The 72089-nt window shown below is 45.9% G+C and overlaps 1 protein-coding gene across 1 annotated transcript; it reads left to right on the top strand.

The window, feature by feature from the left end:
- The first annotated feature begins 14461 nt into the window (after positions 1-14461).
- LOC311101032 (isthmin-1-like) lies at positions 14462-50066 on the top strand. The gene is made up of 6 exons (XM_084142044.1): positions 14462-15716; positions 26584-26808; positions 33851-34172; positions 44437-44571; positions 46362-46451; positions 48854-50066. Exons 1-6 carry the CDS (start codon positions 15402-15404, stop codon positions 49369-49371), a joined length of 1605 nt encoding a protein of 534 aa, XP_083998170.1. The 5' UTR covers positions 14462-15401; the 3' UTR covers positions 49372-50066.
- The last annotated feature ends 22023 nt before the right edge of the window (positions 50067-72089 follow it).

Below are 72089 nucleotides of genomic sequence, written 5' to 3' on the forward strand. Positions count from 1 at the left end.
GCAAAGCTGTCATCAAGGCAAAGGGTGGCTATTTGAAGAATCTCAAATATAAAATATTTTTTTGATTTGTTTAACACTTTCTTGGTTACTACATGATTCCATATGTGTTATTTCATAGTTTTGATGTCTTCACTATTATTCTACAATGTATAAAATAGTAAAAATAAAGAAAAACCCTTGAATGAGTAGGTGTTCTAAAACGTTTGACCCGTAGTGTGTATGAAATTGATGATGGAAATCTACAAATGAATACATACCAAACGTAACATATCATAATAATTTGAGCGTCACGGATTTACGTTTACTATGTTACGTTACCCCTGAGTCCAGGTTGCCTTGTAACTTTAGCTTTATGCCTTGTATGTGAATCCATTCATTTTACAATGTAATTAAATACATTTGCTTTGATATTCGCTGACCGTCCCTTGATCTTAGTCAGCTAAACTCATAATACTCAACTGCACGTTTAACTATAATATTTCATGGAGACAGTCAGTATTAAATATAGACTGTTAAATATTATTTAGCACTACAGTAAACCATCCTCAAACGGCACGAGGCCTTACGTGAGTCTTTCACAAGACACTGTCACGGCCATAGGCATATATAACATGCAATGGCATAACACAATAGATTAGATAACTGGAATGACATTATCACTCAGGGTTGCACAAAAAGAGCTGTGAGCAAGCTACGACCCCAAAAATATTCTAGTGAGCTGCTGCCCTTACATTTGAATTATCACAAAAAAGAGGACAAAACTTTTCTGAACTGCAAAGAACCATTGAAGGGCTCAAAGGCTTCTTTGAGTCATCATGGTTTTACATAGGAACCCCAAAAAAACCTTGAGGAACGCTCTTAGTGTGTAGAAATGGTTGTAATTATTGTTCCTGCAATAGTGAGATCTCAACACTAGATGTCAATATTGCATTGTTAGTAAACCCTGACTGTAAATCCAGTTCCTGAGCTTTATCCTAATTCCCTACTGATCAGAATTGGCATAACATGTTTCTTTCTTTATCTTGGAACAAAATGCTGTCTAGCTTCAGCCAATAAAACGGTGGTGCAGTTTTCTCTGCCAAATTTAGCATTCACAATGAACCTTCAACATTGTCTCCATGGGTTTGTTTTCTGAAGAGATCTCAGATCTATGTTGATAGTTGACCTATTCTGGCACTGATATAAGACAGGAGAGAGAGAGAGAGAGAGAGAGAGAGAGAGAGAGAGAGAGAGAGAGAGAGAGAGAGAGAGAGAGAGAGAGAGAGAGAGAGAGATGGATTGATGGAGATGAGAGATGGAGAGAGAGAAAGATGGAGAGAGAGATAGGGGAAGAGAGGGAGACCACTCAGCTCTTCAGTTGCTGGCTAACCTCTCTAACTGCTAGGAAGAATTACTAAATAGCAATAGTAGTAACAGTAGTAGTAACAGTAACAGTAACAGTAACAGTAGTAGTAACAGTAACAGTAACAGTAGTAGTAACAGTAGTAATAACAGTAGTAGTAACAGTAGTAGTAACAGTAACAGTAACAGTAGTAGTAACAGTAACGGTAACAGTAGTAGTAACAGTAACAGTAACAGTAACAGTAACAGTAACAGTAACAGTAGTAGTAACAGTAATAGTAACAGTAACAGTAGTAGTAACAGTAACAGTAACAGTAGTAGTAACAGTAGTAATAACAGTAGTAGTAACAGTAGTAGTAACAGTAACAGTAACAGTAGTAGTAACAGTAACAGTAACAGTAGTAGTAACAGTAACGGTAACAGTAGTAGTAACAGTAACAGTAACAGTAACAGTAACAGTAACAGTAGTAGTAACAGTAACAGTAGTAGTAACAGTAGTAGTAACAGTAGTAGTAACAGTAACAGTAGTAGTAACAGTAGTAGTAACAGTAGTAGTAACAGTAACAGTAGTAGTAACAGTAGTAGTAACAGTAACAGTAGTAGTAACAGTAGTAGTAACAGTAACAGTAACAGTAGTAACAGTAACAGTAGTAGTAACAGTAGTAGTAACAGTAACAGTAGTAGTAACAGTAGTAGTAACAGTAGTAGTAACAGTAACAGTAGTAGTAACAGTAGTAGTAACAGTAACAGTAGTAGTAACAGTAGTAGTAACAGTAGTAGTAACAGTAACAGTAATAGTAGTAACAGTAACAGTAGTAGTAACAGTAGTAGTAACAGTAACAGTAGTAGTAACAGTAGTAGTAACAGTAACAGTAGTAGTAACAGTAGTAGTAACAGTAGTAGTAACAGTAGTAGTAACAGTAACAGTAACAGTAGTAGTAACAGTAACAGTAACAGTAGTAGTAACAGTAACAGTAGTAGTAACAGTAACAGTAGTAGTAACAGTAGTAGTAACAGTAACAGTAACAGTAGTAGTAACAGTAACAGTAACAGTAACAGTAGTAGTAACAGTAACAGTAGTAGTAACAGTAGTAGTAACAGTAGTAACAGTAACAGTAACAGTAGTAGTAACAGTAACAGTAACAGTAACAGTAACAGTAGTAGTAACAGTAACAGTAACAGTAGTAACAGTAACAGTAGTAGTAACAGTAGTAGTAACAGTAACAGTAGTAGTAACAGTAACAGTAACAGTAACAGTAGTAGTAACAGTAGTAGTAACAGTAACAGTAGTAGTAACAGTAACAGTAACAGTAACAGTAGTAGTAACAGTAGTAGTAACAGTAACAGTAACAGTAACAGTAGTAGTAACAGTAGTAGTAACAGTAACAGTAACAGTAACAGTAGTAGTAACAGTAACAGTAACAGTAACAGTAGTAGTAACAGTAACAGTAACAGTAACAGTAACAGTAGTAGTAACAGTAACAGTAACAGTAGTAGTAACAGTAGTAGTAACAGTAACAGTAACAGTAACAGTAGTAGTAACAGTAACAGTAACAGTAACAGTAGTAGTAACAGTAACAGTAACAGTAACAGTAACAGTAGTAGTAACAGTAGTAGTAACAGTAGTAGTAACAGTAACAGTAACAGTAACAGTAGTAGTAACAGTAGTAGTAACAGTAACAGTAACAAAAACAGTAGTAGTAACAGTAGTAGTAACAGTAACAGTAACAGTAACAGTAGTAGTAACAGTAGTAGTAACAGTAACAGTAGTAGTAACAGTAGTAACAGTAACAGTAACAGTAGTAGTAACAGTAGTAACAGTAACAGTAGTAGTAACAGTAGTAGTAACAGTAGTAGTAACAGTAACAGTAACAGTAGTAGTAACAGTAGTAGTAACAGTAGTAGTAACAGTAGTAGTAACAGTAACAGTAACAGTAGTAGTAACAGTAGTAGTAACAGTAACAGTAACAGTAGTAGTAACAGTAACAGTAGTAGTAACAGTAACAGTAACAGTAGTAACAGTAACAGTAGTAGTAACAGTAGTAGTAACAGTAACAGTAACAGTAGTAGTAACAGTAGTAGTAACAGTAACAGTAACAGTAGCAGTAACAGTAGTAGTAACAGTAACAGTAACAGTAACAGAAGTAGTAACAGTAGTAGTAACAGTAACAGTAACAGTAACAGTAACAGTAGTAGTAACAGTAGTAACAGTAACAGTAGTAGTAACAGTAGTAGTAACAGTAACAGTAACAGTAGTAGTAACAGTAGTAACAGTAACAGTAGTAGTAACAGTAACAGTAACAGTAGTAGTAACAGTAACAGTAGTAGTACCAGTAGTAACAGTAACAGTAGTAGTAACAGTAGTAACAGTAACAGTAGTAGTAACAGTAACAGTAGTAGTAACAGTAGTAGCAACAGTAACAGTAACAGTAGTAGTAACAGTAGTAACAGTAACAGTAGTAGTAACAGTAGTAGTAACAGTAACAGTAACAGTAGTAGTAACAGTAGTAGTAACAGTAGTAGTAACAGTAACAGTAGTAGTAACAGTAACAGTAACAGTAACAGTAACAGTAGTAGTAACAGTATTAGTAACAGTAACAGTAACAGTAGTAGTAACATTAGTAGTAACAGTAGTAGTAACAGTAGTAGTAACAGTAACAGTAACAGTAGTAGTAACATTAGTAGTAACAGTAGTAGTAACAGTAGTAGTAACAGTAACAGTAACAGTAACAGTAGTCGTAACATTAGTAGTAACAGTAACAGTAGTAGTAACATTAGTAGTAACAGTAACAGGACATTGTGTGACTGTAAAGTCCATTCCTTGACCCACATCGTCTGTTACAGACAGGGCATATGAAGTGTCCGATTGTGGGTGTACTGTAGGGGGATTGTGGGTGTACTGTAGGGGGATTGTGGGTGTACTGTAGGGGGATTGTGGGTGTACTGTAGGGGGATTGTGGGTGTACTGTAGGGGGATTGTGGGTGTACTGTAGGGGGATTGTGGGTGTACTGTAGGGGGATTCCTGGCTTCATGTCTCTGAAGACGCTTTCTTTCCCGTAGCTCATTCCTTTCCTCCTCGAGATTCTGCACTCTCAAGTTTCAAGTCCTGCTCAAGCTTCTGCACTCTTTGCTGGCAGAGCTTAGTTGGTCCCTGCAGAACACTGGCCATACAGCCACAGCTGGCCGTACAGGCGCCCTTCAGCATCCTGATGACGTGACCGAGCCAGCGGTGATGGGGGATGGCAGCCTCCATACTAATGCAGTTGATTTTCCAGAGTACGTCTGTATGGGGCACTCTGTTATGCCAGGTTATCCCCAGGAGGCGTCTGATTTTGTATTTTCACCTTTGTTTAAGCAGGGAGCAGATGCTCTTATCCAGAGCGACTTACAGGAGCAATTAGGGGTTAAATGGCTTCGCTCAATGGCACACAGGCAGATTTTTCACACAGTCGGCTCGGGGATTCGAACCAGCAACCTTTCAGTTACTGGCCCCACACTCTTAACCGCTAGGCTACCTGCCGCCCTACAGTCTCTTTGCATAAACTCATCAATAAACAGCAATGACACTATACATATTACATATCTATCTAGATACACACCAGCTGCACACTACATGAAAAGCAAACCAAAACACGAAACGAAAAACACAATCATATGAAACAAACACATTCTTCAGTAAAAAGGCCCTCTAACATCCTCCTGAATCGCCCTACAGGTTACCAACTCCACCAACTTCAGGGACATTTGGAGATCATTACACACGAGAGGTGCAAAACAAAAAGCAGATTTACTTAACTGGGTGGAGATTGAAGGGATCTCTCTCCAGGGTTAGTGTCACGATCGTCGGGAACAGAGGACCAATGCGCAGCGTTATTTGCGAACATGCTTTTATTTATGATTACACGAACAAAATAACTAAATCGATACGTGACGTCCAACGGTGCAAAACACAAACCTACACAGGAACAAGATCCCACAAACACTGTGGGAAATCTGGCTGCTTAAGTATGGTTCCCAATCAGAGACAACAAGCAACAGCTGATACACGTTGCCTCTGATTGAGAACCACACCGGCCAACATAGAACTACAAAACTAGAACGAAAAACAAATGAAAACTCACACCCTGGCTCAACATACTAGAGTCCCCAGAGCCAGGGCGTGACAGTACCCCCCCCCCAAAGGCGCGGACTCCGGCCGCGCCAACCAAACACCACAGGGGAGGGACCGGGTGGGCACTCCGCCTTGGCGGTGGATCCGGCTCCGGGCATGATTCCCACTCCCTCTCCAACCCCCCAAAGTACCCCTGGTCCGGTCTGACCCTGCTGGCCGGAGCTGGACTGAACACCGGTGGAGCGGATTGCTCTAGCTCCGGCGTGGAACCGGTGGAACAGGCACGGGCTGTGCCGGACTGACGACGCACACCACTGGCTTGGTGTGGGGAGCAGGAACAGGCCGAACCGGGCTGACGATGCGCACCATAGGCTTGGTGCGTGGAGCAGGAACAGGCCGGGCCGGGCTGACGATGCGCACCATAGGCTTGGTGCGTGGAGCAGGAACAGGCCGGGCCGGGCTGACGACGCGCACCACAGGCTCGATGCGAGGAACAGGAACAGGCCGGACCGTACTAGGGACACACACCACTGGCCCTACGCAGGGATCAGGAACGGGCCGGACCGGACTGGTAACACACCCCAGTACCTCTCGCCGTGCCTCTACACTTTCCCTCTCCTCTGTGACCAGTGGCCCCCTTAACCTGGCGGCCTCCTCTGCAAACCCGCTGGACCGCTCTATCGCGGCCTCCTGATGCCCCGTCGTCCACGGCGTGAGCCCCCCCCTAAAAATGTTCTGGGGGTCTCTCCTCCCCGTGGGCCAGGCCCAGTCGAGGTTGATGTCCTTTAGCAATATTTCTGGCGCTGGCTCCTGGACACGCTGCTTGGTCCAGTGTTGGTGGGATCTTCTGTCACGATCGTCGGGAACAGAGGACCAATGCGCAGCGTTATTTGCGAACATGCTTTTATTTATGATTACACGAACAAAATAACAAAATCGATACGTGACGTCCAAAGGTGCAAAACACAAACCTACACAGGAACAAGATCCCACAAACACTGTGGGAAAACTGGCTGCTTAAGTATGGTTCCCAATCAGAGACAACAAGCAACAGCTGATACACGTTGCCTCTGATTGAGAACCACACTGGCCAACATAGAACTACAAAACTAGAACGAAAAACAAATGAAAACTCACACCCTGGCTCAACATACTAGAGTCCCCAGAGCCAGGGTGTGACAGTTATCCAGCCCTGAGTCTGGGTCTGGTAACGTATACGTCTGAAGGTTAACAATGAGGTAAGGTATGGCAGAAGTTTATGCAAGAGGGCTTTATAGACAAAAAGAGTGCAATGTATCGATCAGCCTACTTTGATACAAAATGCAATGATGTGTCCTGAACCTATCACCTGTAATAAAGACCTAACCCATTGGGCACAAACTGGTTGAATCAACGTTGTTTCCAAGTCATTTCAATGACATTACGTTGAACCAATGTGGAATAGACGTTGAATTGACGTCTGTGCCCAGGGGGTACCGAACTCACTGGGCGCCAGAAGATGCAAACAAGTCCATTGGTGGTCTATTACCAGAATGCTAACAAAATTAGCACAGGTAATAGTGAATTTCCATGGATGCTGCTAGCTAAATATGCTAACAAGCACAAACAAAAATGTTTTTATTGCAAAGACAGGCACACTGATGAGAGCGAAGAGGATAAAAAAATGCAAGGAAATCAAAAGATAGATGGCACCTGTACAGACAACTGATCCAAAGGGCTTTGACTTCTCAAACACGGCAGAAAGCTGTACAGATAACTGATCCAAAGGGCTTTGACTTCTCAAACACGGCAGAAAGCTGCACAGATAACTCATCCAAAGGGCTTTGACTTTTCAAACACGGCAGAAAGCTGTACAGATAACTCATCCAAAGGGCTTTGACATCTCAAATACGGCAGAAAGCCGTCAATTCAGCCCCTTACTTAGATAACTAGAAAGATAGACTTCGGTGTCGCGTTAACGTTTTTGACTCAGGAAAAAAAAGATACAACGAATAACAAATATCTTGCTGCGTTTTTGTAAATGCATATCTAAAATGCATCTTCATGTAATTTCTGTTCGGCATCAGACTAATTTTGGGCTTCAGTTGCACTCCTCCACTAGGACGAGAATTCACAAAGAGGCATTCTATCAGCTGATTGATGTGTAGCTACTTTTCATGCATAGTTTTAGCAAAAAGACCTTGCTTGTAAGCTCATTTAGGCTACTTGTGTGGCTGCCAGCCAAATAGCGTTGCACTTCTGTTGTCATCTGATGACAATGAAGCTATTTTCTGCCGAATGTGTTGCACTAATGTATTTTCTGTGAAGGAAAACTTTAGTTGCAATGAAGCAAAAAAAAAGAAAAAGCATTGACTTTCAATATAAAACGCGACCCCTGTCAATACACAGCTGGACTCACCTGCTCCCACTTTCTCCTGTTGTGTTATCTACAAACAAACACGTGATTGGCTCAACTGTTCTGGGGGACTACGGTAAGCTTCATCATGTAAAATAATGACAGGTGAAATTAATGCAGTCTGCTTGATCTTCTAACATTTTGCACAAGTTGACTGCAGTTATTTACTTAAAAAATGTATAGACAAACTTTAAAGAAGTACTTTCAACGGTATTGACTGTATTCGAAAAACCACTCCGGTATACCTCCCAAGCCTAGTGAGACAGTCGAATCCAGTGGCAAGGGGGAAACCCAGAGTTACACAGGCAGGAGGCTGCCGGAGCTTCAGTTTTGCCTGTCGTGGCCCCGGCAGCACATTGCTTTTCTGTCATGTTGTGCTCACCTAGCGTTTTTATCTTCTCAGACTTACCCACAAGGTCGATGCCAGGGTGTGTCCACATAACGTGGGCCTGCACACCACACCTCTGGGAACCAAAGCAGCTCCGAGATCCTTAGCCTGGGGCAGCAGAGACACCTATTTACCGTTTGTTGTTGCCACGAGGAAGCCTGATAGGAGTCTTGGTGAAGGAGAGACAAGAGAAGGCTTACGCACAGAGCTGCTTCCCGGCATACCGCAAAGGCTAGCCAGCGGCGGCAAGCTGTAAGCAGAGGGGAAGTAGGCATGCAGCTTCCCCTCTGATTACTACGCTATTCGCATCACTACACCCTGTGGCCTTGCCCACACACTTAGCACACAAACACACAAACACACACACAAACTAAAACCATACAAAGTCCTATTGAAGCTAACACCAAGTCCATTAAAAGTAACTGATTACTGTAATTACCATTGATTATAATGGAACCCTGGGGCCTGTTCTACCTCAGATTAGATGATGATCCATGTTGCTGACTGTGTGTGATTGTGTGTGTGTGTGTGTGTGTGTGTGTGTGTGTGTGTGTGTGTGTGTGTGTGTGTGTGTGTGTGTGTGTGTGTGTGTGTGTGTGTGTGTGTGTGTGTGTGTGTGTGTGTGTTCTGTTATTCTTTTTACTTCAGACAATTAATTATAATAGATAGTAGTTCTTCATAATTATGTTACTATATGATTATCATAAAAGTGGTTTTAAAACAAACCCACCCATGTTTAGAGCAGTTTGGCAACACAGACGTATCTAACCGTAGACGTGCTTGTTTTAATGTAAACATGGAAGACAGTGAATTGTTCTGTCCGTATCCTCAGCGACTTTCTCGGTATGTCTAGATGCTGTACATGCAATAGCCAAGACTAAGAAAAAACCTCCCGTCCGAAAATATACAGAAAGTCCTCATCTTGAAATATCAGATTTACTGGAAAGTTGTTTCGCTGATCAGTAGCCACAAAGAACCACACACAGGATGAATGAACCACGGACAGGATGAATGAACCACGGACAGGATGAATGAACCACGGACAGGATCAATGAACCACACACAGGATCAATGAACCACAGACAGGATGAATGAACCACACACAGGATGAATGAACCACACACAGGATGAATGAACCACAGACAGGATGAATGAACCACACGCAGGATGAATGAACCACGGACAGGATGAATGAACCACGGACAGGATGAATGAACCACGGACAGGATGAATGAACCACAGACAGGATGAATGAACCACAGACAGGATGAATGAACCACAGACAGGATGAATGAACCACGGACAGGATGAATGAACCACACACAGGATGAATGAACCACGGACAGGATGAATGAACCACGGACAGGATGAATGAACCACAGACAGGATGAATGAACCACGGACAGGATGAATGAACCACGGACAGGATGAATGAACCACGGACAGGATGAATGAACCACAGACAGGATGAATGAACCACGGACAGGATGAATGAACCACAGACAGGATGAATGAACCACGGACAGGATGAATGAACCACGGACAGGATGAATGAACCACGGACAGGATGAATGAACCACGGACAGGATGAATGAACCACACACAGGATGAATGAACCACGGACAGGATGAATGAACCACGGACAGGATGAATGAACCACGGACAGGATGAATGAACCACGGACAGGATGAATGAACCACGGACAGGATGAATTAACCACGGACAGGATGAATGAACCACAGACAGGATGAATGAACCACAGACAGGATGAATGAACCACAGACAGGATGAATGAACCACAGACAGGATGAATGAACCACAGACAGGATGAATGAACCACGGACAGGATGAATGAACCACGGACAGGATGAATGAACCACAGACAGGATGAATGAACCACAGACAGGATGAATGAACCACAGACAGGATGAATGAACCACGGACAGGATGAATGAACCACACACAGGATGAATGAACCACGGACAGGATGAATGAACCACAGACAGGATGAATGAACCACAGACAGGATGAATGAACCACAGACAGGATCAATGAACCACAGACAGGATGAATGAACCACAGGGATTCTCCAAGTAGTGTATTGTAAGTTACCATGACAATAGCATTGAACTCTGAAGATATCATTCTTATTGCTATAGAATCTCTGATGTTTGGAGCCTGAAGGCCTGCCCTGCCCTGCTCTGTTCTAGACCTCCTCCTCCTCTTCTTCCTCCACCTCCACCTCCTCACACTCATCCTCCTCCTCCACTTCCTCCTCCTCCTCTTCCTCCAGAAGGGGGAGCAGGCGGATATGTCAGTCATTTTTAGGCACAGACTGGTACAGTCTGTTTGGTGGTTGATGTGGTGTCTTTTCAACCTCCTTTAGTCAAACACTTCTTACTGAACAAGCCCTGATCTAATGCTATTTTGCTTCAGACAGGTCCTGCTGGCTTTAACATCAGTTAGCTTAGCCTGGCTCCCATCTGTTAGCTTAGCCTTGTTCCCATAACTTAGCTTAGCCTGGTTCCCATCAGTTAGCTGTGCTCTCATCAGTTAGCTTAGCCTTGCTCCCATCAGTTAGCTTAGCCTGGTTCCCATCAGTTAGCTAGCCTGGCCCACTCCAACTCAGTTAGCTAGCTAGGCCCCCTCCAAGTCAGTTAGCTAGCCGGGCCCACTCCAACTCAGTTAGCTAGCCGGGCCACCTCCAAGTCAGTTAGCTAGCCGGGCCACCTCCAAGTCAGTTAGCTAGCCGGGCCCCCTCCAAGTCAGTTAGCTAGACGGGCCCCCTCCAAGTCAGTTAGCTAGCCGGGCCCCCTCCAAGTCAGTTAGCTAGCCGGGCCACCTTCAAGTCAGTTAGCTAGCCGGGCCACCTCCAAGTCAGTTAGCTAGCCGGGCCCCCCTCCAAGTCAGTTAGCTAGCCGGGCCCCCTCCAAGTCAGTTAGCTAGCCGGGCCCCCTTCCAAGTCAGTTAGCTAGCCGGGCCCCCCTCCAAGTCAGTTAGCTAGCCGGGCCCCCCTCCAAGTCAGTTAGCTAGCCGGGCCCCCTCCAAGTCAGTTAGCTAGCCGGGCCCCCCTCCAAGTCAGTTAGCTAGCCGGGCCCCCTTCCAAGTCAGTTAGCTAGCCAGCCACCCTCCAAGTCAGTTAGCTAGCCGGCCCCCCTTCAAGTCAGTTAGCTAGCCGGCCCCCCTCCAAGTAAGTTAGCTAGCCGGGCCCCCTCCAAGTCAGTTAGCTAGACGGGCCCCCTCCAAGTCAGTTAGCTAGCCGGGCCCCCTCCAAGTCAGTTAGCTAGCCGGGCCACCTTCAAGTCAGTTAGCTAGCCGGGCCACCTCCAAGTCAGTTAGCTAGCCGGGCCCCCCTCCAAGTCAGTTAGCTAGCCGGGCCCCCTCCAAGTCAGTTAGCTAGCCGGGCCCCCTCCAAGTCAGTTAGCTAGCCGGGCCCCCTCCAAGTCAGTTAGCTAGCCGGGCCCCCTCCAAGTCAGTTAGCTAGCCTGGCCCCCTCCAACAGGTCTGGAAAACAGATGTCCAGCCTCCCCAGCCTCTCCACATTCCCAGCCTCAAACCACTAGCACTCTCTTAAAAGGCACTCAATATTAACAGAAAGGGAGAGAGGCCGGTATGGTCTGCAATGCTCTGCCTGGTTGAGTCCCAAATGGCACCCTATTCCCTACATAGCGTGCACCTTCAGGCCCTGGTCAAAATAAGTGCACTACATAGTGCACTACAAAGGGTGCCATTTGGGACATTACCTCTCAGAAACATCTGTCTAGCTAGACTCTAATGGGTCAGGCCCCACCAGCAGCTCTGTCTGTCTGTCTCCCTCCCTCTCCGCTTGCCCTGTGTCTGTCTGCCTGCCTGCCTGTCTCCCTCCCTCTCCGCTTGCCCTGTGTCTGTCTGCCTGTCTCCCTCCCTCTCCGCTTGCCCTGTGTCTGTCTGCCTGCCTGTCTGTCTCCCTCCCTCTCCGCTTGCCCTGTGTCTGTCTGTCTGCCTGCCTGTCTCCCTCCCTCCCTAATTGCCCTGTGCCTGCCTGCTTGTCTCCCTCCCTGCTTGCCTGTCTCCCTCCCTCCCTGCTTGCCTGTCTCCCTCCCTCTCTGCATGCCCTGTGCCTGCCTGTCTGTCTGTCTCCCTTCCTGCCTGCCTGCCTGCCTGCCTGCCTGCCTGCCTGCCTCCCTCCCTCCCTCCCTCCCTCCCTCCCTCCCTCCCTCCCTCCCTCCCTCTTTGCCTAGCTGTCTTTCTGTCTCCCTCCCTCCCTGCTTGCCCTGTGCCTGCCTGTCTGTCTGTCTCCCTCCCTCCCTGCCTGCCTGCCTGCCTGTCTGTCTCCCGCCCTGCTTGCCCTGTGCCTGCCTGCCTGTCTCCCTCCCTCCCTGCATGTCTGTCTCCCTCCCTCTCTGCTTGCCCTGTGCCTGCCTGCCTGTCTCCCTCCCTCCCTGCTTGCCTGCCTGTCTCCCTCCCTGCTTTCCTGTCTCCCTCCCTCCCTGCTTGCCCTGTGCCTGCCTGCCTGTCTCCCTCCCTCCCTGCCTGCCTGTCTCCCTCCCTCTCTGCTTGCCCTGTGCCTGTCTGTCTGTCTCCCTCCCTGTCTGCCTGTGTTTAGATGTTCTTTTGAACCTCAGCTCTGTGCAGGCTGTACTTATTGGAATGGCATGTGGCTGGCTGCTATTCTGAAGGGGGATCCTCTGGTAGACCTTTGATGTCCAGACACCTGTCAGTACAATGTGTCCAAGGCTGCAGATTCTCTATCTTCCAAGGGCTCAGCTGTGTGGAGATGTGGGCTATAACGGAGCTAACGTTATCACTTGTTTGTGCGCTATGACCCCGATACACATAGCCACAAGAAGAAAACAAGGTAGCTCCTGATCTGCCGGGGAGGGGTGGAACCAGCCATGACTAAGCATTTTTAGGTCCAATATATAAGACGTCAGCATTTCCTGTTCATTGGGCTCTCACCCTATCCACTTTGGTGTGCGTATTGTGACCAGCTCCCTTATCGATACGTTTTTAATAAAGTTAATATTCTGATTGGTGATTGACCTCGTCTCTCCTCATTATTGATTAAAATATCCACCACAGTGCCAAACAGCCGAACCCTCCCCCCCCGCCAAAGACCTAAATGAACAAGAACATCACAAAATGTTGCCATAATATATGCTGGGAAGCATACGGTAAGCTTTAGCCTACACATAGAACTGAATTAGCTGACCATCTTGAGATGGCGAGTCAGTCAGTCGGGGAGAAGTCCTCAACTTCAAAACGCTGTTCTCTCTATAGCAAAGCTAGCTAAGCTTACATCGCTGTAATCACTACTGGCCTTGTTTGTTGTGATTGAATGGCAAAGACACACCCAAGAAACACCCACATCAAACCACACCCCTAAGACAACTCTTGTTTGCCTTCAGTCTTAATGAGCATTGATGAAAAATAAGGCCCAATCAGGAAGTGCAGTCGCCCTTTAAAGTGACCATTTGTTTTAGGGAAGTGCACTATCGGGAACTGAAAGTAGATCCTACTTGGTGATCAGTGATCAGGTTCTTTGAAGAGGGCAATTTAAAAAAACAAAGTGCTTAAAAGGTGATCAGTCTCTCGCACACCATTTGTCTTGCTGGGGTGTAAAGCAGACCCATCTTTCCTGATGGTGTGTAGATCAGCAGGAAATAGACACAGATGCAAATAACAGTGTCTCTCAGTCACCCACTATGGCCTAGCAGGCCTGGTCACTCTTTGGGCATGTTTTTGTTTCATATTTGAAGGTTGGCCACATAATTTATTTTTGCTAATGTAGCCTAATAGCTTAAATGTATCATGTATAATTTGTAACATCTTTCACGTTTGAAGTCGATATGTTCAGTTCATACAATTACATCGGGCAACATGTGCAGATACCGAGGCTACAGAGCGGGTTGCCTGGTGACTTGCTTGTGATTCGCGCATGGTGATTTGACTTGCCACCTTTGACTAGAAGGGTGGCAGTTAATGTCAGAAGTTACTTTTCGTAGCGGTTAGAACTTATGCAGCAGGTTGAGAGAATTAACGTAACAGGTTAGGATAATTAAGTTCAGGTTTGGAAAATAGTTAGGGTTAGCTAAAATACCCCCAGAAATCAACTTTCGACGTCAATTTGACATAAACGGTATCTCTCCTAGCGAAAGGGAGAGAAAGGGGGAGGGGGACTTGATAGCGAACCAGCAGAGGGGCGGATAAATAAACACTGGGAGCGCACTGCGAGAGAAAACAGCCAGAATAGGAGTGTGGACTGGCTGCGGTTTGGTTAACACTATTTGGACTCCGTGAGGAACGGGACGCACTTCGAGCTTGGATTGGATAGCTACTGGTTTTATGCTGCGCGGAACTCAGCCCAAAACTACCACCACCAAGTCTATATTCGCGACTACAGGATGGATTATGGTTGTGGTTGAAAAGGAGGACTCTTCAAACTAGAAAATATTATTTTTGGGGGGAGGGAAGGGGGGGATCCACTTCTTGGCGGTTGGATGGTGTGCGAAAGGTAGCCACACCATCTCGTTCATTCCCTGCGCAAATTCAAAATGACGTTTTTGGATAGAGGATAGCCTATGTCATGCATTAGGGATAATGTGTCCAAACCAAGGAGTGCTGCATAACAGATGAGAGAGAGAGAAGGGAACGAGAAGGTTTGATTCTAAAGCTGAGCCAAGGTCTTCGGGTAAACAGTGGAGAATGCGGTGGGGGAAACACGGGGCTGGAACTGGGCTCCAAGATTCTTGATCGTGGAGAGGACTCCACCTGGAGTGCAACAAGCGATAGCCTACATGCTTATAACATGCTAAATTGTGCGCAAAAAAAATTGTCCCGCTGTTATTTAATCACGTTACCCATGCATGGGCAGTTTTACACAGTCGCCCTGACAGCATTTGGAGAATTAAAACTTTGGAGATCCCACGCCAACATAGAAGAGGCATAGTTGAAGGGGATTCCACAGGGATACCAAAGGAAACCTTGCTGAATGGACCTTTAACTTTGGCTTAAGGTGATCCTTATTATACATCGAAGCCGCACTCACTTTTTGGCACATTTGAAGACCGCTCTCCACCGAGGCTGGTCTGATGTAATTCAAAAGAAACAAAATCAACCTAACATTACCTAACTGATCCCAAATACAAACTTTTGACCGATTTTATTTTCTGGATTACTCTGTTCTATGTCCTATCCCCCATTTCCCCTTAAAATTGTAATTCTGAACCCCGAAGTGGCTCCTAAGTGGTGTTGTGGCTCCTCGCCCGCAGCGGATCCGGAGCTGGGAGTGTCTGCAGCGGGAGGTGTTGGCGGAGGACCCCCTGTCACACCGCAGGGACCCAAGACCGGTCAGGTCAAAAATATGGTTCGATTTGCGGCAGAACTGTTGTTGATTTTAGGACTTCTACTTCTTACCTTACATATCACGGTGTTACGGAGCAGCCCGCTGCGCCAAGGGAATGTAACTTTGAGCCAGGATCAGCATACAGCGCTTGCAGAGGTGAGTGCTATTTATTATTATTATTATTATATTCTGTCTGAACCTGCAGTGCAGGATACGTTGCAGGAACTCTTTAGGCTATTGTGTTTGGGTTTAGGGCTCAATATCAAAATCGGGAATAAGCCTGTAACTTCTATTCTATGGGATCCACAGTCCTGTCCGGAAATGTAACTCTGTGTTGTTTATTTTTATTTTTAATCGCACTGCTTTGCTTTATCTTGGCCAGGTCGCAGTTGTAAATGAGAACTTGTTCTCAACTGGCTTACCTGGTTAAATAAAGGTAAAAAAAAAAAAAATGCTTCTGTGACACATTGGGTATGATATGGAAAGTGAAAATGGTCTATTTAACTGACCACAGAGTTGGATAACCGACATGACATATTATGGATGAACACATTCCCAGAGGGTCATTCTGAGTCCTTAGGGTTGGTGATATACAGACCCGTTACTCAACTGGTGGATCGGATCCAGACCCAGAACGGGGTCAATACATGTCCCAATTAAAAAAATAGTATATATATATATATATATATATATATATATATCCCAGGGGTGTCCTTAGGGTTATATATAACATTTTTTTTACTCAGTCGGGCTTCGACCCCTGGTATCATATAAACCACATAAGACATGGAAGAATGCATACAATTGCAGGAACTGAGCTTTAAAACTGCAAAAATAATCTCTGCCCCGTGCAAAATGTGCAAAATTGCGGGAAATTAGCTTTAAAACTGCAACATTTTCTCTCCGCCAACAAGAGGGGTGTGAACAGTTTGGGGTCCCCATGGGTTGGGGGTTTGTTACTACGCCAGTAAATTACATTATCCAGTCGGACCTTTGCCACCTAGGAAACGTGCGTGACCGGACCTTCCCAAATAGTACTCGAGTACCCCTGATATACAGTATAAAGAGGCAGTCAAAGAGCCTCAGCCCCCCCTGGGAGAGGCTGGTGGGAAGAGGTGAAATGGAAGATGGAGAGAGGGGTCAGGAGGTCAGAGTCCACTCACCTTCGTCATAGCCCCGGGGGTTCCAGGCCCTAGCTGCAGGCACTACTCTGTCATCACAGGCCTCGTCACTGTCACCCTAGTCTCCTCCTTGGGGGGATGGGGAGAGAAGTCAGGTCAGCCCTGGGGGTACACACCCTGCCCGCCACATCCCAATGGTGTGGTCTGTAGTCCTAGAGTAACACAGGCAGACCCTGTTAACACTGCTCTGAGGGTTTTCTGGCTTCACATGACTATTATATTCACCTCTGTTGGAGTCCTTCTGTTGGAGTCCTTCTGTTGGAGTCCTTCAGTTGGAGTCCTTCTGTTGGAGTCCTTCTGTTGGAGTCCTTCCGTTAAACCATCGTTATACTGCAGCTTTACATCTCTTTTTGTCTCCCCATTTGAACTCGGATCCATCACATTTCATCCCCTCTGATGACGGGAAATGTGTCTGTTTTGTTCAGGCAGACCCTTGTATCCACCTCGCCTTCTGGATGATAGCGGGGTGAACAGGTCGTGGCCCGGGTGGTTGTTGTCTGGATGATAGCGGGGTGAACAGGCCGTGGCCCGGGTGGTTGTTGTCTGGATGATAGCGGGGTGAACAGGCCGTGGCCCGGGTGGTTGTTGTCTGGATGATAGCGGGGTGAACAGGCCGTGGCCCGGGTGGTTGTTGTCTGGATGATATTGGGGTGAACAGGCCGTGGCCCGGGTGGTTGTTGTCTGGATGATAGCGGGGTGAACAGGCCGTGGCCCGGGTGGTTGATGTCCTTGATGATAGCGGGGTGAACAGGCCGTGGCCCGGGTGGTTGTTGTCTGGATGATAGCGGGGTGAACAGGCCGTGGCCCGGGTGGTTGTTGTCTGGATGATAGCGGGGTGAACAGACAGTGGCTCGGGTGGTTGTTGTCTGGATGATAGCGGGGTGAACAGGCTGTGGCCCGGGTGGTTGTTGTCTGGATGATAGCGGGGTGAACAGGCCGTGGCCTGGGTGGTTGTTGTCTTGATGATAGCGGGGTGAACAGGCCGTGGCTCGGGTGGTTGTTGTCTGGATGATAGCGGGGTGAACAGGCCGTGGCTCGGGTGGTTGTTGTCTGGATGATAGCGGGGTGAACAGGCCGTGGCCCGGGTGGTTGTTGTCTGGATGATAGCGGGGTGAACAGGCCGTGGCTCGGGTGGTTGTTTTCTGGATGATAGCGGGGTGAACAGGCCGTGGCCCGGGTGGTTGTTGTCTGGATGATAGTGGGGTGAACAGGCCGTGGCTCGGGTGGTTGATGTCCTTTATTATCCTTTTGGCCTCTCTGTGACATCGGGTGCTGTAGGTGTCCTGGAGGGCGGGTCGTTTGCCCCCTGGTGATGCGTTGGGCAGACCGCACCACCCTCTGGAGAGCCCTGCATGTTGCGGGTCGGTGCAGTTGCCGTACCAGGCGGTGATACAGCCCGACAGGATGCTCTCAATTGTACATCTGTAAAAGTTTGTGAGGTTGAAAAGTAGCCTAGTTAATTTTAAGTGGAAAAAGAACCCTGCTGAAAATGAATCTGTAATCAGGTGTATAGCCGACAGCCGGCGCTAATGGAAAACACTGGGATTACAGCCTGGGACAGGGGCAGGTTGAAGATGTCAGAGAAGACACCCGCCAGCTGGTCAGCAAACACTCTGAGGACGCGGCCAGGGATGCCATCTGGGCCGGCGGCTTTGTGAGCATTCACTCTTGAGAGTTTTCCTCACGTCAGCTTTGGAGAGTGAAAGCAGCTGGTCACCTGGAGCAGCGAGAGTCTTCCTGGATGACTCGGTATCGTCCGCCTTCGAAGCGAGCATAGAATGTGTTGAGCTCGTCTGGGAGGGAGGCTTCGGTGGGCACCACACAGCTGGATTTGCCTTTGTAGTCTGTAGTCCTTGCCACATGGGACGCGAGTCTGATGAGTTGTTGAACATCAATTCAAGTTTGAGTCTCTGTTGTCTTTTTGCGTCCCTAATGGGTTTGAGGAGCTCGTACCTGCTTGCGTTGTACGCGCCGCGCACCACCGAGTCATCTGACATTGAATGCTGCCGTACAGGCTCTCAGCATTGTACGGATATCTCTGTTCGTCCAGGGTTTTTGGTTAGGGTATGTCCAGATTGTTATTGCGGGTACATCATCATTATTATTATTATTATTATTATTATTATTATTATTATCATCAACACATTTCCACATTGACGATGTGTATTCCTCAATGTTGATGGATGAGTCCTGTATTGATGAATCTTTGAACATACAGTATTCCAATCAGTATTCTCAAAAACTATCCTGCAGCGCTGAGTCTGCCGCCTCTGTCCAGTGCCTCACTATTCTCTGTGTTGGTGACTATGAAGACTGCTTCCGGGTGAGAGGATTCTTGCTGGCTAATAATCTCACAGTTCGAGGAGTGCCACCTTCGTGTTAGCTTGTGGCGGTATGTACACAGCTGTGATAATAACACACGTGAATTCCCTCAGCATATAGTGGGGTCTGCATTTTAGCATCAAACTCCAGGTCGGGTGAACAGGAGATCGAGATGTTTTCAACTTCTGTACACCAGGAAGTGTTGATGAGGAAGTGTTGATGAGGAAGTACACACCTCTACTCTTACCAGAAGCCGCCATTCGGAAAATGGAAACACGTCCGTTAGCCATGTCTCTGTAAAAACAAAAGACAGCATTCCCTGATGTCCCTCTGCGATTGATGCCTTGCTCTGAGTTCACAACTGTTTTTTCCCCCAGCAATTGGACATTAGCCAGGATGCTAGGAAGAGGAGGCCGTGTAGCCATCAGGATGCTAGGAAGAGGAGGCCGTGAAGCCATCAGGATGCTAGGAAGAGGAGGCCGTGAAGCCATCAGGATACTAGGAAGAGGAGGCCGTGAAGCCATCAGGATGCTAGGAAGAGGAGGCCGTGTAGCCATCAGGATACTAGGAAGAGGAGGCTGTGTAGCCATCAGGATACTAGGAAGAGGAGGCCGTGTAGCCATCAGGATACTAGGAAGAGGAGGCTGTGTAGCCATCAGGATACTAGGAAGAGGAGGCCGTGTAGCCATCAGGATACTAGGAAGAGGAGGCTGTGTAGCCATCAGGATGCTAGGAAGAGGAGGCCGTGTAGCCATCAGGATACTAGGAAGAGGAGGCCGTGAAGCCATCAGGATGCTAGGAAGAGGAGGCCGTGAAGCCATCAGGATGCTAGGAAGAGGAGGCCGTGAAGCCATCAGGATGCTAGGAAGAGGAGGCCGTGTAGCCATCAGGATACTAGGAAGAGGAGGCTGTGTAGCCATCAGGATACTAGGAAGAGGAGGCCGTGTAGCCATCAGGATACTAGGAAGAGGAGGCTGTGTAGCCATCAGGATGCTAGGAAGAGGAGGCCGTGTAGCCATCAGGATACTAGGAAGAGGAGGCCGTGAAGCCATCAGGATGCTAGGAAGAGGAGGCCGTGTAGCCATCAGGATACTAGGAAGAGGAGGCTGTGTAGCCATCAGGATGCTAGGAAGAGGAGGCTGTGTAGCCATCAGGATGCTAGGAAGAGGAGGCTGTGTAGCCATCAGGATGCTAGAAAGAGGAGGCCGTGAAGCCTTTTCAGCCGGGCTACATGTCGGCTGGAGTGGTGTAAAGCTCTCCGCCATTGGACTCTGGAGCAGTGGAAACGCGTTCTCTGGAGTGATGAATCACGCTTCACCATCTGGCAGTCCGACGGATGAATCTGGGTTTGGCGGATGCCAGGAGAACACTACCTGCCCGAATAATGGAGGAATAATGGTCTGGGGCTGGTTTTCATGGTTCAGGCTAGGCCCCTTAGTTCCAGGGAAGGGAAATCTTATCGCTATAGCATACAATGACATTCTAGACGATTCTGTGCTTGCAACTTTGTGGTAACAGTTTGGGGAAGGCCCTTTCCTGTTTCAGCATGACAATGCCCCCGTGAACAAAGCAAGGTCCATCCAGAAATGGTTTGTCGAGATCGATGTGGAAGAACTTGACTGGCCTGCACAGAGCCCTGACCTCAACCCTATCGAACACCTTTGGGATGAATTGGAACGCCGACTGCGAGCCAGGCCTAATCGCCCAACATCGGTGCCCAACCTCACTAATGCTCTTGTGGCTGAATGAAAGCAAGTCCCCGCAGCAATGTTCCAACATCTAGTGGAAAGCCTTCCCAGAAGAGGGGAGGCTGTTATAGCAGCAAAGGAGGGACCAACTTTGAATAGGTAACTCTGGCGGAAGTAACCACCAGCCCCAATAACACTGACTCAGATCCACTTCTAGTAGAAACCTCCAACCCCAATAACACTGATTCAGATCCACTTCTAGTAGAAACCTCCAACCCCAATAACACTGATTCAGATCCACTTCTAGTAGAAACCTCCAACCCCAATAACACTGATTCAGATCCACTTCTAGTAGAAACCTCCAACCCCAATAACACTGATTCAGATCCACTTCTAGTGGAAACCTCCAACCCCAATAACACTGATTCAGATCCACTTCTAGTAGAAACCTCCAACCCCAATAACACTGATTCAGATCCACTTCTAGTGGAAACCTCCAACCCCAATAACACTGATTCAGATCCACTTCTAGTAGAAACCTCCAACCCCAATAACACTGATTCAGATCCACTTCTAGTAGAAACCTCCAACCCCAATAACACTGATTCAGATCCACTTCTAGTAGAAACCTCCAACCCCAATAACACTGATTCAGATCCACTTCTAGTGGAAACCTCCAACCCCAATAACACTGATTCAGATCCACTTCTAGTAGAAACCTCCAACCCCAATAACACTGATTCAGATCCACTTCTAGTAGAAACCTCCAACCCCAATAACACTGATTCAGATCCACTTCTAGTAGAAACCTCCAACCCCAATAACACTGATTCAGATCCACTTCTAGTGGAAACCTCCAACCCCAATAACACTGATTCAGATCCACTTCTAGTAGAAACCTCCAACCCCAATAACACTGATTCAGATCCACTTCTAGTAGAAACCTCCAACCCCAATAACACTGATTCAGATCCACGTCTAGTAGAAACCTCCAACCCCAATAACACTGATTCAGATCCACTTCTAGTAGAAACCTCCAACCCCAATAACACTGATTCAGATCCACTTCTAGAAGAAACCTCCAACCCCAATAACACTGATTCAGATCCACTTCTAGTGGAAACCTCCAACCCCAATAACACTGATTCAGATCCACTTCTACTAGAAACCTCCAACCCCAATAACACTGATTCAGATCCACGTCTAGTAGAAACCTCTAACCCCAACAACACTGATTCAGATCCACTTCTAGTAGAAACCTCCAACCCTAACAACACCAGCCCAGTGATGGATCGCAATAGAGCTCAACATATCATAAAGAAAAAAAGGTGTGGAGCTGAAAGTGGAGATTTGTTTTCACTTGGCTCCACTGTCTATTTCCACAGATGGATTTAGTCTCATAAGTGTTGTTAGAAGTGTTGGACTGAGTGTGGTGTGTGTGTGTGTGTGTGTGTGTGTGTGTGTGTGTGTGTGTGTGTGTGAGTGAGTCTTGCAGTGTTTAAATGACCCCATATCCTGTTTAGAGCCCAACAAATCCTGATCATCAGGTCTGTGGTGGCAGATCGCATCATTATTCTTATTTTAAATGTTTTAATTGTCACTCTTCTCCCATATTTAGCTTTTTATGACTTTGTTGGTACGCTTTGATGCGTTCCTTGCAATTGCGTGACCAAAATTGACATTCTGGGTTGGTTTAGATGAATCCAGATGTTTTATATCTTTAGTACAATCAGTCTTCTTTTGATTATAGGGAAGGTCAGTTTCATTCTTTCCACCTGTCTTGTCTGAAAGCCCTTTAAACTAGATAGAGCACCTCCTCTACTAAAAGGTACTACACAGAGATCATTCTGCATGGATAAGGCAGGTGGTTGTCTAGTGAATTCAATGTGAGGTCCAGAGTGTACCATCTCTCGTTCTGTGGTTATTTCTGCTCATAATTTATCCGTACTCGGCACCCTTTCCCTTTAATTTACCCATATTGTCCCAGGGAGGGTGCGTTCTGGCTGGGCCCTAACCGCTCCGAAAGGGGGTCTCTTAACGCCCAACACCTCCACATCAGAATGTGGCCGAGCTGACACTCTGTCCGTGACTGGTCACTGCAAACATACAATGCTGCGGCTATACACTGCCTCTTTCTCCTTTTCAGGATCCTGGCCTCTGTCTCGTTCACACAAAAAAAAACACAAAATGGTCTGCTTTGATCTTTATTTTCTGCCAGCCCCAGAATGGAGGGAGGGATGATTGCTGGCTACTTGTAGCTGTCTGCCTGCCTGTCTGTTCAATCCTGGAGTAATTGCTCCTTCAGTGTGTATGTGACAGAGGACACATGCCTCAGCCCCGTGTTGTAGGGACCCATTTACTACCCCGTCAGACTACTGTGTTTTCCTGTCGGACAGAATGGGGTCTAGCGTGTGTTTGTCAGGCTATGGACTGAATGTTTTTCTGTCCACCAAGAAGAGGGAGGCAATTATTTTGCAATGTTTTCTCAGGTTTCTCTGTTGTATAGACAGAGCAGGGCCGTAGTATTTTGGACAGAAATAAAACCGTCAAAGAACCATTTGTAACGAAGACACAGGGAGTCAGGAAGCAGGTGCAGAAGGTGAGTTAAATAATAATAATAAACATGAAGAAAATATATCAATCTGATGTAGCTAAACGGTCCTCTATGGGGGGACAGAGGTATATCAATCTGATGTAGCTAAATGGACCTCTATAGGGGACAGAGGTATATCAATCTGATGTAGCTAAATGGTCCTCTATGGGGGGACAGAGGTATATCAATCTGATGTAGCTAAGTGGACCTCTATGGGGGACAGAGGTATATCAATCTGATGTAGCTAAGTGGACCTCTATGGGGGACAGTTGTATATCAATCTGATGTAGCTAAGTGGTCCTCTATTGGGGACAGAGGTATATCAATCTGATGTAGCTAAGTGGACCTCTATGGGGGGACAGAGGTATATCAATCTGATGTAGCTAAGTGGACCTCTATGGGGGGACAGAGGTATATCAATCTGATGTAGCTTAGTGGTCCTCTATGGGGGACAGAGGTATATCAATCTGATGTAGCTAAATGGACCTCTATGGGGGACAGAGGTATATCAATCTGATGTAGCTAAGTGGACCTCTATTGAGGACAGAGGTATATCAATCTGATGTAGCTAAATGGACCTCTATTGGGGACAGAGGTATATCAATCTGATGTAGCTAAATGGACCTCTATTGGGGACAGAGGTATATCAATCTGATGTAGCTAAGTGGTCCTCTATGGGGGGACAGAGGTATATCAATCTGATGTAGCTAAGTGGTCCTCTATGGGGGACAGAGGTATATCAATCTGATGTAGCTAAGTGGTCCTCTATTGGGGACAGAGGTATATCAATCTGATGTAGCTAAGTGGTCCTCTATTGGGGGGACAGAGGTATATCAATCTGATGTAGCTAAATGGACCTCTATTGAGGGGACAGAGGTATATCAATCTGATGTAGCTAAATGGACCTCTATAGGGGGACAGAGGTATATCAATCTGATGTAGCTAAATTGACCTCTATTGGGGGACAGAGGTATATCAATCTGATGTAGCTAAATGGACCTCTATTGGGGACAGAGGTATATCAATCTGATGTAGCTAAATGGACCTCTATTGGGGACAGAGGTATATCAATCTGATGTAGCTAAGTGGTCCTCTATGGGGGACAGAGGTATATCAATCTGATGTAGCTAAGTGGTCCTCTATTGGGGACAGAGGTATATCAATCTGATGTAGCTAAGTGGACCTCTATGGGGGGACAGAGGTATATCAATCTGATGTAGCTAAGTGGACCTCTATGGGGGGACAGAGGTATATCAATCTGATGTAGCTAAGTGGACCTCTATTGGGGACAGAGGTATATCAATCTGATGTAGCTAAGTGGACCTCTATGGGGGGACAGAGGTATATCAATCTGATGTAGCTAAGTGGTCCTCTATAGGGGACAGAGGTATATCATTCTGATGTAGCTAAGTGGTCCTCTATAGGGGACAGAGGTATATCAATCTGATGTAGCTAAGTGGTCCTCTATTGGGGACAGAGGTATATCAATCTGATGTAGCTAAGTGGACCTCTATGGGGGGACAGAGGTATATCAATCTGATGTAGCTAAGTGGACCTCTATTGGGGACAGAGGTATATCAATCTGATGTAGCTAAGTGGACCTCTATGGGGGGACAGAGGTATATCAATCTGATGTAGCTAAGTGGACCTCTATAGGGGACAGAGGTATATCAATCTGATGTAGCTAAATGGACCTCTATAGGGGACAGAGGTATATCAATCTGATGTAGCTAAGTGGACCTCTATGGGGGACAGGGATATATCAATCTTATGTAGGTACAGTGGCTTGCGAAAGTATTCACCCCCTTGGCATTTTTCCTATTTTGTTGCCTTACAACCTGGAATTCCAATGGATTTTTGGGGGGTTTGTATCATTTGATTTACATAATATGCCTACCACTTTGAAGATGCAAAATATTTTTTATTGTGAAACAAACAATTAAATAATACAAAAAAACAGAACTTGAGCGTGCATAACTATTCACCCCCCACAGTCAATACTTTGTAGAGCCAACTTTTGCAGCAATTACAGCTGCAAGTCTCTTGGGGTATGTCTCTATAAGCTTGGCACATCTAGCCACTGGGATCTTTGCCCATTCTTCAACACAAAACTGCTCCAGCTCCTTCAAGTTGGATGGGTTCCACTGGTGTACAGCAATTTTAAGTAATACCACATATTCTCAATTGGATTGAGGTCTGGGCTTTGACTAGGCCATTCCAAGACATTTAAATGTTTCCCCTTAAACCACTCGAGTGTTGCTTTACCAGCATGCTTAGGGTCATTGTCATGCTGGAAGGTGAACCTTCGTCCCAGTCTCAAATCTCTGGAAGACTGAAACAGGTTTCCCTCAAGAATTTCCCTGTATTTAGCGCCATCCATCAATTCTGACCAGTTTCTCAGTCCCTGCCAATGAAAAACATCCCCACAGCATGATGCTGCCACCACCATGCTTCATTGTGGGGAGGTGTTCTCGGGGTGATGAGAGGTGTTGGGTTTGCGCCAGACATAGCGTTTTCCTTGATGGCCAAAAAGCTCAATTTTAGTCTCATCTGACCAGAGTACCTTCTTCCATATGTTTGGGGAGTCTCCCACATGCCTTTTGGCGAACACCAAATGTTTTTTTTTTCTTTTTTCTAGAGCGGAATATCAAATTTGATGTAGCTAAGTGGTCCTCTATTGGGGACAGAGGTAAAGATAGATCTATGAGGTCAAAATGCAGATTGTCAGCTTTAATTTGAGGGTATTGTCATCCATATCGGGTGAACCGTTTAGAAATTACAGCACTTTTCGTACATAGATCCCCATTTTAGGGGACCAAAAGAATGGGGAGAAATTCACTGTGTGTATTAAAGTAGTAAAAATGTTGTAGTAAAAATGTGTATTAAAGTAGCAAAAAATGTTGTATTTGGTCCCACATTGATAGCACCCAATGATTACATCAAGCTTGTGACTCTACAAACTTGTTAGATGCATTTGCTGTTTGTTTTGGTTGTTTCAGATAATTTTGTGCCCAATAGAAATGAACGGTAAATAATGTATTGTCACTTTTATTGTAAATAAGAGTAGAATATGTTTCTAAACACTTCTACATTAATGTGGATGCTACCATGATTACAGATAATTCTGAATGAATCGTGAATAATGATGAGTGAGAAAGTTACTGACGCACAAATATCATAATATTCAAAAATCTCTCTCTTTATTTTTCTCTCTCTCTTTCTCTCCCTCTCCCATCTAGAATAATGTCAGAGCAGAGAGCAGTTCGTCAGCCCAGCAGAGTCCAGGGGAGCGGAGAGGACCAGAGCACCAGTCAGCCCAGCGGCCTGCTGCCCTCCCCTGGGCCCAGAGTCAGGCTACCGGAGGCAGCCTGCAGAGAGACGGGCCTGGGGCCTTCCTCCTGGACCTCCACAACTTCCCTGACCTCTCCAAGGCAGATATAAACAGACAGAACCCAAATATACAGGTAACACTGTCCCTCTCTTGTAAACAGAGAAATAGGTGTGTGTGTGTGACCACATGGCTGCATGTGCATGATGCACATCGCTACCCCACCCATGTCATCTTATGTATATATATACAGTGTTTTAACGATGTGCAAATAGTTAAAGTACAAAAGGGGAAATAAATAAGCATAAATATGGGTTGTATTTACAATGTTGTTTGTTCTTCACTGGTTGCCCTTTTCTTGTGGCAACATGTCACAAATATTGCTGCTGTGATGGCACACTGTGGTATTTCACCCAATAGATATGGGAGTTTATCAAAATGTGGATTTGTTTTCGCGATATTCTTTGTGGGTCTGTGTAATCTGAGGGAAATGTGTGTCTCTAATATGGTCATACATTTGGCAGGAGGTTAGGAAGTGCATCTCTGTTTCCACCTCATTTTGTGGGCAGTGTGCACATAGCCTGTCTTCTCTTGAGAGCCAGGTCTGCCTACGGCGGCCTTTCTCAATAGCAAGGCTATGCTTTCTGAGTCTGTACATAGTCAAAGCTTTCCTTAATTTTGGGTCAGTCACAGTGGTCAGGTATTCTGCCACTGTGTACTCTCTGTTTAGGGCCAAATAGCATTCTAGTTTCCTCTGATTTCTTTTTTGTAAATTCTTTCCAATGTGTCAAGTAATTATCTTTTAGTTTTCTCATGATTTGGTTGGGTCTAATTGTGTTGCTGTCCTGGGGCTCTGTGGGGTCTGTTTGTGTTTGTGAACAGAGCCCCAGGACCAGCTTGCTTAGGGGACTTTTCTCCAAGTTCATCTTTCTGTAGGTGATGGCTTTGTTATGGAAGGTTTGGGAATCGCTTTGTTTTAGGTGGTTGTAGAATCTCTTTCTCTGTCTCTGTCTCTGTCTCTGTCTCTCTCTCTCTCTCTCTCTCTCTCTCTCTCTCTCTCTCTCTCTCTCTCTCTCTCTCTCTCTCTCTCTCTCTCTCTCTCTCTCTCTCTCTCTCTCTCTCTCTCTCTCTCTCTCTCTCTCTCTCTCTCTCTCTCTCTCTCTCTCTCTCTCTCTCTCTCTCTCTCTCTCTCTCTCTGTATCACTAGGTCATGCAGGCTCTAAGAAGACATCCTTTACCGACAGTATCATTTGTTGGCATTGGGAAAGGAACAACTCATTAAAAGACCTAGAGCTTTTTGTTTTACGTTGTGTTTCATTTTGAAGACACTATCTATGAGTGATGGCCCCTAGTAAAGTAGACAGTCAACATGGGTTATAATCTATAGTAAGTGATGCCTTCTCAACATGGCTCCTCATGTTTTAACTCTCTGTCACTCAAATAATGTTGCCTGATACCACTTTTGAACATCATGTGCTAATAAATAATAATATCATCTTCTTTCACCAAAGAACACAGTTCTCCAAGCTTGCAGAAACTCTCATGAAAGGCAGGTTTTCATTTTGAGCCCTACAGGAAGATAGTGGGCGTGTCCGAACACCCGTATTTGCATCCTAAAAAGTAGGCTGTTTGAGTATGCGAAGAAATAAAGTAATCAAGGATGGTTTAAATGCCAGGATGTGTGAGGACAGACGCTGGGAGACGAGAATCAAGTACAGGGAGTTAAAAAAAATATATATATAATAATATTTTATATATATATATATATATATATATATATATATATATATATATATATATATACAGACATGAAACAAACCACGGACAGCGTCTGGACAAGGGAAACATAACGACTTTAATGCTGACACGGGGATCAGACTGAGGAACAGACAGATATAGGGGAGGTGTTACGGATACAGGTATCCTGTGTTTTTGTGTGTTTCTACTCTGTCTGCCCTAATCACAGGTGTCCTGTATGTTCCTGATTGGTGGTCGTGGAGGTGTCTGCTGATTGGACCAATCAGTGAACATTCCTGTGAATTGCACCACCTGTTACTCGTTTGTTCAATCACACATCCCATTTTATAAAAACCAGACTTGTGTTTGTTGCAAGAAAGAGAGACTTTTTCCATATGTGAGTATGGACACGGTGGTGTCCTGTGTGTTGTGTACTCACTAAGTTGTTGGTAACCCTGTTGGTAACTTTATTAGAAACTATTTCTTTACCTGAGTGTGGATACTGTTGTGTCCTGTGTGGTGTGTACTTATTTAATTGCTGATTACCCTGTTTGGTAGCTTTGTGTGTTTCTGGGAAAAGGGGAGTTTAAGCTAGTTGCCCTTGGGCGTATATTACCCGTAGGAAGAAAGCTGTCTAAAAACACTAGTTAGACCTGAGCGGACCACCCACTGTATTTTTGTATGGTAGCAGTAGCCTAGCGGTTCTTGAGGCAGGCAAGATCAGTTTAGGGGGTTTTACACTATTGTTTCATTTCTTGGGTCCTGCTCAGCCCTTTTTCCCAAACCTTTACCGTGTGTTTAGCAATAAACCATTTGTGTTTGACGGTAGTTCATGGTAGTTGTGTCATTTTTGTTCTCACTGTTTCATGCCACACTTATAATTTGCATGAATTTATGTTACGGGTCTCATGTCCATCCACCCTAGATGTTTAGAGCCACGGGGTTCGTAACATAAAGTGGGGGTTCGTCCGGGATTCATCCCATGCTACTCATGCAAATTAGTAAGTGTCTGGTTCAGTGTTGAGCTTGGCAGCTGTAACTACCTGTTTTTTTTTGTGTTCAGTAGTCGACGGCTCGTGTTGCTAGTAGGATGGCTACTTTTGAGTTAGAGGCATTTTTGGAAAACCCTACGTGGGAGGTTTTTGAGAATTGCCGTAGAGTGGATCTACAGGCTTTGGCTGACCACTTTTCTGTACCCATACCGAGGGGTTTAGTGAAAGCAGAAGTTAGGGAAGTAGTGCTAGCGATATTGTTAAACGAGCGAGTGCTTGAGTTACCGCCGCCTGACCCTGCTGCTCCTGTAGGGGATGTGGTTGCTGATCCTGTAAGCCCATCAGTGTCTGAGGACGAGACTAAGGCTCCAGCCACATTGCCCCGTTATGACCCACTCTCCCCACTGACTGACAGTGATGCCAGGATCGATGTCCGCTCGACACGGCTCCAAATGGAGGCGGAAGAGCGGGCACAGATCAGGCAAGACAAGCTGGAGATGCGTAAGCTAGAGGTAGAACTGGAGACGCGTAGGCTTGATCAAGAACTGGAGACGCGTAGGCTTGATCAAGAACTGGAGACGCGTAAGATGGAACTGGAGGTGCGTAAAATGGAACTGGAGGCAGAAACAGCGAGGTTAGTCGCTGCTCATACTATGCCTGCTAGTGAGCCATCCTCACCAGCTGTGTCGGCTGCTACGTTTGATATTAGTAGGCAGATCACCTTGGTACCTGTGTTCAGGGAGTCAGAGGTTGATTCCTATTTCAGTGTTTTTGAACGTATAGCGGTAGCATTGAAATGGCCCAAAGAGGTATGGTGCCTATTACTTCAGTGTAAACTAACAGGTAAAGCCCAAGAGGTTCTGGCAGCGCTACCTCTTGAAGACAGTTTGAATTATGAAGTGGTCAAAGCTACTGTTCTTCGTGCCTATGAGCTTGTTCCTGAGGCATATCGACAGAGATTTAGGTCTCATAAAAAGTCTCCTACTCAGACTTATGTGGAGTTTGCTAGAGACAAAGGAAATCTGTTTGACAAATGGCACAGTGCTAGTAAGGTAACTGATTTTAACTCTCTACGGGAGTTAATCTTGTTAGAAGAGTTTAAAAATTGTTTACCGGAACGCATTGTAGTTTATCTGAACGAACAGAAAGTATCCTCACTGTCGGAAGCGTCTGTATTGGCAGACGAGTTTGTGTTGACGCATAAGAGCGTGTTTTCGGCTCGTACGGAGAGCAGGGCTGCGGAGTTGCTAACTTTTAGTCCTAGTCGACCAGCAGTACATCCAGCACGCCCAAAAGATGTGCGTCACTGTTTCTATTGTCATAAGGTGGGACATATGGTTAATGATTGCTTTCTGCTGAAACGCAAACCGGGGATGCCTCAGCACGCCAGGCCGCCAACGGGTGTTGGGCTGATTCGTACGGTTGTAAGGCCGGAATCAAGACAGGAGCCTCATAGTGAATGTGGTTTGAAAGTCCCTGTCCCAGATCACAGTTATGAACCGTTCATTTTTGAGGGGTTTGTTTCTATATCAGATGACGAAGCGTCTCAGCGTCCAGTTAGAATCCTCAGAGATACTGGTGCGGCGCAGTCGTTCATACTCGCTGATGTGTTGCCCTTGTCCAGTAATACATATTGTGGTTCCAGTGTGTTAGTACAAGGTATTGAAATGGGATTTGTCCCAGTGCCATTGCACTTTGTGAACGTACACTCTGAGTTAGTCAGTGGATTGTTCAGAGTTGGCGTACGTCCTATGTTGCCAGTAAAAGGTGTGACATTTATAATGGGCAACAATATTGCCGGAGGAAAGGTGATACCCGTATTAGAGGTATTGGATAAAAGTGACCAGGCTCTCTCCGAGGAGCTGGCACAGGGTTATCCAGATGTGTTCCCCGCTTGTGCTGTCACACGTGCTCAAGCACGACAAGTGGGGGAAGTGATAGATTTGTCGAACACGATTCTATTCAGAGAGTGTGACCCAGAGGATAGTTCGGGTGCTACCTCTGGTAAGCTGGTGCAGTCTGACCAACAGCCCAGAGAAAGGAAGAAGGATGTGGAACTTGTTGCTGAGGCAATACAGTTACCAGTTACTCGTGAGCAGCTGATCGCTAACCAACAGGTTGACATTAGCCTGGCTAAATGTTTTTCTAGTGTTGTCTCAGAGGACGAGCTAAAGAAGAAAAACATGGCATACTTCATTGATGGTAATCTCCTCATGCGTAAATGGACATCCCATGTTGACGCTGGCGAAGATTGGAATGCTGTTTACCAAATAGTGATTCCTACAGCCTTTCGACAAAATGTTTTATCCCTCGCTCATGATCACCAGTGGTCCGGACATCTGGGAGTCACCAAGACTTATGATCGTGTTTTGCGACATTTCTTTTGGCCGGGTTTAAAACAAGATGTGGCTCAGTTCTGTCGGACTTGCCACATCTGTCAAGTAACTGGGAAACCGAACCAGGTTATTTCCCCCGCGCCTCTTTGTCCCATACCGGCCATAGGTGAACCATTCGAACATGTGATGGTTGATTGTGTTGGACCATTACCAAAAACAAAATCTGGTAACCAGTTTATGTTGACAATTATGTGTGTGGCCACCAGGTACCCAGAGGCCATTCCTCTGCGAAGAGGGGTTAGATAATGTGTTGGCAGATGCTTTGTCTCGTGTGTAATGATCTAGGTTTTTTTTTGTTATCCCGGCAGGATGATTTGTGAATTTGGGTGTTGTGATAGTACGTGTGTCGCAAACCATTGTGGTTTGCTCTTTTAAGGGTGGGAGTGTTACGGATACAGGTATCCTGTGTTTTTGTGTGTTTCTACTCTGTCTGCCCTAATCACAGGTGTCCTGTATGTTCCTGATTGGTGGTCGTGGAGGTGTCTGCTGATTGGACCAATCAGTGAACATTCCTGTGAATTGCACCACCTGTTACTCGTTTGTTCAATCACACATCCCATTTTATAAAAACCAGACTTGTGTTTGTTGCAAGAAAGAGAGACTTTTTCCATATGTGAGTATGGACACGGTGGTGTCCTGTGTGTTGTGTACTCACTAAGTTGTTGGTAACCCTGTTGGTAACTTTATTAGAAACTATTTCTTTACCTGAGTGTGGATACTGTTGTGTCCTGTGTGGTGTGTACTTATTTAATTGCTGATTACCCTGTTTGGTAGCTTTGTGTGTTTCTGGGAAAAGGGGAGTTTAAGCTAGTTGCCCTTGGGCGTATATTACCCGTAGGAAGAAAGCTGTCTAAAAACACTAGTTAGACCTGAGCGGACCACCCACTGTATTTTTGTATGGTAGCAGTAGCCTAGCGGTTCTTGAGGCAGGCAAGATCAGTTTAGGGGGTTTTACACTATTGTTTCATTTCTTGGGTCCTGCTCAGCCCTTTTTCCCAAACCTTTACCGTGTGTTTAGCAATAAACCATTTGTGTTTGACGGTAGTTCATGGTAGTTGTGTCATTTTTGTTCTCACTGTTTCATGCCACACTTATAATTTGCATGAATTTATGTTACGGGTCTCATGTCCATCCACCCTAGATGTTTAGAGCCACGGGGTTCGTAACAGGAGGTAATAGAACAGTGATGAAGTCCAGGTGAGTCCAATGAAGCGCAGATGCTCGTAGCGGTGGTGACAGGTGTGCGTAATGATGGGCGCCCTCGAGCGCCAGGGAGGGGGAGCGGGAGCAGGCGTGACAGGATGTTTATACTCATCTAGTAGAATTAGATGAACACATTGGAAGAAGTGGGCTGCGAGCCCTAGTTCGCTTCATGTAGCCAAACAACAAAACTAAGCTACTTAATTGGGAAGACACTGAATAGCAAAGCTTCTGCGTTGGAGTTGAAATGTAGGCCGCGTTGCCTGCGGGTCTAGTCAGCGGGTCTAATCAGCGGTCTAGTCAGCGTGTCTAGTCAGCGGGTCTAGTCAGCGGTCTAGTCAGCGTGTCTAGTCAGCGGGTCTAGTCAGCGGGTCTAGTCAGCGGTCTAGTCAGCGGGTCTAGTCAGCGGGTCTAGTCAATGGGTCTAGTCAGCGGGTCTAGTCAGCGGGTCTAGTCAGCGGGTCTAGTCAGCGGGTCTAGTCAGCGGGTCTAGTCAATGGGTCTAGTCAATGGGTCTAGTCAGCGGGTCTAGTCAGCGGGTCTAGTCAGCGGGTCTAGTCAGCGGGTCTAGTCAGCGGGTCTAGTCAATGGGTCTAGTCGGCGGGTCTAGTCAGCGGGTCTAGTCAGCGGGTCTAGTCAGCGGGTCTAGTCAGCGTGTCTAGTCAATGGGTCTAGTCAGCGGGTCTAGTCGGCGGGTCTAGTCGGCGGGTCTAGTCGGCGGGTCTAGTCGGCGGGTCTAGTCGGCGGGTCTAGTCGGCGGGTCTAGTCAGCGGGTCTAGTCAGCGGGTCTAGTCAGAGGTCAATTCAGCGGGTCTAGCACTGACCTTTGACCCTGCTCCTCCCTCCCCTCCAGGTGACCATAGAGGTGGTGGAGCATGAGAAAGGCCTGAAGAAGGAGAACAAACCAGGTTTGGTTCCCAACTGGAGAAACTGGTGGCAAACCTCCCCTTCATCCTCCTCCTCTTCTTCAGTTTCGACCCCACGTCGACCCAAGGAGCAGGCTAGGGAGCAGCAGCCCTCCTACAGAGGAGGAGGAGGAGGAGGAGGGAGAGGAGGAGGAGGAGGAGCAAGAGGCAGTAACTCAGAGGATAGTAACTTCCTAAAACCACTAGGGGACTGGGAGAGGAGAGGAGGCGCAGGAGGAGGAGGAGCCAGCAAGGCTCAGACTGAATATGGTGAGTGTAGTGTGTGAGGGGGACTGACGGCAAGAGGACTTGTGTTTGTTGAGGGCTGTGTGTATATGTGTATGTGTGTGTTTGTTAAGGGCTGTGTGTTGTGTGTGTTTGTTGAGGGCTGTGTGTATGAGTGTTGTGTGTGTTTGTTAAGGGCTGTGTGTTGTGTGTGTTTGTTAAGGGCTGTGTGTTGTGTGTGTTTGTTAGGGGCTGTGTGTTGTGTGTGTTTGTTAAGGGCTGTGTGTTGTGTGTGTTTGTTAAGGGCTGTGTGTATGAGTGTGTTTGTTAAGGGCTGTGTGTTGTGTGTGTTTGTTGAGGGCTGTGTGTTGTGTGTATATGTGCATGTGTGTGTTCCAAGCGTGTGAGTGTTTTGACACAGAAAGCGGGTGTGTGATTGAAGCGGGTGTGTGATTGAAGCGGGTGTGTGATTGAAGCGGGTGTGTGATTGAAGCGGGTGTGTGATTGAAGCGGGTGTATGATTGAAGCCTTTAACACTCTTTAGTTTCATGAGCTGGATTTGTCCATTGTGTGTGTGTGTGTGTGTGTGTGTGTGTGTGTGTGTGTGTGTGTGTGTGCGTGACAGATTAAACGCCTCTCGAACAACAAAGTCAAACCAGAGCTGCGTCCCAAATTACACCCTATTCCCTTAATAGTGAACTACCCAGCTAGCACCTAACGTTCTGAGAACCATATGTTTCTTAGAGCTTGGTGAGAGCGTGGTTGTCCTGTGGTTATTTTGCATACAACCTTCCCACATCGTTCTGGGAATGGTGCAGAATAGTTGCTTGGCTCTGGAACATTCTCAGCACATTTAAGGAACTTGACAAAAAAAACGTATATTTTCTTGGCATTTCATTACTTTAACAGAACGTTTCCTAAAAGTTCGAACATAGTTACATTTCATTTCAATTTTGGTAATGTTCTAGGAATGTTCTCCAAATGGTTTGACATTGACAATTCTTATTGAAACATTCAGTGAACGTTTTAAGGAACCTAAAATTTCCGTTCCCAGGAAAACTTTCAAGGAACCAGAGTAAAACATTCTCAGAATCTCCCTGCAACCAAAAAAATAAACGTTCCCAGAAACAGGCATAACATTTTCGCTTCTGTTCTCAGAACACTTAACAAACGTTCTGTTTTACCGGTTAGGAAACGTATGGCTTCATTCCCACAACCAATGTGAAACCAAAATCATATGTTCCCACAACTTCTATGGAACCAAATGCGCTAGCTGGTTAGTTATCTGGTCAAAAGTAGTGCAGTTCATGGGGGGGCAGGGTGACATTTAGACGCAGACCAGTTCATATCATTCTCAATAACAGTCTACACACACACACACACACACACACACAGACACACACACACACAGACACACACACACACACAGACACACACACACACAGACACACACACACACACAGACACACACACACACACAGACACACACAGACACACACAGACACACACAGACACACACAGACACAGACACAGACACACACACACACACACACACACAGACACACACACACACACACACACACACACTCTCACTCTCTCCACATCTGGCCTGCTAGATAGATAAATTAGCTCTAGAAGAATTCACCCTCCCCACGGTACAGTCGTACAGTATCTATCCACACCGTGTCTCAGCTTGTCCACCTGTTTACACAGGAATGTGGGTGTTATGGAGAGAGAATACATTTAATTTTATCCATCTTTCAGGAATGAATGAATGTTTTTTTTCTAGCCTTGTCAGAGCTAACTGCTGGTCCTCTGCCACATAGTGCTTTGGGTGTAATTTGTGTATGGTGGGGGGGGGGGGGGTAGAAGGCTGCTATCTGGCCTTTAATCTGTGAAATTATTACAATGTTTGGCAGATGTTGGTTAGGAGGTGGTGTGTGTGTGCCGTGAGCTTAATGTAATAGTTTAGTACTCAGCTCATGCAGAGGAAATGTTTCCATGTATTCTCATTAAACTGATCCTTTCAATGATCATTGGAACTGAATCTCAGCCACATTTCCAAACACATTAACAGTCAGAAAGCAGCCCGGACTCATCTGAATGTTAACAGTCAGAAAGCAGCCCGGACTCATCTGAATGTTAACAGTCAGAAAGCAGCCCGGACTCATCTGAATGTGTCTTGTGTCAAGACGAGTATTTGATTAGATTTTTTACACCTCATTTGAGAGTATTATAGAGAGTTAACAGTGCCCAGAGTATTATAGAGAGTTAACAGTGCCCAGAGTATTATAGAGAGTTAACAGTGCCCAGAGTATTATAGAGAGTTAACAGTGCCCAGAGTATTATAGAGAGTTAACAGTGCCCAGAGTATTATAGAGAGTTAACAGTGCCCAGCACCCACCAACCTCCCTGGCTAGAACCTGGCTGCCAGCTAACGCATTAAGTTGTCTTGCGTCAGAAGCTTTCCTGGAAGGATATCCAGGAAAACATAGCTAAAATGATCTCAATGCTCACCACAACAAACAGCTGAAGGATATCCAGGAAAACATAGCTAAAATGATCTCAATGCTCACCACAACAAACAGCTGAAGGATATCCAGGAAAACATAGCTAAAATGATCTCAATGCTCACCACAACAAACAGCTGAAGGATATCCAGGAAAACATAGCTAAAATGATCTCAATTCTCACCACAACAAACAGCTGAAGGATATCCAGGAAAACATAGCTAAAATGATCTCAATTCTCACCACAACAAACAGCTGAAGGATATCCAGGAAAACATAGCTAAAATGATCTCAATTCTCACCACAACAAACAGCTGAAGGATATCCAGGAAAACATAGCTAAAATGATCTCAATGCTCATCACAACAAACAGCTGAAGGATATTCTGGAAAACATAGCTAAAATGATCTCAATGCTCACCACAACAAACAGCTGAAGGATATCCAGGAAAACATAGCTAAAATGATCTCAATGCTCACCACAACAAACAGCTGAAGGATATCCAGGAAAACATAGCTAAAATTATCTCAACGCTCACCACAACAAACAGCTGAAGGATATCCAGGAAAACATAGCTAAAATGATCTCAATGCTCACCACAACAAACAGCTGAAGGATATCCAGGAAAACATAGCTAAAATGATCTCAATTCTCACCACAACAAACAGCTGAAGGATATCCAGGAAAACATAGCTAAAATGATCTCAATGCTCATCACAACAAACAGCTGAAGGATATTCTGGAAAACATAGCTAAAATGATCTCAATGCTCACCACAACAAACAGCTGAAGGATATCCAGGAAAACATAGCTAAAATGATCTCAATTCTCACCACAACAAACAGCTGAAGGATATTCTGGAAAACATAGCTAAAATGCTCACCACAACAAAAAATATTTTACAATGTTAAAAAAGTAGGTTTGCTCTAAAGGAAAGTAGGGTCTATCTTGGCAGATATATATAATATATAATATAATATGCCATTTAGCAGACGCTTTTATCCAAAGCGACTTACAGTCATGCGTGCATACATTTTTTTTGTGTGTGTGGGTGGTCCCGGGGATCGAGACAAAATAATATGAGAATATTGTCCTTACCGGAAGACAAGGAAAAAGGGAACCTTTCCAGATACGTGATCAAGCTGATATCAGAGGAGCTTGGTGTGGATGTATCACTGGAGGATCTGGAGCGATGCCATCGGATCGAAGTGAACCAGAAGATTGCTAAATAACCTCGAATGGTAATCTTTAAGCTGTGGAACTATCAGACCAAAGTCAACATTCTGAAAGCACAAGGGGGAAAGGAGATCAAGGTCCAGGGCCAGTCCATTCCATTTATCCAGGACCTGTCTGCTAGACTGAGGAAAAAAACGCCAGCAATTCATTTCAATCAGACAGTCAAGGAATCAAGTCTCAACTTCGATTCTCGGCAGTACTGTGGGTATGGAAGGGAATACAGAGAATGGAGTGCACTAGTGCCTATGAAGCCCTGAACAGGCTGCAGGAAACCTTTCCAGTTGAAAGAGATCCCAGTGCCCTGAGGAGAGACATTAGACTACATACAGTGATGCCTAAGACCAGCTTATCGTAAATTGAGAAAATATTCCTCTCCCCCTTCCCCCAATACAATCGACTGTATTATCCCTAAGTAACTGTTCTCTAGGAAGTAAAAATATAATTAGCCGATGCAAATGAGATACATGGACACTGAAAAGACAAATATAAAACAGGAAACAAAGCATGTATGTAAATTGTCAATCATTGTTCTATGTGTCTGTGCATATGAATGGGAGGGTGAGGGAGGGTGAAGGTGGATGTGTGTGGAGGAGTGGTGAAGGTGGATGTGTGTGGAGGAGTGGTGAAGATGGATGTGTGTGGAGGAGTGGTGAAGGTAGATGTGTGTGGAGGAGTGGTGAAGGTGGATGTGTGTGGAGGAGTGGTGAAGGTGGATGTGTGTGGAGGAGTGGTGAAGGTGGATGTGTGTGGAGGAGTGGTGAAGGTAGATGTGTGTGGTGAAGGTAGATGTGTGTGGAGGAGTGGTGAAGGTAGATGTGTGTGGAGGAGTGGTGAAGGTAGATGTGTGTGGAGGAGTGGTGAAGGTAGATGTGTGTGGAGGAGTGGTGAAGGTGGATGTGTGTGGAGGAGTGGTGAAGGTGGATGTGTGTGGAGGAGTGGTGAAGGTAGATGTGTGTGGAGGAGTGGTGAAGGTAGATGTGTGTGGAGGAGTGGTGAAGGTGGATGTGTGTGGAGGAGTGGTGAAGGTGGATGTGTGTGGAGGAGTGGTGAAGGTGGATGTGTGTGGGAGGGAGGGTGAAGGTGGATGTGTGAGGGAGGAGTGGTGAAGGTGGATGTGTGTGGAGGAGTGGTGAAGGTGGATGTGTGAGGGAGGAGTGGTGAAGGTGGATGTGTGTGGGAGGGTGTGTATGTTATGTGTGGATCTATAGAGGGGTGTAGGGGGCAAGGGGAACAGACAGAGGTGGGGATAAACTGGGCCTGGATGGGTAAAGAGGGGGTAAGGATAGGAGGTGGGGATAAACTGGGCCTGGATGGGTAAAGGGGGGGTAAGGATAGGAGGTGGGGATAAACTGGGCCTGGATGGGTAAAGGGGGGGGGGGGGGGTAAGGATAGGAGGTGGGGATAAACTGGGCCTGGATGGGTAAAGGGGGGTACGATAGGAGGTGGGGATAAACTGGGCCTGGATGGGTAAAGGGGGGGTAAGGATAGGAGGTGGGGATAAACTGGGCCTGGATGGGTAAAGGGGGGTACGATAGGAGGTGGGGATAAACTGGGCCTGGATGGGTAAAGGGGGGGGGGGGGGTAAGGATAGGAGGTGGGGATAAACTGGGCTTGGATGGGTAAAGGGGGGGTAAGGATAGGAGGTGGGGATAAACTGGGCCTGGATGGGTAAAGGGGGGGGGTAAGGATAGGAGGTGGGGATAAACTGGGCCTGGATGGGTAAAGGGGGGGTAAGGATAGGAGGTGGGGATAAACTGGGCCTGGATGGGTAAAGGGGGGGTAAGGATAGGAGGTGGGGATAAACTGGGCCTGGATGGGTAAAGGGGGGTACGATAGGAGGTGGGGATAAACTGGGCTTGGATGGGTAAAGGGGGGGTAAGGATAGGAGGTGGGGATAAACTGGGCCTGGATGGGTAAAGGGGGGTAGGGATAGGAGGTGGGGATAAACTGGGCCTGGATGGGTAAAGGGGGGGGGGGGGTAAGGATAGGAGGTGGGGATAAACTGGGCCTGGATGGGTAAAGGGGGGGTAAGGATAGGAGGTGGGGATAAACTGGGCCTGGATGGGTAAAGGGGGGGGGTAAGGATAGGAGGTGGGGATAAACTGGGCCTGGATGGGTAAAGGGGGGGTAAGGATAGGAGGTGGGGATAAACTGGGCCTGGATGGGTAAAGGGGGGGTAAGGATAGGAGGTGGGGATAAACTGGGCCTGGATGGGTAAAGGGGGGGGGTAAGGATAGGAGGTGGGGATAAACTGGGCCTGGATGGGTAAAGGGGGGGTAAGGATAGGAGGTGGGGATAAACTGGGCCTGGATGGGTAAAGGGGGGGTAAGGATAGGAGGTGGGGATAAACTGGGCCTGGATGGGTAAAGGGGGGTACGATAGGAGGTGGGGATAAACTGGGCCTGGATGGGTAAAGGAGGGTAAGGATAGGAGGTGGGGATAAACTGGGCCTGGATGGGTAAAGGGGGGGTAAGGATAGGAGGTGGGGATAAACTGGGCCTGGATGGGTAAAGGAGGGTAAGGATAGGAGGTGGGGATAAACTGGGCCTGGATGGGTAAAGGGGGGGTAAGGATAGGAGGTGGGGATAAACTGGGCCTGGATGGGTAAAGCGGGGTAAGGATAGGAGGTGGGGATAAACTGGGCCTGGATGGGTAAAGGGGGGGTAAGGATAGGAGGTGGGGATAAACTGGGCCTCGATGGGTAAAGGGGGGTAAGGATAGGAGGTGGGGATAAACTGGGCCTGGATGGGTAAAGGAGGGTAAGGATAGGAGGTGGGGATAAACTGGGCCTGGATGGGTAAAGGGGGGGTAAGGATAGGAGGTGGGGATAAACTGGGCCTGGATGGGTAAAGGGGGGGTAAGGATAGGAGGTGGGGATAAACTGGGCCTGGATGGGTAAAGGGGGGTAAGGATAGGAGGTGGGGATAAACTGGGCCTGGATGTGTAAAGGGGGGTAAGGATAGGAGGTGGGGATAAACTGGGCCTGGATGGGTAAAGGGGGGGTAAGGATAGGAGGTGGGGATAAACTGGGCCTGGATGGGTAAAGGGGGGGTAAGGATAGGAGGTGGGGATAAACTGGGCCTGGATGGGTAAAGGGGGGTAAGGATAGGAGGTGGGGATAAACTGGGCCTGGATGGGTAAAGGGGGGGTAAGGATAGGAGGTGGGGATAAACTGGGCCTCGATGGGTAAAGGGGGGGTAAGGATAGGAGGTCCCATATAATTATTTATAACATTTTGGGACAAAGTAGCGCCCCTATTTACACAAATGACAACACACGTCACTCAATTCAGTCCTTCCTAGTTCCATGTATCAAATATACATTTCCGCTATACAGTGCCTTCAGAAAGTATTCATACCCTTTGACTTATTCCACAATTTGTTGTTACAGCCTGAATTCAAAATTGATTAAATGTTTTTTACCCATCTACACTCAATGATGACAGTGAAAACATGTTTTTAGAAATTTTGACAAATTTATTGAAAATGAAATACAGATCTCATTTACACAAGTATTCACACCCCTGAGTCAATACTTTGTAGAAGCACCTTTGGCAGCGATTGGGTAAGTCTCTTTCCAGAGCTTTCCACACCTGGATTGTGCAACATTTGGCCATTTATTATTTTCAAAATTCTTCAAGCTCTGTCAAATTGGTTGTTGATCATTGCTAGACAACCATTTTCAGGTCTTGCCATAGATTTTCAAGTATATTGAAGTCAAAACTGTAACTCGGCCACTCAGGAACATTCACTGTCTTCTTGGTAAGCAACTCCAGTGTAGATTTGGCCTTGTGTTTTAGGTTATTGTCCTGCTGAAAGGTGAATTCATCTCCCAGTGTCTGGTGGAAAGCAGACTGAACCAGGGTTTCCTCTAGGATTTTGCCTGTGCTTAGCTCCATTCAGTTTCTTTTTTATCCTGAAAAACTCCCCAGTTCTTAACGATTACAAGCATACCCATAACATGATGCAGCCACCACTATGCTTGAAAGTATGAAGAGTGGTACTCAGTAATGTTTTATTCTGTGCAGGCTTCCTTCTTTTCACTCTGTCATTTAGGTTAGTATTGTGGAGTAACTACAATGTTGTTGATCCATCCTCAGTTTTCTCCTATCACAGCCATTAAACTCAGTAACTGTTTTGTAATGTCACCATTGGCCTCATGGTGAAATCCCTGAGCGGTTTCCTTCCTCTCCGGCAACGGAGTTAGGAAGGACGCCTGTATCTTTGTAGTGACTGGGTGTATTGATACACCATCCAAAGTATAATTAATAACTTCACCATGCTCAAAGGGATATTCAACGTCTGCTTTTAAAAAATCTACCAATAGGTGCCCTTCTTTGCGAGGCATTGGAAAACCTCCCTGGTCTTTATGGTTGAATCTGTGTTTGAAATTCACTGCTCGACTGAGGGATCTTACAGATAATTGTATGTGTAGGGTACAGAGATGAGGTAGTCATTCAAAAATCATCTTAAACAATACAGTGGCTTGCGAAAGTATTCACCCCCCTTGGCATTTTTCTTATTTTGTTGCCTTACAACCTGGAATTAAAATTGATTTTTTTGGGGTTTGTTTCATTTGATTTAGACAACATGCCTACCACTTTGAAGATGCAAAATATTTTTTGGGGTGAAGCAAACAAGAAATAAGACAACAAAACTGAAAACTTGAGCGTGCAGAACTATTCACCCCCCCCCCCCCCCCCCCAAAGTCAAAACTTTATAGAGCCACCTTTTGCAGCAATTACAGCTGCAAGTCTCTTGGGGTATGTCTCTATAAGCTTGGCACATCTCGCCACTGGGATCTTTGCCCATTCTTCAAGGCAAAACTGCTCCAGCTCCTTCAAGTTGGATTGGTTCCACTGGTGTACAGCAATTTCTAAGTCATACCACAGATTCTCAATTGGATTGAGGTCTGGGCTTTGACTAGGCCATTCCAAGACATATAAATGTTTCCCCTTTAACCACTCGAGTGTTGCTTTAGCAGTATGCTTAGGGTCATTGTCCTGCTGGAAGGTGAACCTCCGTCCCAGTCTCAAATCTCTGGAAGACTGAAACAGGTTTCCCTCAAGAATTTCCCTGTATTTAGCGCCATTCATCATTCCTTCAATTCTGACCAGTTTCCCAGTCCCTGCAAATGAAAAACATCCCCACAGCATGATGCTTCCACCACCATGCTTCACTGTGGGGATGGTGTTCTCGGGGTGATGAGAGGTGTTGGGTTTGCACCAGACATAGCGTTTTCCTTGATGGCCAAAATGCTCAATTTTAGTCTCATCTGACCAGAGTACCTTCTTCCATGTGTTTGGGGGGTCTCCCACATGCCTTTTGGCGAACACCAAACGTGTTTGCTTATTTTTTTCTTTAAGCAATGGCTTTTTTCTGGCCACTCTTCCGTAAAGCCCAGCTCTGTGGAGTGTACAGCTTAAAGTGGTCCTATGGACAGATACTCCAATCCCCGCTGTGGAGCTTTGCAGCTCCTTCAGGATTATCTTTGGTCTCTTTGTTGCCTCTGATTAATGCCCTCCTTGCCTGGTCTGTGAGTTTTGGTGGGCGGCCCTCTCTTGGAAGGTTTGTTGTGGTGCCATATTCTTTCAATTTTTTAATAATGGATTTAATGGTGCTCTGTGGGATGTTCAAAGTTTCTGATATTTTTTTAAATAATCCAACCCTGATCTGTACTTCTCCACAACTTTATCCCTGACCTGTTTGGAGAGCTCCTTCTTCATGGTGCCGCTTGCTTGGTGGTGCCCCTTGCTTATTGGTGTTGCAGACTCTGGGGCTTTTGAGAACAGGTGTGTGTATATATATATACTGAGATCATGTGACAGATCATGTGACACTTAGATTGCACACGTGGACTTTTTTTAACTAATTATGTGACTTCTGAAGGTAATTGGTTGCACCAGATCTTATTTATTATTATCTGTTATTTACCAGATCTTAGCCTATTTGTGTCTTTTTAGAGCAGGAAGACAATCTGTGTCCACAGCCACAATCAGACAATCAGCTAAAATAAAATGCATCATTTGAAGAACAAATCGTGGCGAGTCATAAAATAGTCCTGATCATAAAGACCTAGTCAATATCCAAAACAACTAACAATAAACTGAAATCAGACATTTTGTTTATTGTAAAATCTTGTCTTTCTCATCAATGCCACAACTAATTTCACCAATCTGGGAGTTAAACTCATAAAGTATTGAATCATTTAGCTGTGTATTTAGGATGGAATCAAGCCATTAGAATGTACCGGAGGCCACCAAAACAGAGCTTGTTCGAAATAGAAATCCCCTGGGGGGGGTCATGCCCCCGGACCCCCCTACGCAGCCCAGAACGTCCTGGTTAGCTACGTTTCTATTTGGCTGGCTACTACTGTGTACTGCCTTATACTGACAGTATTTTCTCTCTCTGTTTCTGCTTCTCTCTCTCTCTTTCTATTTCTCCCTCTCTCCCCACCCCTGTCTCCCTCTCTCCTTCCCTGTCTCCCTCTCTCCCCACCCCTGTCTCCCTGCCTTCCCTCTTTCTGTCTATCTGTCCCCCCCCACTCCCTTTCCTTCCCTCCAGACGGAGACGGTGGCTGGAGTAACTGGTCTCCGTGTAGTGTAACCTGTGGGAACGGGAACCAGAAGAGGACCAGGTCATGTGGTTACGCCTGCAGCGCCACCGAGTCACGCACCTGTGACATGCCATCCTGCCCAGGTGAGGAGGGAGGGTGTATGTGTGTGTGTGTGTGTGTGTGTGTGTGTGGATCTAGGGTTGTAATCATTGTTCCTAACCATAGATAACAGTTGCAATTAAAACCTACATTTATATTGGACAAATTCAGGTAGGTCCCTCTCCATGTTGTAGTGTCATCAGTTAAATGTGCTTTTAAAGGTGTTTTCTACTTGAGTCGACATCTGCAGCATTTACTGCCGACATGATCTTCGTGAACATCGGGGAAATTGAAAAGTCTATCGCTGTGCAAAGGTCATTCTTCTGTGTTTGAATCCGGCTTAGTTTACCAGCGCTGGGGTTTATTATGGATCCCCATTAGTTCCTGTCAAGGCAGCAGCTACTCTTCCTGGGGTTTATTATGGATCCCCATTAGTTCCTGCCAAGGCAGCAGCTACTCTTCCTGGGGTTTATTATGGATCCCCATTAGTTCCTGCCAAGGCAGCAGCTACTCTTCCTGGGGTTTATTATGGAACCCCATTAGTTCCTGTCAAGACAGCAGCTACTCTTCCTGGGGTTTATTATGGATCCCCATTAGTTCCTGCCAAGGCAGCAGCTACTCTTCCTGGGGTTTATTATGGACCCATTAGTTCCTGCCAAGGCAGCAGCTACTCTTCCTGGGGTTTATTATGGATCCCCATTAGTTCCTGCCAAGGCAGCAGCTACTCTTCCTGGGGTTTATTATGGATCCCCATTAATTCCTGCCAAGGCAGCAGCTACTCTTCCTGGGGTCCAGCCAAAATAAGGCAGTTATATACAGTTGAAAACATTACAATACATTTCACAATAGATTTCACAACACATTGTGGTCTCTCAGGCCACTACTCTACTACATTTTAGTCATTTAGCAGACGCTCTTATCCAGAGCGACTTACAGTTAGTGAATACATATTTTTTTTTTATACTGGCCCCCCGTGGGAATTGAACCCACTCTATCAACTGAGCTACATCCCTGCCGGCCATTCCCTCCCCTACCCTGGACGACACTGGGCCAATTGTGCGCCGCCCATGAGTCTCCCGGTCGCGGCTGGCTGCGACAGAGCCTGGATTCGAACCAGGATCTCTAGTGGCACAGTTAGCAATGCGATGCAGTGCCTTAGACCACTGCGCCACTCAGGAGTACTACCACATATCTAAAACACAAAATCCGTGTGTGTGTGTGTGTGTGTGTGTGTGTGTGTGTGTGTGTGAGAGAGAGAGTGTCTCTTAACAGTATGCGCTGTTCCAAAAGGTGTATTTGTATCTGTTTTTTAAATCTAATTTTACTGCTTGCATCAGTTACTTGATGTGGAACAGAGTTCCACGTAGTCATGGCTCTATGTAGTACTGTGCGCCTTCCATAGTCTGTTCTGGACTTGGGGACTGTGAAGAGACCTCTGGTGGCATGTCTTGTGGGGTATGCATGGGTCCGAGCTGTGTGCTAGTAGTTTAAACAGACAGCTCGGTGTATTCAACATGTCAATACCTCTCACATACAAGTAGTGATGAAGTCGATCTCTCCTCTACTTTGAGCCAGGAGAGACTTACATTATTAATGTTAGCTCTCCGTGTACATTTTAAGGGCCAGCCGTGCTTCCCTGTTCTGGGTCAATTGTAATTTTCCTAAGTCCCTCTTTTGTGACACCTGACCACACGACTGGACAGTAGTCCAGGTGCGACAACTAGGGCCTGTAAGACCTGCCTTGTTGATAGTCTTGTTAAGAAGCGCTTTATTATAGATGTAAAGTGATAAGTTTGTCTGTTGCATCATTCACTGGCCATGTCTCTGTGTGCAGGTATAGAAGATGCGTTCGAGACAGCCGTCACTGAAGTCAGTCTGCGGGCTGGAACAGATGAGTTCAACGCTACAGAGCTATTTGGTGTCGGTAAGATTCTTCTCTCATTTACTATTTGTTTTCATCATTTTTCACTTCAGATCATCCCTCCATCGATGTGTCAGGTTCTTCAAACGTGATTCTATTTAGCATTAGTGTCCAGCTCAGGGTTGGGGTTCCATGTCTATTCAGTCAATTCCATGTCTATTCAGTCAATTCCAGTTCGAATTTCAGTTTACTTCCTGAATCTACTGAATTGTAATGGATTTAACTTAACTCCAAACTCTGGTCCATTCTTCCCAGAACATTGATTTGAGTGGGAATGACTATTATCTATTCTAGTCATTCTATTTCTATGGTCCACCATGCACAGCTCCGCCTTCCTGGACCTGCTGATCATTCCTCAGACCTTCACTGGGATGGAGGAGGAGAAAGAGGAGGACAGGAAGAGCAGAGCATGCTGGTCCCAATAACATGCTCTGCTCTGCGATCTGGTACCAATCTGGTCCCAAAAACATGCTCTGCTCTGATCTGGTCCCAATCTGGTCCCAATAACATGCTCTGCTCTGATCTGGTCCCAATAACATGCTCTGCTCTGCGATCTGGTACCAATCTGGTCCCAAAAACATGCTCTGCTCTGATCTGGTCCCAATCTGGTCCCAAAAACATGCTCTGCTCTGATCTGGTACCAATAACATGCTCTGCTCTGATCTGGTCCCAATCTGGTCCCAATGACATGCTCTGCTCTGATCTTGTCCCAATCTGGTCCCAATGACATGCTCTGCTCTGCGATCTGGTCCCAATCTGGTCCCAATAACATGCTCTGCTCTGATCTGGTCCCAATCTGGTCCCAATAACATGCTCTGCTCTGATCTGGTCCCAATAACATGCTCTGCCCTGTGATCTGGTCCCAATAACATGCTCAGCTCTGTGATCTGGTCCCAACCTGGTCCCAATAACATGCTCTGCTCTGTGATCTGGTCCCAACCTGGTCCCAATAACATGCTCTGCTCTGATCTGGTCCCAATAACATGCTCTGCTCTGCGATCTGGTCCCAACCTGGTCCCAATAACATGCTCTGCTCTGTGATCTGGTCCCAATCTGGTCCCAATAACATGCTCTGCTCTGATCTGGTCCCAATCTGGTCCCAATAACGTGCTCTGCTCTGTGATCTGGTCCCAATCTGGTCCCAATAACATGCTCTGCCCTGATCTGGTCCCAATCTGGTCCCAATAACATGCTCTGTTCTGATCTGGTCCCAATCTGGTCCCAATAACATGCTCTGTTCTGAGATTTGGTCCCAATCTGGTCCCAATAACATGCTCTGCTCTGTGATCTGGTCCCAATCTGGTCCCAATAACATGCTCTGCTCTGTGATCTGGTCCCAATCTGGTCCCAATAACATGCTCTGCAATCTTGTCCCAATAACATGCTCTGAAACCTGGTCCCAATAACATGCTCTGCTCTGTGATCTGGTCCCAATAACATGCTCTGCGCTGCGATCTGGTCCCAATCTGGTCCCAATAACATGCTCTGCCCTGCGATCTGGTCCCAACCTGGTCCCAATAACATGCTCTGCCCTGCGATCTGGTCCCAACCTGGTCCCAAAAACATGCTCTGCGATCTGGTCCCAATCTGGTCCCAATAACATGCTCTGCCCTGCGATCTGGTCCCAATTTGGTCCCAATGACATGCTCTGCGATCTGGTCCCAATCTGGTCCCAATAACATGCTCTGCCCTGCGATCTGGTCCCAACCTGGTCCCAATAACATGCTCTGCCCTGCGATCTGGTCCCAACCTGGTCCCAAAAACATGCTCTGCGATCTGGTCCCAATCTGGTCCCAATAACATGCTCTGCCCTGCGATCTGGTCCCAATTTGGTCCCAATGACATGCTCTGCGATCTGGTCCCAATCTGGTCCCAATAACATGCTCTGCTCTGCGATCTGGTCCCGATCTGGTACCAATCTGGTCCCAATAACATGCTCTGCCCTGCGATCTGGTCCCAATCTGGTCCCAATAACATGCGCTGCGATCTGGTCCCAATAACATGCTCTGTGATCTGGTCCCAATCTGGTCCCAATAACATGCTCTGCGCTGCGATCTGGTCCCAATCTGGTCCCAATAACATGCTCTGCTCTGCGATCTGGTCCCAATGACATGCTCTGCTCTGCGATCTGGTCCCAATCTGGTCCCAATAACATGCGCTGCGATCTGGTCCCAATAACATGCTCTGCTCTGTGATCTGGTCCCAATCTGAGAGAGAGGCAAGTGAGAAGATAGAGAGAGAGTAAAAGAGATCTAGATCCAGACTAACTAACTCTCTCTGATCTCTTCCAGACACAGACAGCTGTAGAGATAGATCCAGACTAACTAACTCTCTTTGATCCCTTCCAGACACAGACAGCTGTAGAGATAGATCCAGACTAACTAACTCTCTTTGATCTCTTCCAGACACAGACAGCTGTGAACGCTGGATGAACTGTAAGTCTGAGTTCCTGAAGAAATACATGACTAAAGTCTCCAACGACCTCCCCAGCTGCCCTTGCTCCTACCCCACCGAGGTGGCCTACAGCACGGCCGACGTCCCCGACCCGGCCACGCGCCGGGACTTCCGCTGGAAAGACGCCAGCGGCCCCAAGGAGAAGCTAGAGATCTACAAACCCACGGCCCGGTACTGCATCCGCTCCACGTTAACTCTAGAGTCCACGACTCTGGCCGCACAGCACTGCTGCTACGGTGACAACATGAAGCTCATCACCCGCGGAAAAGGAGCGGGAACGCCAAACCTCATCAGCACGGAGTTCTCTGCCGACCTCCACTACAAGGTAGACATCCTGCCCTGGATCATCTGTAAGGGGGACTGGAGCCGCTATAACCAGGCCAGGCCACCTAGCAACGGGCAGAAGTGTCCGGACAACCCCCTGGATGAGGATTATCACAAACAGGTGGAGGAGGCATGGGAGTTTTAGAACCTGAGAGATGAACGTATGAAGGGGGGGGAAAAAAAAACTAAAACTGATCTGAAATATTTGTAATGAATCTGGTACTTCAAATGGTGCTTCAAACCATCCAAGGCTAGGGGCAGTCTGTTGATATCAGCCAACGTGATGAAGAGACAACGTATCGCTCACTTGGACGCAAGTTATTGTCCTCCACAGAGACTGTGGGCTCTATTTGAACCTAACACAACGGTCAATCTAAGCACTGGCGGTAGTGCAATAGGTTCGGGGGTGGGGTGTCAGAAATACTTTTGCTATTTTCATAACCAGAATTATTGTAGCAGTAGCGCAAAAGGGTTTTGATTTAATAAATAAAAGTTGATGGTACAATATGTCGAAGGCTTGACCCCTCACTGGCCAATCAGAACGTGCTCCATGGCTAAATATGTGGTTGCTTCAAGTTGTGTTTTTACGGTCTTGTATGTATTGCGTTGTCATCAACTCCAATTAGGATGTTAGTCCGTTAGTTGGTTAAATAGCCAACAGAAACAAGATAACAATTGTAGGCCTATCCCATATTTGCTAAACATGTTGAACATGTTTTTGAACAGTAATTGCATGGCTTCAACATGTAACTATATATTGTTAAAATTGACACTGATATAGACTTACTGTAACATGCATTATGTCTGAGCCAAAGGTCAATAAATCAAAATCATATTTTATTTTTTCACATGCACGAATACAACAGGTTTAGACTTTACAGTGAAACGCTTCCCCACGATGCAGAGCAAGATTAAACACACTAATGATTAGACTTAAAAAGATAGTGAATAATTCGAATAAAATTCTAATAAAACGAAACAACTTGTTTTTTAATTGGCTATATCTAAATACAGAAGTTACCATCATCGCTCCCCACGGGCATGTAATATTAGGCATAAGACAACTTAGACTATGGAGGGTTTTACACACATCCAAACTTTTCACAGGAGCTGCAAAAAGATCCAATATACAGAGAAAGGGGGAATGTCCACTACCATCACTGTTGATATGGCCAGTAGTGACTTGGCCAGTAGTGACTTGGCCAGTAGTGACTTGGCCAGTAGTGACTTGGCCAGTAGTGACTTGGCCAGCAGTGATTTGGCCAGTAGTGACTTTGCCAGCAGTGACTTGGCCAGTAGTGACTTGGCCAGTAGTGACTTGGCCAGTAGTGACTTGGCCAGCAGTGACTTGGCCAGTAGTGACTTGGCCAGTAGTGACTTGGCCAGTAGTGACTTGGCCAGTAGTGACTTGGCCAGCAGTGACTTGGCCAGCAGTGACTTGGCCAGTAGTGACTTTGCCAGCAGTGACTTGGCCAGTAGTGACTTGGCCAGTAGTGACTTGGCCAGTAGTGACTTGGCCAGTAGTGACTTGGCCAGTAGTGACTTGGCCAGCAGTGACTTGGCCAGTAGTGACTTGGCCAGTAGTGACTTGGCCAGTAGTGACTTGGCCAGCAGTGACTTGGCCAGCAGTGACTTGGCCAGCAGTGACTTGGCCAGTAGTGACTTTGCCAGTAGTGACTTGGCCAGTAGTGACTTGGCCAGTAGTGACTTGGCCAGTAGTGACTTGGCCAGCAGTGACTTGGCCAGCAGTGACTTGGCCAGTAGTGACTTTGCCACGTGAAAGATAAACAAACGAACAGGCTAATAGTCTACAAGCGGATTCAGCACCACAGACAGCGAATTCCCGCAATTTGACAGTTATGTCCAACAGAGGAAGGTGGAAGATGCATAAAAAATCCCCCGAGATAAACAATAAGCAGTCTTTTAAAAATAACTTGATGTTCCTAAACAGGCTTCCTACAGTCACTGACACCTTTCATGCAATGGGAATCGCACATTTTCAGTCCAAACGTTTCACAGAAGATGGACAAAAAATAATGTCCAATATAAATAAAAGAAGCGGAAGGACAGTTTGTTGACAGTTTTGCTACTCGTGATATTTTTATAAAACATCGATGTACAAAACATTAGGAATATTGGGTGGTGGACCATTCTTGATACACACGGGAAACTGTTGAGCGTGAAAAACCCAGCAGCGTTGCAGTTCTTGACACAAACCGGTGCGCCTGGCACCTACTACCATACCCCGTTCAAAGGCACTTAAATATTTTATCTTGCCCTTTTACCCTCTGAAATGGCACACGTACACAATCCATGTCTCAATTGTCTCAAGGCTTAAAAATCCTTCTTTAACCTGTCTCCTCCCCTTCATCTACACTGGTTTGAAGTGGATTTAACAAGTGACATCAATAAGGGATCATAGATTTCACCTGGATTCACCTGGTCAGTCTATGTTTTGTCCAGTCAGTGTATATAATGCTACTGCCTCCACTGTCTAAATCCATTTCATAACCCTAACCCTAACCCTAACCTTAACCTTAACCTTAACCCTAAATCCATTTCATAACCTTAACCCTAACCTTAACCCTAACCCTAACCCTAACCCTAACCCTAACCTTAACCCTAACCCTAACCCTAACCCTAATTCCATAACCAGTGTTGTTACCCCTAAGACCATCTTTTGGACTTTAAATATCCCAAGTTGTGCTCACTGAAATTGGCATATTGGCTCACATTTTAAAGGACACACCTCAAATATTTCCACCTCTCCCATCTCAGCGCAAGCCAGCTGATGTAAGACCGGTAAATTGCCAAACCTGGCGTTAGGGCTGGAAAATGCCAGTGCACCAGTTTTTACATGACGAGATTGCAAACTAACGTGCGTTTGAAACTTGGGCCTCCTTGCCGCCAGACAAACATCGTATCATAACATAACCTCCTTACCGCCAGACGAACATCGTATCATAACATAACCTCCTTACCGCCAGATGAACATCGTATCATAACATAACCTTCTTACCGCCAGATGAACATCGTATCATAACATATCAATTTAATGATCAATGTAATGATCAATATAATGATTCAAAGTAAAACTGTATGATTGATTTTGCCAATATTCTGTCTGATAATTCTTTAAGTGTTGGGGTTGAAAGGGAGAGCTTGGTGTAGCTTCATAAAAAGGGGAAAATGTATTTTCATCTTGTAGGTTTTTCTGTCATTTTCATTTGTTTCTGATTGGTCAAATGGAAAACCCAGGGATCCCCATTGCCCAATTGGACACTATGTTTTGAGTGACACCCACCCTGACCCATCAGAAGATATATAATAATATGCCATTTAGCAGACGCTTTTATCCAAAGCGACTTACAGTCATGTGTGCATACATTTTTGTGTATGGGTGGTCCCGGGGATCGAACCCACTACCTTGGCGTTAACAAGCGCCGTGCTCTACCAGCTGAGCTACAGAGGACCACAATATAGAGAGAGACACCCCTGACCTATCAGAAGATATATATATATAGAGAGAGAGACACCCCTGACCTATCAGAATCAGAAAGGGTCTCTGTGCTGTGGATAATACAGTTATCACATTGGAGCTGAGTGCATGGGGGAGGAGCGACATCGGAAACCAGAACCAAATGTTGTGTGTTCGCTGTGACATTTATGTTAAGTTCTGTCACGAGAGAGTGAAGAACCATGTCCAGAACCTGTGGCGGGATGTGTTACCATTCTACTAGCTTCCCGCTGCCAGACATATCACACAGAATGGCTGTGGTCAAGGCTAGCTTCCTGCCCTCCACTCTACCCTGTGGATTTCCTCCCTCCAGGTCATTCTGCCCTCCACTCTACCCTGTGGATTTCCTCCCTCCAGGTCATTATGCCCTCCACTCTACCCTGTGGATTTCCTCCCTCCAGGTCATTCTGCCCTCCACTCTACCCTGTGGATTTCCTCCCTCCAGGTCATTCTGCCCTCCACTCTACCCTGTGGATTTCCTCCCTCCAGGTCATTCTGCCCTCCACTCTACCCTGTGGATTTCCTCCCTCCAGGTCATTCTGCCCTCCACTCTACCCTGTGGATTTCCTCCCTCCAGGTCATTCTGCCCTCCACTCTACCCTGTGGATTTCCTCCCTCCAGGTCATTCTGCCCTCTACTCTACCCTGTGGATTTCCTCCCTCCAGGTCATTATCTCCAGTGTAAAAATCCTGCAAAGTATTTATTAAGTTGTACCTTCATTTCCCAGTGTTGGGTGTGCATGATTATGGTCGCTGATTGGTTAATGGCTGAGTGCTAACTTGAGATACACCTAGCAACAATCAGACTTGAGATACACCTAGCAACACTCAAACTTGAGATACACCTAGCAACACTCAAACTTGAGATACACCTAGCAACACTCAAACCTGAGATACACCTAGCAACAATCAAACCTGAGATACACCTAGCAACAATCAGACTTGAGAAACACCTAGCAACACTCAAACTTGAGATACACCTAGCAACACTCAAACCTGAGATACACCTAGCAACAATCAGACTTGAGATACACCTAGCAACACTCAAACTTGAGATACACCTAGCAACAATCAGACTTGAGATACACCTAGCAACACTCAAACTTGAGATACACCTAGCAACACTCAAACTTGAGATACACCTAGCAACACTCAAACCTGAGATACACCTAGCAACACTCAAACTTGAGATACACCTAGCAACAATCAGACTTGAGATACACCTAGCAACACTCAAACTTGAGATACACCTAGCAACAATCAGACTTGAGATACACCTAGCAACACTCAAACTTGAGATACACCTAGCAACACTCAAACTTGAGATACACCTAGCAACACTCAAACTTGAGATATACCTAGCAACACTCAGACTTGAGATACACCTAGCAACACTCAAACTTGAGATACACCTAGCAACAATCAGACTTGAGATACACCTAGCAACACTCAAACTTTAGCTTAAATCATTCTTTAATGTCGATCTTTGCGCCAAAGCTTTGAGTTAGCCCGTCCATCATCGTCTCAAGTTAGGATTCCGCCCAGTAGTAGAGAGGAAGGAATACGTGAATACAGTTCTTGTGATATACATTTTTTAATAAAAAACATGAAGTAACATTTCTGAGAAAACGTGCATCCCATCTTTATGTGACCTGACATTTATCCATGATATACACACAGCGTACCAAACATTAAGGACACCTGCTCTTTCCATGACATAGACTGACCAGGTGAATCCAGGTGAAAGCTATGATCCCTTATTGATGTCACTTGTTAAATCCACTTCAAATCAGTGTAGATGAAGGGGAGGAGACAGGTTAAAGAAGGATTTTTTAAGCCTTCAGACAATTGAGACATGGGTTGTGTATGTGTGCCATTCAGAGGGTGAATGGGCAAGACAAAAGATTGAAGTGCCTTTGAACGGGGTATGGTAGTAGGTACCAGACACACCAGTTGGTGTCAAGAACTGCAACGTGCTGGGTTTTTCACGCTTCCCGTGTGTATCGAGAAATGTCCAGCACCGAAAGGACATCGAGCCAACTTGACACAGCTGTTGGAAAGCATTGGAGTCAACATGGGCGAGAATCCCTGCGGAAAGCTTTCAACGCCTTGTAGAGTCCATGCCCAGACGAAGTGAGGCTGTTCTGAGGGCAAAAGGTGGTTGAGGTCAGGGTTCTATGCAGGCCAGTCAAGTTCTTCCGCACCGATCTCGACAATATTAGGAAGGTGTCCTGAATGTTTTGTACACTCAGTGTATATATTATTATAAACTGGGTGGTTCGAGCCCTGAATGCTGATTGGCTGGTAGCCGTGGTATATCAGACCTTATAAGACAAAACATGTATTTTTATTGCTCTAATTACGTCAGTTTACAAAAGCAATAAGGCACATCAGGGGTTTGTGGTATATGGCCAATATACCACGGCTAAGGACTGTATCCATGCATCAGAACAACCCTTAGCCGTGGTATATTGGCCATATATACCCCCTCCGGCCTTATTGCTTAACCCATCAGAGTCTAAGCCCTGTCTAAATCCTTTCTGACACTCTGTCACCTTTCAACTCAGATGCGGAGGTGCGACATCGGCGGATGCGGTGGATTGAGACAGAGACAGACAAACGGTTCGGACGTTACAGTCTGACACACTGTCACCTTTCTGACACACTGTCACCTTTCTGACACACTGTCACCTTTCTGACACACTGTCACCTTTCTGACACACTGTCACCTTTCTGACACAGAAGAAACAGACGCTCTATAGCTCCAACTGATGGATTTTGTATTATGCTAATACATTTCCACAGGGAGCGCGGACACAGACTCTAGGGGGTTAATTAGATATTATACATCCAAAATAATCTGATGTCCCATACATATCTGTGAAGCAAAATGACAAGGTATGTAACTCCTGGGATTATAATGTAGAAAGGTATTTTACGTCAGGATGTTTGAGTTAGAATCACCCCTTCTAATCTGGGGATAATGATCAGTAATAAACATCCCAGCAGGTTAAGCCATTAGTTCATCCAGTATGCCACTGAGACTCAGTCCTTTTGATAGGATTGTGATATTCTGTTAGGAGGGAGGAAGGTGCCCCTGAACATAACATGGCTCACATTCTTTATCTTTGGCATGTATCCTGACATTCCTGAGTCATTTCTCTGAGAATGTACACTACACACACACACACACACACACACACACACACACACACACACACGTGTACACACACACGTGTACACACACACGCTTGGAGCAGGCAGGGTCCTCTGACCATTCCCTGTGATGGAAGCGTACATACCCTGAGTGCTGTCGTCATTGTCACACAGAAAGCCATTCATGCTGGCCTTTAGTGTTGAATCTGAGCCTCAGCTGGGCAGCTGTATCAGGTTCCTGTCTCTGTCTTTCTACGGGTCATAGCACGTTCCAGCTATGTTGGATCTCACATACACACACCGAATGTCTTCCTTACAGCCACTCACACTGACATTCTGCTCAACGGCGCTCCTGTTCACTGCGCATGTCATCTACTCGATTTGAGCTGGATCAATCTTGGGAGTATTGTAGTCATATTTCAATCAAACTGGAAAGAAAAGGAGTTACCCATGTCTGAGACATCACTATGTTGAAATCAAATGTAAGTAACTCTCCGTGTTAAAGGAGCCTCTGTCTTCAAGGTGTTGCAGCCAGAATCGTTGAAAGTGTGATAGGATGGTTTTTGGGTCTAGAGAAAAGAGTGATAAGAGAACTTGTTTTAACTGTTGTCTTTTATAACTATAATTTATAATATTTATAATTTATATAATTTTAACCTCACTAACGCTCTTGTGGCTGAATGGAAACAAGTCCCCGCAGCAATGTTCCTACACTACATCACCAAAAGTATGTGGACACCTGCTCGTCGAACATCTCATTCCAAAATTATCTGCATTAATATGGAGTTGGTCCCCCCTTTGCTGCTATAACAGCCTCCACTCTTCTGGGAAGGCTTTCCACTAGATGTTGGAACATTGCTGCGGGGGACTTGCTTCCATTCAGCCACAAGAGCATTAGTGAGGTCAGGCACTGATGTTGGGCGATTAGGCCTGGCTCGCAGTCGGCGTTCCAATTCATCCCAAAGGTGTTCGATAGGGTTGAGGTCAGAGTTCTATGCATGCCAGTCAAGTTCTTCCACACCGATCTCAATAAACCATTTTTGTGTGGACCTCGCTTTGTGCACGGGGGCATTGTCATGCTGAAACAGGAAAGGGTCTTCCCCAAACTGTTGCCACAAAGTTGGAAGCACATAATCGTCTAGAATGCCATTGTATGCTGTAGCATTAAGATTTCCCTTCACAGGAACTAAGCGGCCTAGCCCGAACCATGAAAACCAGCCCCAGACCATTATTCCTCCTCCACCAAACTTTACAGTTGACACTATGCATTGGGGCAGGAAGCGTTCTCCTGGCATCCACCAAACCCAGATTCATCAGTCAGACTGCCAGATGGTGAAGCGTGATTCATCACTCCAGAGAAAGCATTTCCACTGCTCCAGAGTCCAATGGCGGTGAGCTTTACACAACTCCAGCCGACACTTGGCATTGTGCATGGTGATCTTAGGCTTGTGTGTGGCTGCACAGCCATGGAAACCCATTTCATGAAATTCCCAACAAACAGTTATTGTGCTGACGTTGCTTCCAGAGGCAGTTTGGAACTCGGAAGTGAGTGTTGCATCCGAGAACAGTGTCACGACTTCCTCCGAAGCTGCCTCCTCTTCTTGTTCGGGCAGGCTTTGGCGTTTGTCGTCACCGGCCTTCTAGCCACTGCCGCTCCTCATCTCATCATTCCATTTGTTTTGTCTTGTTTATTACACACACCTGATTCCCCTCATCAGTACCTATATAAGTGTTCCGTCTGCCCCCTTGTCTTTGTGTGTGATTAGTTATTGTGGAGGTTACATTAGCTCGGTGGAGCTCTTTGTATTTTGTATCGGCGGGATATTTCACCCCTGTGTCTTGCTGTTTTCCAGTGCGACGTATTTACCGCACTGGAGTGTTTTACGCATTGCTGCGTACCGCTGTGTTACGGAATGATCTATTTATTCTGTGATTTACCCTCCTGCTCCTGACTCCTTCTAAATCACCCACCACAGAATCACACACCTGAACATGGAGTCAGCAGGAGCGGAGAACATGCCTGGAGTTGTGGAGCGGGTCCGGGAGCACTCAAACATGCTAGCCAGCATGGGAGAAGTGATGGATCGGGTTCTCCAGGTCGTCCAACGCCTGGAGAGGAGAGGACCCGACCCTTCGGGACCAGCTGAGCGACCGGATCCAGCCATCCACACCCCAGCGCCCAGAGGGATTCACCTATCACGACCGAGGGAGTTCGACGGGACAGCGGCCCGTTGCCAGGGATTCCTCCTGCAGCTGGACCTCTATTTTTCGACTATCAGCCCGGTTCCATCGGAGCGGGAGAAGGTGTCCGCCCTCATCTCCTGCCTCTCTGGGAAAGCCCTGGAGTGGGCCAACGCGGTCTGGAGTGAAGGAGGAGACGCGTTGTACAACTACGGGGCTAGTCCACCTGAGGCAGGGGATGAGGACCGCGCACCACATTGACTTTTGACCAGCTGGTGGACATGGCCATCCGGTTGGACAACTTGCTAGCTTCAAGATGACGTCCTGGAAGTGGCTTGCACATTTCATCCCCCTTCAACCCGGATTCCGTTCCGATGGAGCTGGGTGGTGCAGCGATCTGGGAGAACGGAGGACAACAGCTCCAGTCCATTCCACTGCCCATCAAAGCACTTGACAGTCGACCATTAGATTCAGGGTTCGTTGGGGAAGTTACAGCACAAGTTACGCAAGAGACCCATAGTGAGCAAGTCACCTTTTTTATTATTGAGTCTCCTGATTTCCCTGCTGTGTTGGGTCTTCCCTGGTTAGCACTACACAACCCCACCTTTTCATGGCCGCAGAGGGTTCTCACAGGGTGGTCGCGAGAGTGTCAGGGTAGGTGCCTAGCTGTTTCCGTTGGTGCAACCACGGTGGAAAGGCCAGACACTACCTCCACTGTGCGCATTCCCCCCGACAAAATGCAGGCGACCAAATTACCACCCCATCGGGCGGGGGATTGCGCGATAAACCTCCGGGTAGACGCTGTACCTCCCAGGAGTCATGTGTATCCCCTGTCGCAGGCTGAAACTGAAGCGATGGAGACATACGTCTCCGTGTCCCTGCGCCAGGGGGTATATACGTCCCTCCACTTCGCCCGCCTCCTCGAGTTTCATTGCCAAGGCAGAAAAGTGTCTGTTTTTCCAACAGGCCGTCTCCTTCCTCGGATACCACATCACCACCTCAGGTGTGGAGATGGAGGGAGGCCGCATTTCATCTGTATACGGATCCCTCCCATCCCGGGCCCAAACACACAGGGTCTCTCTCTCTCTCTCTCTCTCTGTCTCTCTCTCTTGTCCCTCTCTGATCCCCCCTCTCTGATCCCCATCTCTCTCCCTCTCTCCAGGACAGAGAATATATGAATCCTATAATACAACATCTTTCACAGGCTCCCTTCCAGAATTGCCAGCTGTATAAACTGTGTGAAGAGAACTGCCTGACATGACTGGCTATTGGGTCGTATTGACTTCAGCATGGACCTGAAGGAGTTGACCCTCCACATCTCTCAAGACAACTGAAGGAGTTGACCCTCCACATCTCTCAAGACAACTGAAGGAGTTGACCCTCCACATCTCTCAAGACAACTGGAGCACATGGCCAGCCACTCTTAAATAGCACCTGGGTCAGCACAGGTGAAACACCTTCCCACTAATGAGATGGCAACCAGCACAGGTGAAACACATACTGACTAACGAGGTGACACCAACCGGTGCGCCCCACGTGCTGACGTCCAACCTCGAAATATATTGTATGTAGAAAAACCAAAGCCTGTAAGAGAATAGAGGAGCAAAGTTGGTTTAAAAACAGAACCCAGATCTGTTACATGGATCTTACAGGAACGTAACACTAAAGCTCAAAACCTCAAACACAATTGCAGCACTTTCAGAAGCAGCAGCAAGGGAAAGAGGAGGAAACGCCATATAAACCCCCTAGCAGACTCAATCATTATCGGTCATTTAACTAAACCATTTCTATGTTCACTTGTACGCGTTCCTTCTTCTGCAGACTTCTATTTCTGCTTAAGGGTGATATTTATTCCTACAGTTATAGCTATGAGCTGAGAGGACAGGGACAGACCTGTAAGCTGTCTGTCTGGTTCAGGCCTCAAAAACATGATGTGTTTAGGTTTCAAAATGACAGAGGGACAACAAGGAGATGGAGGTGGAGAATTACAGTAGCCTGACAACAAGGAGATGGAGGTGGAGAAGTACAGTAGCCTGACAACAAGGAGATGGAGGTGGAGTACAGCCTACATCTCATGCTATAGAAGACACACCGCAGGAATTCATAACATGTAGAGGCCTACATGTTAGAAGGAAAGTAATGAATCTCAAATATATGTTAGAATCAATCAGAAAGTCTCATTGTTTACAATGGGGGTCAGCCTTAGGCCCTTTCCTCTTTAACATATACAGCTGTGGAAAACAATTAAGAGACCACTGCTGATTTTTCTTAAATCAGCATCTCTACATGTATGACAGCCATTCCATCCCAGTGTCTGTTGAATTCCAACACAGGCACACCTCATTCTATTGAATTAGGTACTGATTAGGTGATCACCTGAACCAAATCTTATTTAACGAGGAAAAGTATAAAAACCACTGCTGTGGTCATCGCTATCCTCTTGCAATAGGACCAGCTGGATGGCAAAAACAGTGCTAATAGTACCTCAAAAGTAATATTAATGAAAAAATAACTATTGACCATGCCAAAAGAGTTGAAAAGGAAATTTTGAGTGAGGAAAATAAGGGTTAAATTCTGGCTTTACTGGCAGAGGGATACAGTGTGCTTCAGGTTGCTTCCATCCTTAAAATGTCAAAGACGGCAGTTCATAAGAACAAGGTCAAGCAGCAGACATTGGGGACAACAAAGCTACAGACCGGCAGAGGGCTAAAACGACTCTCTACTGACTGGAATGACCGCCAACTCATTCGAATATCACTCAACAACCGTAGGATGACATCAAGTGACCTACAAATAGAATGGCAAACGGCAGCTGGGGTGAAGTGCACGGGGAGGACGGTTCGGAACAGGCTCCTAGGGGCAGGGCTGAAGTCGTGCAAAGCTAGAATAAAGCCCTTCATCAATGAGAAGCAAAGAAGAGCCAGGCTGAGGTTTGCAAAAGACCATAAGGATTGGACCGTAGAGGACTGGAGTAAGGTCATCTTCTCTGATGAGTCCAATTTTCAGCTTTACCCAACACCTGGTCGTTAGATGGAGACCTGGAGAGGCCTACAAGCCACTGTGTCTTGCACCCAGTGTGAAATTTGGTGGAGGATTGGTGATGATCTGGGGGTGCTTCAGCAAGGCTGGAATCGGGCAGATTTGTCTTTGTGAAGGACGCATGAATCAAGCCACGTACAAGGTTGTCCTGGAAGAAAACGTGCTTCCTTTTGCTCTGACATTGTTCCCTAATTCTGAGGATTTCCAGCAGAACAATGTGCCATGCCACACAGCCAGGTCAATCAAGGTGTGGATAGAGGACCACCAGATCAAGACCCTGTAATGGCCAGCCCAATCTCCAGACCTGAACCCCATTGAAAACATCTGGAATGTGATCAAGAGGAAGATGGATGGTCACTAGCCATCAAACAAAGCCGAGCTGCTTTAATTTTTGCGCCAGGAGTGGCATAAAGTCACACAACATCAATGTGAAAGACTGGTGGAGAGCATGCCAAGACGCATGAAAGCTGTGATTGAAAATCTGGGTTATTACACCAAATATTGATTTCTCAAATCAAATCAAATCAAATTCTATTGGCCACATGCGCCAAATACAACAGGTGCAGACATTACAGTGAAATGCTTACTTACAGCCCTTAACCAACAGTGCATTTATTTTTATAAAAAAGGAGAATAAAACAAAAAAGTGTTTAGAAAAAAAGAGCAGAAGTAAAATAAAATAACAGTAGGGAGGCTATATATACAGGGGGGTACCGGTGCAGAGTCAATGTGCGGGGGCACCGGCTAGTTGAGGTAGTTGAAGTAATATGTACATGTGGGTAGAGTTAAAGTGACTATGCATAAATAATTACAGAGTAGCAGCAGCGTAAAAAGATGGGGTGGGGGGGCAGTGCAAATAGTGCAAATAGTCTGGGTAGCCATGATTAGCTGTTCAGGAGTCTTATGGCTTGGGGGTAGAAGCTGTTGAGAAGTCTTTTGGACTTCGCTTGCCGTGCGGTAGCAGAGAGAACAGTCTATGACTAGGGTGGCTGGAGTCTTTGACAATTTTGAGGGCCTTCCTCTGACACCGCCTGGTATAGAGGTCCTGGATGGCAGGAAGCTTGGCCCCAGTGATGTACTGGGCCGTACGCACTACCCTCTGTAGTGCCTTGCGGTCGGAGGCCAAGCAGTTGCCATACCAGGCGGTGATGCAACCAGTCAGGATGCTCTCGATGGTGCAGCTGTAGGATTTTTTTGAGGATCTGAGGACCCATGCCAAATCTTTTCAGTCTCCTGAGGGGGAATAGGTGTTGTCGTGCCCTCTTCACGACTGTCTTGGTGTGTTTGGACCATGATAGTTCGTTGGTGATGTGGACACCAAGGAACTTGAAGCTCTCAACCTGTTCTACTGCAGCCCCGTCGATGAGAATGGGGGCGTGCTCAGTCCTCTTTTTTTTCCTGTAGTCCACAATCATCTCCTTTGTCTTGATCACGTTGAGGGAGAGGTTGTTATCCTGGCACCACACGGCCAGGTCTCTGACCTCCTCCCTATAGGCTGTCTCATCGTTGTCGGTGATCAGACCTACCACTGTTGTGTCGTCGGCAAACTTAATGATAGTTATTAATAGTTAAAACTTCTGAACTCTTCCTAAGTTAAAACATTACTATTGCGTTGTTTAAAAATGAACATGAATTTATTTTCTTTGCATTATTCGAGGTCTGACAACACTGCATCTTTTCTTGTTATTTTGATCAGTTGTCATTTTCTGCAAATAAATGCTCTAAATGACAATAATTTTATTTGGAATTTGGGAGAAATGTTGTCAGTAGTTTATAGAATAAAACAAAAATGTTATTTTTACCCAAACACATACCTATATAAACTCAGCACCCTGAGTTCGGACATCGTTTGCCACTAACTTTATGAATAGGGTGCACAAATCATCAAACACATTTTCAAAACGTTTATAAGAACCCTTCTACACTAAAATGAATGACATATTAGACAACTGCAACCTGTTAAACCTTGTGGTTAGCAAGTAGCAACTAACGTTAGCTAGCATTGTTCATCCATGGAAAACCAGCCAGCTAATAACTTTAAGCTTGCTTGCTATCAACTCGAAATCCCTGATACCACTTTTGAACATCATCTAATCTTCTTTCACCAAAGAACGCAGTTCTCCAAGCAGGTTTTCCTTTTGAACCCTGACCCCTACACGAAGATTCTGTTGTTAAAGTGCTGACTGTGATAGACCGTAGGCTATATATTCTGACTGTGATAGGCAGTAGGCTATAGATTCTGACTGTGATAGACAGTAGGCTATAGATTCTGACTGTGATAGACAGTAGGGTATAGATTCTGACTGTGATAGACAGTAGGGTATAGATTCTGACTGTGATAGACAGTAGGCTATAGATTCTGACTGTGATAGACAGTAGGCTATAGATTCTGACTGTGATAGGCAGTAGGCTATAGATTCTGACTGTGATAAGACAGTAGGCTATAGATTCTGACTGTGATAGACAGTAGGCTATAGATTCTGACTGTGATAGACAGTAGGCTATAGATTCTGACTGTGATAGGCAGTAGGCTATATATTCTGACTGTGATAAGACAGTAGGCTATAGATTCTGACTGTGATAGACAGTAGGCTATAGATTCTGACTGTGATAGACAGTAGGCTATAGATTCTGACTGTGATAGACAGTAGGCTATAGATTCTGACTGTGATAAGACAGTAGGCTATAGATTCTGACTGTGATAGGCAGTAGGCTATAGATTCTGACTGTGATAGACAGTAGGCTATAGATTCTGACTGTGATAGACAGTGGGCTATAGATTCTGACTGTGATAAGACAGTAGGCTATAGATTCTGACTGTGATAGACAGTAGGCTATAGATTCTGACTGTGATAGACAGTAGGCTATAGATTCTGACTGTGATAGACAGTAGGCTATAGATTCTGACTGTGATAGGCAGTAGGCTATAGATTCTGACTGTGATAGACAGTAGGCTATAGATTCTGACTGTGATAGACAGTAGGCTATAGATTCTGACTGTGATAGACAGTGGGCTATAGATTCTGACTGTGATAGACAGTAGGCTATAGATTCTGACTGTGATAAGACAGTAGGCTATAGATTCTGACTGTGATAAGACAGTAGGCTATAGATTCTGACTGTGATAGACAGTAGGCTATATATTCTGACTGTGATAGACAGTAGGCTATAGATTCTGACTGTGATAAGACAGTAGGCTATAGATTCTGACTGTGATAAGACAGTAGGCTATAGATTCTGACTGTGATAGACAGTAGGCTATAGATTCTGACTGTGATAAGACAGTAGGCTATAGATTCTGACTGTGATAGGCAGTAGGCTATAGATTCTGACTGTGATAGACAGTAGGCTATAGATTCTGACTGTGATAGACAGTAGGTATAGATTCTGACTGTGATAAGACAGTAGGCTATAGATTCTGACTGTGATAGGCAGTAGGCTATAGATTCTGACTGTGATAAGACAGTAGGCTATAGATTCTGACTGTGATAAGACAGTAGGCTATAGATTCTGACTGTGATAGACAGTAGGCTATAGATTCTGACTGTGATAAGACAGTAGGCTATAGATTCTGACTGTGATAGACAGTAGGCTATAGATTCTGACTGTGATAGGCAGTAGGCTATAGATTCTGACTGTGATAGACAGTAGGCTATAGATTCTGACTGTGATAAGACAGTAGGCTATAGATGCTGACTGTGATAGACAGTAGGCTATAGATTCTGACTGTGATAAGACAGTAGGCTATAGATTCTGACTGTGATAAGACAGTAGGCTATAGATTCTGACTGTGATAAGACAGTAGGCTATAGATTCTGACTGTGATAAGACAGTAGGCTATAGATTCTGACTGTGATAAGACAGTAGGATATAGATTCTGACTGTGATAAGACAGTAGGCTATAGATTATGACTGTGATAAGACAGTAGGCTATAGATTATGACTGTGATAAGACAGTAGGCTATAGATTCTGACTGTGATAGACAGTAGGCTATAGATTCTGACTGTGATAGACAGTAGGCTATAGATTCTGACTGTGATAAGACAGTAGGCTATAGATTCTGACTGTGATAGACAGTAGGCTATAGATTCTGACTGTGATAGGCAGTAGGCTATAGATTCTGACTGTGATAAGACAGTAGGCTATAGATTCTGACTGTGATAGACAGTAGGCTATAGATTCTGACTGTGATAGACAGTAGGCTATATATTCTGACTGTGATAGGCAGTAGGCTATATATTCTGACTGTGATAAGACAGTAGGCTATAGATTCTGACTGTGATAGACAGTAGGCTATAGATTCTGACTGTGATAGACAGTAGGCTATAGATTCTGACTGTGATAGACAGTAGGCTATAGATTCTGACTGTGATAAGACAGTAGGCTATAGATTCTGACTGTGATAGGCAGTAGGCTATAGATTCTGACTGTGATAGACAGTAGGCTATAGATTCTGACTGTGATAGACAGTGGGCTATAGATTCTGACTGTGATAGACAGTAGGCTATAGATTCTGACTGTGATAGACAGTAGGCTATAGATTCTGACTGTGATAGACAGTGGGCTATAGATTCTGACTGTGATAGACAGTAGGCTATAGATTCTGACTGTGATAAGACAGTAGGCTATAGATTCTGACTGTGATAAGACAGTAGGCTATAGATTCTGACTGTGATAGACAGTAGGCTATATATTCTGACTGTGATAGACAGTAGGCTATAGATTCTGACTGTGATAAGACAGTAGGCTATAGATTCTGACTGTGATAAGACAGTAGGCTATAGATTCTGACTGTGATAGACAGTAGGCTATAGATTCTGACTGTGATAAGACAGTAGGCTATAGATTCTGACTGTGATAGGCAGTAGGCTATAGATTCTGACTGTGATAGACAGTAGGCTATAGATTCTGACTGTGATAGACAGTAGGCTATAGATTCTGACTGTGATAAGACAGTAGGCTATAGATTCTGACTGTGATAAGACAGTAGGCTATAGATTCTGACTGTGATAGGCAGTAGGCTATAGATTCTGACTGTGATAGACAGTAGGCTATAGATTCTGACTGTGATAAGACAGTAGGCTATAGATTCTGACTGTGATAGGCAGTAGGCTATAGATTCTGACTGTGATAGACAGTAGGCTATAGATTCTGACTGTGATAGACAGTAGGCTATAGATTCTGACTGTGATAAGACAGTAGGCTATAGATTCTGACTGTGATAAGACAGTAGGCTATAGATTCTGACTGTGATAGGCAGTAGGCTATAGATTCTGACTGTGATAAGACAGTAGGCTATAGATTCTGACTGTGATAAGACAGTAGGCTATAGATTCTGACTGTGATAGACAGTAGGCTATAGATTCTGACTGTGATAAGACAGTAGGCTATAGATTCTGACTGTGATAGGCAGTAGGCTATAGATTCTGACTGTGATAGGCAGTAGGCTATAGATTCTGACTGTGATAGACAGTAGGCTATAGATTCTGACTGTGATAAGACAGTAGGCTATAGATGCTGACTGTGATAGACAGTAGGCTATAGATTCTGACTGTGATAAGACAGTAGGCTATAGATTCCGACTGTGATAAGACAGTAGGCTATAGATTCTGACTGTGATAAGACAGTAGGCTATAGATTCTGACTGTGATAAGACAGTAGGCTATAGATTCTGACTGTGATAAGACAGTAGGCTATAGATTCTGACTGTGATAAGACAGTAGGCTATAGATTCTGACTGTGATAAGACAGTAGGCTATAGATTCTGACTGTGATAGACAGTAGGCTATAGATTCTGACTGTGATAGACAGTAGGCTATAGATTCTGACTGTGATAGACAGTAGGCTATATATTCTGACTGTGATAGACAGTAGGCTATAGATTCTGACTGTGATAGACAGTAGGCTATAGATTCTGACTGTGATAGACAGTAGGCTATAGATTCTGACTGTGATAGACAGTAGGCTATAGATTCTGACTGTGATAGACAGTAGGCTATAGATTCTGACTGTGATAGACAGTAGGCTATAGATTCTGACTGTGATAAGACAGTAGGCTATAGATTCTGACTGTGATAGACAGTAGGCTATAGATTCTGACTGTGATAGACAGTAGGCTATAGATTCTGACTGTGATAGACAGTAGGCTATAGATTCTTCAATCCCATCCTCATTCAGAATGAATGGATAATTGGTAACAATATAAAGATATTGAAACACATCTGATTTCTATGCTGATTACTACGTGGTCCTCTGTAGCTCAGCTGGTAGAGCACGACGCTTGTAACGCCAAGGTAGTGGGTTCGATCCCCGGGACCACCCATACACAACAAATGTATGCACGCATGACTGTAAGTCGCTTTGGATAAAAGCGTCTGCTAAATGGCATATTTATTTATTTATAGTAGTGCTTGCCTAAGAAAATGTTACGTGTGGGGGTTCCCATAGTTGAATCCAGTAAAAGTGCTTCCTGTAGTGTCTCTGTTAGCCCATGTGCTGCCTGTCCCCCAGTCAGTTATGATGCACTTCTACCACTTTATTAAGGATGCTCAATGTCTTATAGGCCTGTCATGCTAAAAATGTCATGCAAACAAACACTTCTTCCTCATTACGTTTGCACAAATACAAAACGATCAATCAATCAATCATCCACTAGTGTGTCATCACTATAATCTCCATTCAGACACGTATCCATCACAGTGCCATTATATACCGTCCAAGTACAGTTCTAGGTCATTGTACATATCGTATGTAGGTCATATGGACTTAATCCACAACGATTCTGACGATTTTGGAGCTGTGTAGGACTGAGGCCAACACGTCTCTCCCGGTCTTCCCCAACCATGGAGCTGTGTAGGACTGAGGCCAACACGACTCTCCCGGTCTTCCCCAACCAGCTCTCCGGACTTCCGAAGACAAGGTCTCCCATATAGCGTTCTTGTTTTCCTCCACAACCACCGCTCTGAGAACCCGTGGCTGTTGTCCTCCGTCCACCACAGCCTTTAGTGGGGATATGACTGTCAGAATTGGAGGCTGTTTTCCTAGCTTCTAAGAAAAATATAACTAGCTAGCGGGTAAATTAGGCTTTTCCCCAAAGCCTGTTGGCAAGACCGCCAATAGATCCTCCCCTCACACAAAGAATCGAAATGCTTCAAGATGCTCCTATTTTAATTCAAGATGCTCCTATTTTAATTCAAGATGCTCCTATTTTAATTCAATCCCTAAGTTGGTCGCTACTATGTGGCAGTGTCGTCTCTCTAGCTCCATCACAGAACTTTTCTCTCCACGGTTTTAGTTAGCCAGGATAGCTAGCCAGTTAGCTAGGATAGCTAGCCAGTTGGCTAGGATAGCTAGCCAGTTGGCTAGGATAGCTAGCCAGTTGGCTAGGATAGCTAGCCAGTTAGCTAGGATAGCTAGCCAGTTAACTAGGATAGCTAGCCAGTTGGCTAGGATAGCTAGCCAGTTGGCTAGGATAGCTAGCCAGTTGGCTAGGATAGCTAGACAGTTGGCTAGGATAGCTAGCCAGCTAGCTAGGATAGCTAGCCAGTTAGCTAGGATAGCTAGCCAGTTAGCTAGGATAGCTAGCCAGTTGGCTAGGATAGGCTAGGATAGCTAGCCAGTTGGCTAGGATAGCTAGCCAGTTGGCTAGGATAGCTAGACAGTTAGCTAGGATAGCTAGCCAGTTAGCTAGGATAGCTAGCCAGCTAGCTAGGATAGCTAGCCAGCTAGCTAGGATAGCTAGCCAGTTAGCTAGGATAGCTAGCCAGTTAGCCAGGATAGCTAGCCAGTTAGCCAGGATAGCTAGCCAGTTAGCTAGGATAGCTAGCCAGTTAGCTAGGATAGCTAGCCAGCTAGCCTAACTTTTACTGGGCTTGTTTGCCTCTCTAGTGGGGCATAGCAAATTGACGAGGAAGCATGGAGATGCAAACGGCGTGCATAGGAGAACCAATCAAAAACTCACTGAAATTCGCTCAAAAATTTTAGCTAACCTCCCCTTTTACAAGCCCGAGATACCAGACCAGCGAGTCACAGCTCGCTGTATAGTCAGGTAGGTCGCGCATCAGCCAGACTAGCAAAATGCATCATACCGCCTGTATTTCTGTACTTTGAAAGTTATATATCTTGAAAGCTTAGTTGCTGACATGCAAAACATTTAGTGACTACAGTATATCAACAATGGACTAATGAAACAAATACCAAAATAGAGTTTTTTGGGGTGGAGTTTTCCTTTAAATCCAGGTAGTCCCTGCCATTTTCATTCTGTTCTCATCTGTTTGGTGCCTAATGAACAGAACCCAGGCCAAGACACATATGGCAACAGTCACAGCAGGTCCTAAACTATTCCCTCTGCAATACCCTCTGTCTGTGATCTATATCACCCTTCCATCTTTAGACAGGGTTAACCAGGGTTTACATGCTTAAGCCTGAGCAGAGAAGACCCATGAGTGAATCATACTTCAAGATGTGCTCAACACAGATGGAAAAACTGAGAAGTAAATAAGTTGAAACCCTGAACATGATCCTAAACAGCAGCATCAGATGGGACACAGCTGTTACGTTCAATACCAGACAAACACTACAGAAAGATGGAGGGAAGAGCTGTGAGAGGGAAGAGATGGAAGATGGAGTGAAGAGCTGTGAGAGGGAAGAGATGGAAGATGGAGTGACGAGCTGTGAGAGGGAAGATATGGAAGATGGAGTGACGAGCTGTGAGAGGGAAGAGATGGAAGATGGAGTGAAGAGCTGTGAGAGGGAAGAGATGGAAGATGGAGTGAAGAGCTGTGAGAGGGAAGAGATGGAAGATGGAGTGACGAGCTGTGAGAGGGAAGAGATGGAATATGGAGTGAAAGAGCTGTGAGAGGGAAGAGATGGAAGATGGAGTGAAGAGCTGTGAGAGGGAAGAGATGGAAGATGGAGGGAAGAGCTGTGAGAGGGAAGATATGGAAGATGGAGTGACGAGCTGTGAGAGGGAAGAGATGGAAGATGGAGGGAAGAGCTGTGAGAGGGAAGATATGGAAGATGGAGGGAAGAGCTGTGAGAGGGAAGAGATGGAAGATGGAGGGAAGAGCTGTGAGAGGGAAGATATGGAAGATGGAGTGACGAGCTGTGAGAGGGAAGAGATGGAAGATGGAGGGAAGAGCTGTGAGAGGGAAGATATGGAAGATGGAGGGAAGAGCTGTGAGAGGGAAGAGATGGAAGATGGAGGGAAGAGCTGTGAGAGGGAAGAGATGGAAGATGGAGTGACGAGCTGTGAGAGGGAAGATATGGAAGATGGAGTGACGAGCTGTGAGAGGGAAGATATGGAAGATGGAGGGAAGACCTGTGAGAGGGAAGAGATGGAAGATGGAGTGAAAGAGCTGTGAGAGGGAAGAGATGGAAGATGGAGTGACGAGCTGTGAGAGGGAAGAGATGGAAGATGGAGTGAAGAGCTGTGAGAGGGAAGAGATGGAAGATGGAGTGACGAGCTGTGAGAGGGAAGAGATGGAAGATGGAGTGAAAGAGCTGTGAGAGGGAAGAGATGGAAGATGGAGTGAAAGAGCTGTGAGAGGGAAGAGATGGAAGATGGAGTGACGAGCTGTGAGAGGGAATAGATGGAAGATGGAGTGAAGAGCTGTGAGAAGGAAGGGAACCAAGATGTAGGGCTTCGTAAACCAAACACAGATCATTATTATCCAACCACAGTGCTTAGGGTGGGTTGGTGTGTGTGTGTGTGTTTAAGGTGGGCCTGGTCTGCAACACGTGTCCCCAGCCTGGCTGGTTGGCTGGTAAGAAGAACCACTGAACAGGAATAGAGTGAACACTAGATCTGGTACATTAGGGCAGTCCCTCCCCGTTTCATTCTGTTTTCTTCCGCTTGGTGCCTAATGAACATGACCGTGCTCACAGAGGTAATCTCAGGACAGGCTACGTCCCAAATGGCATCCTGTTCCCTTTTAACAAGAGCCCTATGGGCCCTGAACAAAAGTATTGCACTACAATATGGTGCATTTTGGGACACAACATAGTGTCCTGCCGTCAGTCCAGTGGTGAACGTCAACATGGTGTCCTGCCGTCAGTCCAGTGGTGAACGTCAACACGGTGTCCTGCCGTCAGTCCAGTGGTGAACGTCAACACGGTGTCCTGCCGTCAGTCCAGTGGGGAACGTCAACACGGTGTCCTGCCGTCAGTCCAGTGCTGAACATCAACACGGTGTCCTGCCGTCAGTCCAGTGGTGAACGTCAACACGGTGTCCTGCCGTCAGTACAGTGCTGAACGTCAACATAGTGTCCTGCCGTCAGTCCAGTGGTGAACGTCAACACGGTGTCCTGCTGTCAGTCCAGTGCTGAACGTCAACATGGTGTCCTGCCGTCAGTCCAGTGCTGAACGTCAACACGGTGTCCTGCCGTCAGTCCAGTGCTGAACGTCAACACGGTGTCCTGCCGTCAGTCCAGTGCTGAACATCAACACGGTGTCCTGCCGTCAGTCCAGTGCTGAATGTCAACATAGTGTCCTGCCGTCAGTCCAGTGCTGAACGTCAACACGGTGTCCTGCCGTCAGTCCAGTGGTGAACGTCAACACGGTGTCCTGCCGTCAGTCCAGTGGTGAACGTCAACACGGTGTCCTGCCGTCAGTCCAGTGCTGAACATCAACACGGTGTCCTGCCGTCAGTCCAGTGCTGAACGTCAACACGGTGTCCTGCCGTCAGTGAACGTCAACATAAACTTACCACACTACTAACATCAACCTTTATTAACTTGAACTGTATTACATAGAGGAGTATCTTCCATTTTTTACATTTTAGTCATTTAGCAGACGCTCTTATCCAGAGCGACTTACAGTTAGTGAGTGCATTCATTATTTTTATTTTTTTCATACTGGCCCCCCGTGGGAATCGAACCCACAACCCTGCCGTTTTAAACGCCACGCTCTACCAACTGAGCTACATTGGTTTATTATCATATGTATCTTATGTGCACTAAACTGTAAGTATC

Source organism: Coregonus lavaretus (genome assembly GCF_964263955.1).
Source record: "Coregonus lavaretus genome assembly, chromosome: 25".
In the NCBI taxonomy this organism is placed as follows: domain Eukaryota; kingdom Metazoa; phylum Chordata; class Actinopteri; order Salmoniformes; family Salmonidae; genus Coregonus; species Coregonus lavaretus.

What these genes read in the sequence shown, in the direction of transcription:
- LOC311101032 (XM_084142044.1), top strand. Translation starts at nt 15,402, where the DNA reads ATGTCCTATCCCCCATTTCCCCTTAAAATTGTAATTCTGAACCCCGAA. An exon ending in TGACATGCCATCCTGCCCAG is followed by an intron (nt 44,572 to 46,361) that starts GTGAGGAGGGAG and finishes CTCTGTGTGCAG; the next exon opens with GTATAGAAGATGCGTTCGAG. An exon ending in TACAGAGCTATTTGGTGTCG is followed by an intron (nt 46,452 to 48,853) that starts GTAAGATTCTTC and finishes GATCTCTTCCAG; the next exon opens with ACACAGACAGCTGTGAACGC.